General features: G+C 37.6%; 1 protein-coding gene across 3 annotated transcripts; it reads right to left on the bottom strand.

The window, feature by feature from the left end:
• Positions 1-33,615: 33,615 nt before the first annotated feature.
• VSTM2A (V-set and transmembrane domain containing 2A) lies at positions 33,616-62,317 on the bottom strand. Of its 3 annotated transcripts, none has more exons than XM_082692887.1 (5): positions 61,264-62,315; positions 59,245-59,411; positions 58,010-58,060; positions 54,604-54,940; positions 33,616-36,044 (listed from the first exon to the last, which is right to left on the bottom strand). In XM_082692887.1, the coding sequence occupies exons 1-5, from the start codon at positions 61,340-61,342 to the stop codon at positions 35,956-35,958; spliced, it is 723 nt and encodes a 240-aa protein (XP_082549013.1). In that variant the 5' UTR covers positions 61,343-62,315; the 3' UTR covers positions 33,616-35,955. The 3 variants fall into 3 exon arrangements, with proteins under 3 accessions (XP_082549013.1, XP_082549014.1, XP_082549015.1); XM_082692888.1 differs by having other exon boundaries at positions 35,952-36,166; positions 61,264-62,317; XM_082692889.1 differs by lacking the exon at positions 33,616-36,044 and adding an exon at positions 36,175-36,305 and having other exon boundaries at positions 61,264-62,316.
• Positions 62,318-72,089: the final 9,772 nt, after the last annotated feature.

Raw genomic sequence — 72,089 nt, 5'->3', positions numbered from 1 at the left:
CAAACTGGGTAATTTGAGGCAAGTTTAATAAAGAGACTTCTTACAAATGCATGTGCAGGGTAGAGGCTGGTGCTGTGCCCAGGAGAAATCCTGGCATGATGCGGCAAATGCAGGAAGCAATTAACCAGAATCAGAATCGTGGAGGATTCTGTGGAAGGACCCATCCCCTTGGGGGATGTAGATTGCCAGGCCATGCAAGCCCTGGGAGGAAACCAGTGCAATAAATGCCCAGCTCACTATCTGCCCTCCTTCTGATTTCATGTTAATGTTGTCTGAACTCAACTGGAAGCCAACGTTTCAGTTGTTAATGGTCACCCTCCTAGGACAAAGAGCAAGGAGGGAGAAGGATAAGCAGTGGGTCTGGGGGACCAAAGAGAAGATTTTCATATCGTTCATTCCTTTGGTCTCTTAACATCCACCTGTATGTCATCTAGGTAAGAAATCCATGTCCTAAACATAGGGAACACACAAAATCCCAACTGCTAATATAATATCATGCGGAGATATCCAGACAGGCATATTCCTACCTGAAGTCTGAAACATTAACTGCAGCAAGGGGTTTGTATAAAGGGGAACAGAGAATAAACAGGGAAGAGATAAACAGTTAAAAGAATTGCTATAGTCCCTTATTATGGAACTCATCACAAGCTTATGTTGTATCCATTATTGTCTTTGTCCCCTACCTATTCTATATTATTTTTATACGGTCAACGTCTCCATAGAGAGGGTTCTTTGCCCAGTAGAATGACCCCGATTTTCACACGGATGGGATTTTAGAGGTCTTACCTTTATTGGACAGCAACAGTTCCCTGTCGATAAGGAATAAGGAATCTCCTCACTTGAATTCAGAACCTCCTTGCTTGCATGGTGTAGTAGCAAACCCAGCGGGGTCACATGCATATGATCACGGAGCTACTCCCGTGTCTGTCTGTTGGTTTGGTGGTGTAGGAAATACAAATAGCCAAGGCTGCGTTTCAGCTTCTAATTCGTGGCATCATCACCATGTCCCCTATTAAAAGCATCCCTTTCTGGGCATAAGACCTCTAAATTCAGTGAGGCTAAGATTTCAGGGACTAAAGCAAGCATTCATCAAGGGATTTATTAATAACTAGGGAGTAACTAGGGCTACTTCTACCTCTGTGCCTTGGTTCCTGAACCCGACTCTAGGTAAGAAGTCACCAATTACTAGTCACTGCTAAGGATGTATTGTATCCTCTAAGACAGGACTTAGTCTGTCCGAATTCTGTCTCCTAACTGGTATAATGACTGAGTTTCAGCTTCTGGGATAAAGAGCAGATGATAAGAACAGAATCTCATTGCCGTATATCCTTCTCCATAAAATGAATTTCTTGTACAGAAGCAATATGTGCAGAATTACGTGGTGATAGATAGGGCATTCTATAAGTCCATAAATAGTGGCATTGGCAGAAGTGGGGGCAGGGAAAACTAATTTCTACCAAGAAACTGTTCCTGTTCCTGTGAAGACAAGTCACTCTTCCCTCCATGTTGAAAGGGGTCCAAGATAACAACTTGCTACCAGGGAGCAGGCTGGTCACCATGGAGAGTAAGGTTGTCCTGGGGGCTCAGTACCCACTTTTAATGAAGGGACGTCCATGGCCCATCTCCTTCTGTACCAACCAAACAGGGAAGGTGAAAGGGTATATAATCTGTGACCCAAGCATCTTTCAAGTATTCAGTGGAGGCGTTTGTCTCTTAAATTCCCTAGAGAAGTGGTGTCTGATTTTGGTTCACTCTCAGGGACATTCGTGGATAAAGGAACATTTCCCGGGGATTCCTTCTGGACTTTTCTACTAGAATAGTGGCTTTTTTTGGCCAGGAAATAAGGAAATTTTCAGTGATTAAATATATTTATCCTTACTGTATTTTCTGGGACCAGAAAAGTATCACAGGATGAATCCACAGTTCCACTAGCCCCACGGTGGGAAAAACTCAGGTCAGTCCTCCATCTGTGACCTGGCCAAACTGGCCAGTGGGCCATAAGACCAGAGCCAATGTCCAAATACCTTGGAATACCTTCATTCTTACTGCATGATTATACTGAATCAAGTCAATAAGATTCTTTGGAAAAGGTTGAGGAAGACCAATGATATCCTCCTGGAGCCACATTGTAGGCTCCTTTCTCAAAAGGTCCCAGCTTTCTCCTCTGGACCTTCAGATGTATTCATCTGCTGTCAAACTTGCCTGCATATTAGAATCACCTGGAAATCTTTAAGTAACACTGATGCCTGAATCCCACCCCCAGAGATTTCGATTTCCTTGGTCTGGGGTGTGACCTAAACTTTGTGAATTTTGAAAACTCCCACATGCTTCTGACGTGACTGTGGATTGAGAACCAGTGGTCGAGAGTAGTGGAGTTGTACTAGACTGGGTTTTTGTATTTTTACCAAGTCTCCCCAGGGGATTCTGATAGAACAAGAAAATCCGTACTAGATCACGCCAGAGAGGTTTCAGCATTTGTACTGCACAGACTGTAAACCACTGTTAAGTCCTGTTTCAGTTAGCCAACCCAGGGCAAGATTTACACCACCCCCAGGTCCTTGAGGCAACCCATTAAACTCCAATCTTGCAGTGAGTACAGACATTTTATTGAATATGGCCAGTTCAGACTCGATGTTTAATCCTTCTTGGTCTGACACACTTAGAATCTACCCTTTCACATGCTCCCCAGGGTCCTGCCAGTACACATGGGCTTAATCATATATATTATGATATATATTTGCTTGGAGAGCAGATCTGGTACTTGTTTGTCTTGTGCTGGAGTCTAATTAGGAGCTTGTAGAGTTGGATAGAGAATGTGTTATGCTGAGACAAGCATCAGCTGGGGGCCCTTGGCTTAGGTTGTTCATAAGCTTTTAAACAAGGAGATGCTGGTTCCCTCTTCTGAGGAAGTCAAGTGGCTCCCCTCATTTGTAAGAGTTTCAGAAAGATTTGAAGTTCCATGTTTCCTGCCTATCTCTTTTAGCACAAATATTCCAGTTCTGTGTCTCACGGTCCCCGGTCTTTTCAATAGGACACCTATCTTGATTTGTATGAGACTTGGTAGGGTGAATATTTCTCTACAGTCTTTTTTTTTTTTTTTTTTTTTTTAGATTTTCTTATTTGAGAGAGAAAGAGAGCACGCACGAGCACCAGGGGGAGGGGCAGAGAGACGGGTTGAGAATCCGAAGAAGACTTCAAGCCCAGCACAGAGCCTGACACGGGGCTTGATCTCACCACCCTGATATCATGACCTGAGATGAAATCCAGAATTTGAGGCTTAACAGACTAAGCCAGCCAAGCACCCCCTTCCAAGTCTTGGTCCTCAGCTCTACCTGCCCTAAAAGTCCAGGAGATGAGGATATCTTATTAACTGTTTCTAAGACTGTCCACTTTCTACTTGTATTCTCAATTCTATATTCACTGCTTTCCATTTCTCTCTAGGACAGGGTTTCTCAGCCTCATCGCTGTTAACATCTGGGGCCAGATAGTTCTTGCTGTAGGGCTGTCCTCTGCATGGTGGGATGTTTACTGTCGTCCCTGGCTTCTACCCTCTAGAAACCAATATTAACCCTTACCTCCAAGCTGTGACAAGCAAAATGGTCTCCAAACATTGCCAGAGGTTCCCCGGGGGGCATAATTGCCACTAACTGAGAACCTGTGCTCTAGAGCTATCAGGAATAAAGCTACCCAATGCCACACTTTTAAAATTTTTATTATCACTGTGGAGACTAATTACTGGGTTGAATGGATTTTCCAACTCACCCTCCACTTGCCCTTCATTGTATTCTTTTTTAATTTAAATAATCATGATTCCCCAGATGCACTTAGTTGGGACTCACGTCCCTTTCCCTGATGGCAAGGAGAGTAACCCAATCCCAGATTCCCATGTTGAAGGTCTATTTCCCAGAGCTACTTCCAGTACCAATTTCTTTATCAGTTAACATCCCAGCAGGAAACAGATGTTACACTCAATTTGAGCAATTTGACAACAGTTTAATCAAGACACTATTTACATAGATCTGGGAAGAACATAGGGAAATCAAAAAGAAGAGTATGGGACCCTGAGCTGGAAATGGGTAATAGAATCTCCATTCCCACCTTTAGGTCTGAAGATGCAAAGGAGTTCCCAGAATTTCAGAACCAACCTGGAGAGAGGGGAGCTGGGAAAGGGGGGAGAGGGAGAAACAGAGACAGAGAGAGGGAGAGCAAGAGAAAATGGTGGAGTGTCTGGGATCTCCTAGTAGCTCTCTTCAGTGAGGGAGAGAGCCTGGAATATTGAACCATCCCTCAACCCCGATCCTCACTGCTCTTCCTCCCTTTCACTGTTGGTCTCTGTTGGCAGATCCTACCTCTGGAAAAAGTAAGACAGAGCACAGGAAGCCCTGGGATGAAGCCCCTTTATGAAGGTGCTACTGATTATATCATATTGATTGATATATACTTCTAAAACCCATAACTAGGTAGAGAAAGATGAAGATGATGATGTAGAGGGGCAAAAGGAAGATATAAAGTATAGGAGATATGTTTGTAACACTGGAAAAAAAAACTATTTTGGGTAAAGAAAGAAAATTTCAGAGCATTGTCTGAAAATATTGTCAGAGTCACCACAGATTACCAGAAAGAATGAGAAGGACACACCTGAAAAATGGGGCAAAAATCCTTCAAATAAAGGATTATTTTAAATTAGCAGATCAGAAAATAAATAAATGAGAGAGAGAATGTGTGTGTGTATACACATACATGTGTGTTTCTCTTCCCTTCCTCATAGTCTCTAAATCATTAGGGAAAAATTTCCATTTTGTTTGACCAAGTAAAAACTTGAGTGCTACATGTTCACTTAGCACTGAAGTCTAATTACTCACCCTTGCTCCCATTCCCTTTATTCTCTACAACCACTGGCTTTGTTCACCTAGGATTCTTTCTCCTAGATGATTTCCAAAGCCTGGTACTTCATGTCTAGGCTTTCTCCTTCCAAACTATCCTTTTCTCTATCATCAGTTATTATTCTAACACAAAATCTGGTAACACAAATAAATCAATTAGATAATTTTCAATGTTCTCTATTCCTATAAACAAAGTTTATAACACTTAGAATAGTTTAAGAGCCTACCCTCAATTTTTTCAGTCTTTCTGGTATCTTAAAATTTTACACACATTTTTTTAGAGTTATATTAAATCTATCCCCATTTCCGGAATCCTCATCATTTAACACCTCTGTACTTGAATGGACCTAGAATGGACCTCCCTCACTCCAAGCTAACCACCTACGTGCTTCCCCTGAAAAAAATGATAGTTTACTTTCAGAAGTCAACTCAATTATCAGTCTTCACTCATGTAACCAAATGGGCAGATTTAGTGTTAAGGAATAGAATTATTCCTAAAAATACCTACACCATTGGGGTGCCTGGGTGGCTCAGTCATTTGGCTTCTCCCTTTGGCTCAGATCATGATGCCAGCTTCCTGAGATCAGGCTCCCTGCTCAGTGGGAATCCTGCTTCTCCCTCTCCCACTCCCCCTGCTGTGTTCCCTCTCTCACTCTATCTGTCAAATAAATAAATAAATAAAATCTTTAAACCATTAACTAAAAAAATAAAATTAAAACAATGTGGTGTCTCTTGCCTAATAAATGATCATGGTAGATGTACCAATGTCAGAAGGGATGTGATAGAATGACCAGTCTCTTAAATTAATGGTTATATAATAAATCAGTAAAACTTTTTTTTTTTATTTGGAAGGGAAAACAAAAGACCTAACTAACCCAGTGTTTACTCCAAATGTTTGGTTTTAGGAATTTATAAGACCCTATAAAAAAAAATCCACATGATTGTTACGCCTGCTAGTATTACTGTTGGTACTGTTGCAAATTCATTTTATTTTAGTATCAATGTTTTTTCTAATATAGAGAGCATTTTTTTACATTTTTCTTCAGTTTCTAATACTCATCCATGTCATTATGTTTAGTTATAGTTTATTCCTTTTTACTATTGCCTTATATTTTCTTATGCAAAAACACCACAATGTATCTGTTCTCCAGCTCATGAACATTTGGATTGTTCCTAGGTTTTGTGTTCTTATAAAGAATGCTGCAGTGGCACCTGAGTAGCCCAGTCAGTTAAGAGTCCGCCTTTGGCTCAGGTCATGATCTCTGGGACTGAGTCCTGAGCTGGGCTCTCTGCTCAGCAGGGAGTCTGCTTCTCTCATTTCCTCTGTGCTCGCTCTCTCTCCCTCTATCTCAAATAAATAAAGTCTTAAAAAAAAAAAAAAGAATACTGCTATGAATATCCTTGCATACGTCTCATTGTGCACATGTGGAAGAATTTGGAGCTATACCTAGAAGTGGAATTGTTGGCTTCTAGACCATGCACATGTTCAGTTTTGCAAGTAGTGCCACATCGCTTTCCAAAGTGGCGGTAACAATCTACTCTTTCAGTGAAAGCAGTGATTAAGAGTTAGCATTAACATTAGTTTTAGATGGGAAGTATAGTAAGTGCTTAACACATATTATCCTCCTCAATCTTCACCATGAAGAGTATTAGTATCCCCATTTATAGATGGGAGACAGAAACCCTGAGAGATAAATTAAACATGCAGAAGGTCACACCACCAGCAAATGGCACACCTAGGAGTAACATCACCATCTCTGACTGCAGGTAACTGTGTTTGTAACCAGACACAAAACTATAAAAGAGAACTAGGATGAAATTCATTACAACATTATTATATTTTTCAAAGAATTAGAGAAAACTCTCATTGATAGAAACACATTTTTTAAGAAAAGCTTCCCACCCCTTCCTCCCCTAGTAGAAACACATTTTTTAAACATCATATTACCACCATATTATGAAATATGTAGCTAGTAAAATGAAGTTGTAGAAGATATTTCAATAACATAGGAAATATTTAATATATAATATTAAATAAAAATAATATATAAAATGCACATACTGTATAATCCAAATATACATATATATGTGTATGTATATAACATAATGTAAATTTACTACTTTTTTCTGAGTCATAGAATTATAGATAACTTTTCTTTCTCAATTTTCCTTTTCTATCTTTTCCAAGACATCAACACAGGCCATGTGTTATTTTCAAAATAAGCATAAAACATCAAAAAATAAAGATTCATGTTTGATGCCTATAGCAGAACTTAGGGAAATTCTTATGACCTGAAAGTTGAGTTTTAGGGCACACTGGGTCAAGGGTTCTCACACTTGGGTTGCTCCAGAAGCACTTACAGGGTTTGATAAAATATGGGTTGTCAAGAACTCTGTCTCAGAGATTTTGGTCCAGTAGGTCTGGGAAGAACTCTGAGAACTTACCTTTTTAGCAAATTCTCAAGTGGACTGGGGCTACTCTGAGAACCATTGATTTAGGTAAAATGGTTATGAGGCTCTTTCTTGGCAGCAAAATGTATGGCAAATCTGATAACTCTTTCTCTGAGATTTTCCTTCCTCTCTCCCCACAAATCCCATGTCTTCTTCTTTGTTGTCTGTTTTCCACTCTTCACCAGTGAAGTGTATTTTCTACTAACGTTCTGAGAAGGTTGTGGGTAAGAGATCTCCAACCTCCTCCTCCTCCTCCCCTTCTTTTTCTTCTTCTTTTACTTCTTTTTTGAGATTTTTAAACTTTGAACCAAATGCTATATTACTTTCTAGCTTCTGGAACACTCCTGGAAAGTCAAACACCCTACTGATTGCCAGTCTTTTGTCAAGTGACCTGTTTTCCTTTCTGGGGGCTTTTAAGATTTGTTCATTATCCTTGATGCTCTGAATTTCCACAATCCTTCATGTGGATCTGTTTTCATTCATTTCCAATATGCCCAAGTTCTCTGAAAAACTCTGTTAAGATTTTTCATGCTAATTACATTGAATTTAAAGATTAATTTGGGATGCACCGACATCTTTACAATATTTAGTTTTTTCATCTATGAACACAACCAATTTCTCTTCATTTTTAAGATCTTGTCTTATGTTTTGCAATAAAATGTTTGATAATTTCCTGTTAAATAACTTTCAGTTCTTTTGGGTATTTTAGTATCCCTTTATACTTCTTTTTTTCCTACTGGGACTGAACTGTAGTAAGAGGATATCTTATAATTGATTATTGCTGATTCATAGAAATGCTATTGAATTTTGTATATTGGTTACTAGTAAGTTCTAATAATTTTTCTTTGGAGTACCTTTTATTTTCTTTGTAATTAATCAAATTATTGTTAATAATGTGCAAATCGTGATATTGTTTCTTTCTTTATAATTATAAACCTCTTACTCATTTTCATACCATGTTGTTAATGTTTAAGCAGTGTTAGCAGAAACCCTTGAATTGTTCCTGACTTTAAAGAGAATGCTTCAATTACTCTAATATTACGCAAGCTAATTGCTTGGGGTCTTTGGTAGACACACTATCAAGTTCAAATTTCACTTCGATTCCTAGTTTGCTAAGTGCATTCTTTTTGTCATAAATTAGTGTCATATTATCCAGTGCTTTTCCAGCATGTGTTAATGTGAAAGTATAATTTTCCCTCATAGTATCTCTTAATAAGGTAGATTATATTGTTTTTCTAATGCAAGGCATTTTGGCTATATTGGGATCAATTTTTCTAGGTCATGGTGTGCCTTGAATACTCTTGGTTCCTGGCATCCCTCTGCCAGACTTAAAACCGCCCTTGCATGGATTGGATCAGCCACCAGGGCTTCAAGTGCCCCTAACAAGAACAACACCTCTCCCTTCCTGAGGATTAATCCCATTCTGCCCTACACCTCTGTTTACCTCCATTACCGAAACAAGCCAAAATCTTCAGGAGTTTATCACTCAGAATCTTAACTCTTTATGGCTTTGACTAGACATATCCTGACGTGGTTCAGATTCTCACCTTGCTCAACTTCACAAATTCTTCCACAGTGTAGAGTTGGCAAAATGCTCCACATATCCCACAACTACCTCTTTTACTCCTTTGTTAATTTCTTACTGTAACTACATTTGCTGTTTTCCTGGAAGCCCTCTTAAATGGTACTTGCGTTCTTTCTACATGTCTGCAGTTGATCCTAGAGTTCAGTTCCGCGGCTGTGGCAGATTACATTTCCCAAAGACGGCCATATCGTTATATATCCCACTCCATGTGCTCTTTGTACAATAAGGACATTGACACCCTTTCACTGGGGGGTGTGTGGGGGAGGGGTCTATGTTCTCTTTTGTTGGACTTGTACCTTTGCAGCTACTTTAGTCTCTAGAATGTAGCAGAAGTGTTGCTTTAACTTTAAGGCTAAGCAGTAAAAGACCATGTAGCTTCTGCCTAGCTTTCTCTCCCTTTGGGAGCACTTGTCCTTATAACCCAACCAGTGTGCTAGGCCACCTGGAGAGCCATGTGTGGGTCCTACAGCTCACATTTTTCCATTTCACATTCTCTCATTCTCTTTTATATTATTTATTTTATTTTTTAAAATTTATTTACAGTGTTCCAGAATTCATTGTATATGCACCACACCCAGTACTCCATGCAACACATGCCTTCCATAATACCCATCACCAGGCTCGCCCAAACCCCACCTCCTCCCCTCCCAAACCCTCAGTTTGTTTCTCAGAGTCATGGTTCAGCTAGGCTCATGACTTTTATGGCTAGAAAGTGAATGAAACTTCACGTGATTCCAACCCCAGGCTTTACGTTTTCTGAATGGGGCTCCAGACTTACTGGAGTAGAGATTAATTGTTTCTGTTGTGGCTTATCTAAATTCATAGAAACTATGAGGGATAATAAATGATTATTGTTACTTTAAGTTTTGAGTTCATTTGTTATGCAACAACAAATAACTAATAGAAGCCTGTAATGTTTTTTTTATTACTGTTTCCAGACCATTATCCCAGCTTCCTCCTCATAAAACCCAAGACTTTTTGAAGCTAGCTCATGCTTTTTCAGTGTATCCTGTATTACTCTTATTTCTTGTCATCCCTCTTCCCTGGGATATTTTAGCTGCTAATTTGTCACCTCCTTTTCTAATTCATGATTCGTACTTTTTGTTATGTCAGTACATTCATAGAAAATATTTCCAATCCCCTGCAGACTCGAGATTTCCTTTTCAAATGAACCTGTCCACTATTACTGTCAACCCAACCATGTTTTTACCCCGATTGTTTCAGCATCAGTAATTGTAACTCCGTCATAAGCTCAGTTTTAAGTGTCCCACTTTCTAACTACAACCTTAATTTCTTTTAACACACTACCTCTACATTCTAATTTCAACAACGTTCATCTCAATGAGCCCTCCAAAAATTGACCCATGACCTTGTCACTGTCCTTCAAATTCCACTCTTGCCTTACTTCCTTTCTTTTCTAGCTTAGAGTTACTGGTCAAACATTGTAGTCACTTCCATAAATATCACACTAGCTCATTCCAATTCTTGATGAACTTTACACTTGCAACCAAGGAACTGAAAGTAACCAGAGAAAAACATACAATGATAATAATGCACTTACATTAAACATGCATGACCAGTATGCTTAAAAGAGATTTTGGTGCTTCCTGCCAATCAGGTCCCATTTCCTGTATTTTTTCATTCTTCCACTCACTCAGAAGTCTCCCCAAATTTCTAAAACCCTTTTCCTCTATTCATTTTCAAGTGATGACTTTCTTTCTTATTTCTGTTTCTATGAGGAAATACAAACTTTAAATGAGAATTTTCACATTCCCCACCCTAATCTACCTGCATTTGTATGTAAATGTTCTGTCTTACCTTTTATTACACTGCAAGAACTCTCTGTGCTCCTAAAACCAGCTCCTCCATTTCCATAGTTAATTTGGTTCCCTCTTTCCAATTCAAGGATGCACTTGAATCATCTTTGATATAAATATTATTAAATTTCCCTTCTACTGAACCATTTCCATCATCATACATGTATGCCTAAGAAACTCGTAAAAGAAATAGCTCCCTTGAACCCAGCAATATCCCACTTATCTGTCATTAATTTAAAAGAAATCTTTGAAAACATCTCTTGTACTTCCTTTTTCCATTTCACATTTTCTCATTCTCTTTTATATCATTTATTTTATTTTTTTAAATTTATTTACAGTGTTCCAGAATTCATTGTATATGCACCACACCCAGTACTCCATGCAACACGTGCCTTCCATAATACCCACCACCAGGCTCGCCCAAACCCCACCTCCTCCCCTCCCAAACCCTCAGTTTGTTTCTCAGAGTCCACAGTTTGTCTCCCCCTCCAATTTCCCCCAAGTCATTCTCTTTTAAACCCACACTGATAAGCTTTGATTATTCTACCAAAGAATTTGGTAGATTATTTGATTATTCTTTGATATACCACCAAAACCTCACTTGACAAGGTCATCCTCGATCCAAGTTGCTTGTTCCAATGACACTCTCATTGTTCCCCTTTCTACATAACAGCAATACGTAACATAATTTGCTGTTCTTTGCTGGTTTAAATGGCACAAACTTCCAGTTATAAAAAGAACAAAATCCAGGGATCTAATATACAACATGGTGATTATAGTTAATAATACTGTATTTTGTACTTGAAAGTGGTTTAGAGAGTAGACCTTAGATGTTCTCACTACACACACACACACACACACACACACACACACGGTAACTAAGTAAAGTGATGAATGTGTTAACTTACCTTGTTATGGTAATCACTTTGAAACATATGTGTATATCAAATCATCACATTGTATGCCTTAAAATTAACACAATTTTACATGCCAGTTATATCTCATTAAAGCTCAGGGAGAAAAAGTTTCTTCACTTGGCATTCTAGGAACGATTTAAATTTATACCCCATCTGAAAAAGTGTTTCTGTTAATGCAAAATCTCTTGAAGAAAATTCCCTAGTAGTCATGTACCTCTAGGGCATTATTAAAGAGAGGACATTTTTCATAAATAGAAATTATTTTATTCATTTAAATGGAGAAGGTAAATCTATATCAGTCATTTTTCTCTCTTTATACCTCTTTGTTTTCCATTTGCCCATTTTTAGCTCAGGAATAAAGCATTTTGTGGCCAGCAAAGTTTTCTCTTGTTTGATCAATACAATGTCTTTTTCTTGTTTTAATAATAGTTTAAAGCACTCAATACAATGTAGATGGTGGTTGCTAATTAGATTGTTGAGAAGGAACTGTCATAAGGTATAAATAGCTTTAGGTGGCCAGAGTGGTCTCCCTGAGGGCAGTCATTCGTCCCTAATATTCAGACACATGCTGCATCTTTTTCCATAAAAGATTTATGGCACCTTCAAAGAAAACAAAAGCCTAGAAAATAATAAATGTTAAAAGTGGAGGTGACAAACAGAAAACAAACTAAAATGGGAATATAAAGTGGTGCCAAGAGTTAGGAAAATTGAATGAACTGGATCAACCATAGCATGTTTTTTTTTTATTTTTAAGATTTTATTTATTTATTTGACAGACAGATCACAAGTAGTCAGAGAGGCAGGCAGGGAGATGGGGGGAAGCAGGCTCCCTGCTGAGCAGAAAGCCTGATGAGGGGCTCAATCCCAGGATCCAGAGACCATAATCTGAGCCAAAAGCAGAGACCCAACATACTGAGCCACCCAGGCACCCCTGCCATAGCATGTTTTCAACATGTCATGCTTTCAGCAGACAAATCAAAAGGAAAATGCATTAATCATACGATGCAGTTTCCTGAAGGTAAACTCAATTTTCAGAAGATGTACAACTAGTCTGCTATAAATACCAACCAGGACATTCTTTGTACATAAAATCATCCTGACAGCCATCATTTACATAAGCTCTATTAATGTCTTTATAGCTTCTTTATTTTTATACTAATGCTCATGAGGTATATATGCTTTTGTGTTACAGTGAACTAAAATAACAACAAGAATTCTCATGGACAGTGTGGTCCAAGCAACCAGCTCTCAGATTTCCTTTGACTTAGAGATGAAGGGCAAATATCTTCAGAGGAAGATGGCAATCCTTCCTCTGAAGTGTGGATTATCATAGTGAAGCTTTTGATAAATACTGGGCAGTAACAACCTCAAGGTTGTGTGCCCCCAACAGAAACCGTGGGTTACATAATCTATGTTTCCTCATGAGGACCAATCCTCATGACTTCACAGACAATAACTTGTGGACAGGGTTAATTTTCTCTTCTGAAAGTTTGAGCTTAACAAGGCATCTGCCTAAATAGAAATAGGCTTTCATCCATTTCAATGAGATTGTCTCTTAGCAGTGAAGAAAGTAATCAAGGAAAACAGAATCACACCAAAGAGGCTGGCTCATTGAGTAAGAGCATAAAATCACAGTTGTGTTAGGACACAGGACATCAGCCAAGGAGTTCAACACCTGCTCATGTCAACACAGAACAATCAACCCTTAGGCAAATTAAATATTTGCTAGAAAAGGTCAAGATTTTTACATTACTTTGGAAATGGAAGATGTTTTAGGGAGTTCTAGATGGCTCCAGATTAAAATCGGGTGCCTTTTTTGCTCATGAGTTTAAAAGTGCCTCCTTGTTTCCGTTATCTCAGGTTCCATTTCTGTTTTCAGATACGTGTTCAGCAGTTGTTGCTGATGTGTATTTGTAATACTGGAGTCTTCTAGATTGTGTTCAATTAAACAAATCACCAGTGCATAACAAACAGCCTCCAATCACATAAAATCACTCCTGCCTTGTTAAAATCTCATTTGTTATAGGAACTCTTAAAAACATAAGGTGCCTCCAAGGAAAAATTATTACTACTCATATTGCAACAGGAAATAATGCTCCCTATAAATCAATACCAGCAGGAATGTTCTTATTAAAAAGGGATCCACAGGTCAATTGCTAATTTCCAGTTGACAGCATAATTCAGTAAGGCATACTGTGCCCTTATGGTGGCCAGTGATCATTTTCAGAAAGAGCAGGGTTTATTTTACTCAGGTTCTGATAGAAGCAATTTGCAAGAGAAATAAAATAGAATCAAAGTTTCATATATCATCTTGTTCTGGATATTTCCTTTTTTAAAAAAGACAGCGTTAGTGAGGTATAATTGATATACAAAGAACACCACATATGTAATATTTTTAATTTGTTGTTTGGACGTAGGCAAACAGCCATGATACCATCATTACAATCAAGGTAATAAACATATCCAACACTTTCCATAGTTTTCTTGTGTCCCTTTGTGTTTTTGTTTGTTTGTTTTTGTATGTGCTAAGAATACTTAACATGAGATCTACCTTGTTAACAAACTTTGAAGTTAATAATACTGTGTTAGCTATGGGCATTGTGTTGGACAGGAGATCTCCAGAACTTATTCATCTTGTATAACCATAACTTTATACCCATTAAACAACAACCCCTAGTTTCCCCCAGTTCTGAACCTCTGGAAACCACCACTGTATCCTCTGCTTCTACGAATTTGATGATTTTAGATTCTCACATTAGTGGAATCATGTAGGTCCTTCCATACTTGGCTTATTTCACTTAGCATAATGTCCTCTACCGTCATCCATGTTGTTGCAAATGGCAGGAATACCTTCCATTTTAAGGCGAAATAATATTCCATTGTGTGTGTGTGTGTGTGTGTGAGAGAGAGAGAGAGAGAGAGAGAGAGAGATTTTCTTTATCCAGTCATCTATTGATGGCAATTCAAGCTATTGTGAATAATGCTACAATGAACATGGGAGCACAGATGTCTCCTTAAGATCCTGATTTCAAATTCTTTTTGGATATATATATATATGAAAAAGTGGGATTGCTGAATTATGTGGTAGTTCTATTTTCAATTTTTTGAGGAATCTCCATACTGTTTTCTCATACCTGCTTACACCATTTCACATTTCCACTAACAGTGAGTTCCAATTTTTCCACAACTTGTATATATGTATGTATGTATGTATGTATGTATCTATCTATCTATCTAATAGCCATTCTAATAGCTGTGAGGTAATATTTCACTGTAGTTTTGATTTATATTTTCCAGGTGATTAGTTTGTTATGTTGAGCATCTTTTCATGTTTGAAAAGATGGCCATTTGTATGTCTTCCTTTGAGAAATGTCTATTCAAGTCCTTTGTCCATTATTTAATTGGGTGATTTATTTACTACTGAAACATTTAAGTTTCATATACATTTTAGATATTAAACTCTTATCAGATAATGGTTTGCAAATATTTTCTCCCATTTTGTAGGATGTTATTTCATTCTGCTGATTTTTGTTGTTGTTGTTGTTGTTGTTTTATTTTGTTTTGGTTTTGGTTTTGGTTTTATGCAGAAGCTTTTTAGTTTGATGTACCACTTGCCTATCTTTGCTTTTATTGTCTGTGCTTTTGATGTCATATCCAAGAAACCATTGCCAAGACCAATGTCAAAAAGATTTTTCCATACGTTTCCTTGTAGGAGTTTTACAGTTTTAGGTCTTACATCCATTTTAAGTGAACAGTGTGTATAGATTAATGTGGGAGTCTAATTTAATTTCTTTTGCATGTGGATTTTAGTTTTCCAACACCATTTGCTGAAAACACTGTTTTTCTCCGTGATGCGTTCTTGGCATTTTTGTCCAAGATCAGTTGACCATATGTGTGCGGGTTTATTTCTGGGCTTTCTCTTCTGTTACATTGGTCTTCATGTTTGTCTGGCAGATATTTTCTTTAGCATTTGAATTGAAATTTAACAGTGAAAAAAGTTGTGAGAGGTGATTGTCTTAGGCAGGCATGTATTATCAAAGGAAGCTGGGATTCCTATAGTCAGAGGTCTAGGGGAGAACACATGGAAGGAGGAGAGGCATGTGATCCGAGTCTCTGATCTCAGGTATTTAGGACAAGGTACATGAAAAGAAAGCCACCTCTTCTGTAAACAGCATTACTAACATGCATTCAAATCTCCTGAGAGGTCTTGTTAAAATGCAGATTTTGATTCAGATGTTGGGGGGGAGAAGAGAACTTACTGAAATTCTGCATTTCTAACAGATTCCTAAGTGATGAAGATGTTGCTTATCTAAATAATATAGTTTGAGTAGCAAAGTTCTAGTCTTTTCATTTTCATCTGTGACACCCTTATCCTCCCCACAAAAGTCAGTGTTTTGTAAGAGAATATTGTTAAGAAAATATGCTGCCTATTTTTATTGTCTGTTAATTTATTTTCTAAATAAGAAAAATAGCTAACAGATTTTGAACACTTACTGAACACAAGTGCTTTCTAATTATGAACTTTACATGAACATCACATTTATTAAGTCTCAATAGGTCTATGAGGTAAGTGTTATCATTATTACCAGTTTGTGTGTGAGGAAATTGAGACACTGGGGTTTAAGAAACATCACTAAGCCAAGTGACTTTGGACTGACATCAATACATAGATGCTTGAACCTATGCTCTTAAAATTCATTCTTTGTTAAAACTACCTAAGAGAGAAAACCCAGAAATGAACCCACAACTCTATGGTCAATTAATCTTCAATAAAGCAGGAAAGAATATCTGATGGAAAAAAGTCTCTCCAACAAATGGTTTTGGGAAAACTGGATAGCAACATACAGAAGAATTAAACTGGACCACTTTCTTACACCAAACATAAAAATAAATTCAAAATGGATGAAAGACTTAAATATGAGACAGGAAACCATCAAAATCCTAGAGGAGAACACAGGCAGTAACTTCTTTGACACTGGCCATAACAACTTCTTACTAGATGTCTCCTGAGGTAAAGGAAACAAAAGCAAAAAATAAACTATTTGCGTTTCATCAAAATAAAAAGTTTATTCATAGTGAAGAAAGCAACCAACAAAACTAAAAGACAAACTATGGAATGGGAGCAGATATTTACAAATGACATATATTTAGTATCCTAAATCTATAAAGAACTTAGAAAATTCAACTCCCCCCAAATGAATAATCAATTACAAAATGGGCAGAAGACACGAATACATATTTTTCCAAAGAAGACATCCAGATGGCCAACAAGCATGTGCAAAGATGCTTAACATCACTCCTCATCAAAGAAATACAAACCAAAACTACAATGACATAGCATGTCACACCAATCAAAATGTCTGAAATGACAGGAAGTGACAGATATTGGCAAGGATGCAGAGAAAGAGGAAACCCTCCTACACCATTCGTGGGAATGCAAGCTGGACCAGGCACTCTGGAAAACAGTATGGAGGTTCCCAAAGTGTTAAAAAAAGAACTACCTTCTGATTCAGCAATTGTACCAACAGGCATTTAAGTAAAGGACACAGAAATACCAATTCAAAGGGGTACATGCAACCTGACATTTATAGCAACATTATCACCAACAGGCAAATTATGGAAACAGCCCAAGTGACCATTGACTGATAAATAGATAAAGAAGATGTGGTATATACCTGGACAATGATATATTATTCAGGCATCAAAGAATGAAATCTTTTCATTTGCAATGATGTGGACAGAGCTAGAGACTATTAAGCTAAGCAAAGTAAGTCTGTCAGAGAAAGACAAAAACCATATGATTTTACTCATAAGTGGAATTTAAGAAACAAAATAAACAAGCATGGAGCAAGAGGAAAGAGATACAAACCAACTTTGTTTTTCTTTTTCAACATTCTCTTGGCGATTCAGGGTCTTTTCTGGTTCCATAGAAATTTTAGAATTGTTTGTTCCAACTCCTTGAAAAATGCCAATGGTATTTTAGTAGGGATGGCATTGGGTGTTATATGCAACTAATGAATCATTGAATACTACATCAAAAACTAATGATGTACTATACAATGGCTAACTGAACATAATTTTAGAAAAAGAGAGAGAGACAAACCAAGAAACAACTCTTAACTGTAGAGAACAAACTGAGGGTTAGCAGCGGGGAGGTGGGTGTGGGGGATGGGTGAAATAGGTGAGAGGAATTAAGGAAGGCATTTGTTGTGATGAGCACACGGTGTTGCCTGTAAGTATTGAATCACTAAACTGTACACCTGAAACTAATTTTACACTGTATGTTAGCTGGAATTTAAATAAATATTTTAAATAAATACCTAAGAGGTGAGAAGTTCAAATTCACATTAATTGTATATTCATGAGTAAATCTTGCATCATTTACTTCTAGGGTTCACTGGTCTCATTTCTTCTGAATATTATTACCTTTTCACCCTATCTGGTTTAAAAGCATTGTCTACTATTATTTCCTTGATATTTAAGGAATATATAAATACATATTGATTTTAGATAATTTTAAAAATACAAGTAAAAGAATAAAGAAACACTAAGTATAAAGAACAGGAAGGTGAATCCCTTAAATTGAGTCAACTTGGTGACAGCTCAGTGCTGAATCAACACAGTCCCTCAACATACAAAAAATCCATTTTGATTTGACTACACAACTGTACAGATAGTGTCTTTCATATTGTATATGTTAATTCTTCCACCCACGTGGGTGTGGGTGTATGGTAACAATTTTATTTTTTTAACAAAGTGACTTCACTTTTACATTTTAGAAGTAGTAGGTTATTTCTTTTTATAATTAAAAATTACTAAGTTGAAAAGAAGGTCTATTAATATCCTTGATTATTATACTTCACAATATTTTGCTTTATGTCATGTCAGCATTAATTATGCCATATATGTATATTCATATATATGTTATGGCTGTTAATATAGCATAGTCATTATAAGAATTTGAAACCAGAATAATTTGCTTTAAATCCTGATTCTGCCATATCATCTTTCTATGACATTAATTTATAAGTTATTTAACCTTTTTGAAGCTAAGTTTCCTCATTCAAGAAAGGGGAAAGAAACAGTGCCTGCCCCATATGTCTATGAGAATGAAAGAAGTTGGTAATATGTAAATATCTTAGAAATGTGCCTACCACATTGTGAATACCTAATAATAGTAGCCATTAACATCATCACATTTTTCATAAAATTTCATGTTTTTATATTTTTCAATAATTTTCCATGATGTTGCAAACTCTTAAGTCTTTTACATTAAAATTATAGTTCAATTATAAAGCAATTGAACTGATACACAGATTATTTTTCACATGTTTGAGGTCACTTGCTCAAGAGCATTTTTAGAATTGGTTCCCAATATTTGGGCTTTATGTTACAACTTTTATTTTTAAAATACTGGTAATGTATTTAATTGATTTTTATAATCAACATGAACCCTCTTTTTTTTTTTTTTTAGAATTTATTTATTTATTTGAGAGAGAGAGAGAGAGATTGAGCATGAGAGGGGAGAGGTCAGAGGGAGAAGCAGACTCCCCGCTGAGCAGGGAGCCTGATGTGGGACTCGATCCTGGGACTCCAGAATCATGACCTGAGCCAAAGGCAGTTGCTTAACCAACTGAGCCACCCAAGTTCCCCATAAGATGAACCCCCTTTAATAAATTCCACTATTGTTGGTTCATTTGTTGTTTTTTTTTTAATTTATTTATACTTGAGTTTTCTATTTGCAAAATTTGAACTAATAAAGCTCTGTCAAGGGCTGCTGTTTGCTCTCAGGGTACTTGGATTAGTCTCAGCCCTTCTGACTCTGACCCTGGTTCTTTATGAATTCTCATCTCCATTCTGCAGCTGCTGGACAAGCAAAGCCCCTACCTAAACGTCCAGGCATTGATGTAGTGTGGTTCTGCTGGTTTGAAATGAGATCATCCTTTACTGATACCTGGCTTATTGATTGACACTGAAAAGAAAGTGACAAAGTTTGAAAACCCACAGTTTCCAGGTTGCTGGGACATCAGGACTCTGCCCATCTTCTTGGTCAAGTCCTCCCGTGTGGAGAGTGGAGTTCTCCACCTACCCAACAAGCAGCTGGCTCTTAGCAGAGGACCCACTGCTCTTTTCCTTACAACCCTTGTTCTATCTGTGAGCTGTGGCAGGGAGCTTGGAGGGCTGGAGGGTGCTTTGTGAGTGTGGCAGACTCTGAGGGCCAATACGTTGTTTTTACAGTTAAAGGAAATGGTTGCAAATCCTGGCAATATAGTGTCAATCTTGGTCTTTAGAAATAGAACTTGTTTTCATCACTGTTCATAGATGTTGTTTTGGAACTTTCTAACAAGACTTCAGTTTAATCTAGGCACAACTGGTTTTCTGACTCAAATTGTAAGCTATTGGAGTCTTAGGAGAAATGTTTCTAAGAATTCCTAAACACTCTTAATCTTTTGCAAATTTGATACTTCTTTTGATAACTTAAAGACCATTTTCTTTTTTATTTTATTTTTTGTACCTTAAAGGTCATTTTAATTGGGAATTGGGAAATCACAGATCTGACATCCAATATCTGTTGAATCCAAACCTAGATTCAGTCTCTGGTAAGGAACTATATAGAAAGAGATTAAATCTGGTGGTTTTAATCCCAGTGCTCTTCAGCTGTCTTCCATGTCAAGATAATAAAGTGACACTTTTAATTTTTTATTAGCACTTCAGAAACTCCCTCACGTGCATTATCTCTTTTGTTCCTTGCAGCTGCCACGTAAGATGTGCAGGGCAGGACACATAATTCCCACTGACAGATGAGGAAATTGGAGATCAGGGAGGTTAAGTGTCTCATCACCAGCATGTTACTTCTCTGGGGGAAGGCATCATTTTTATAGAAGAGAGCACAGTATGGGGGAAAAGACACCAGCTTAGGAAACAGGTGTCTCAGCGTCCTGTCTTTCCCCATCTTCTGTACTGTCTTGGCCATGTCGTTTAAATTCCCTGAAGCCTGTGTCTTGAAATGAGGCACCTAAAACGAAACACACCCAGTAACAATAACGCCTTACATGCAAACCCAGAGGAATAATTTGAAGTTTAAGATAATGCATATGATGAGCAGAGAGCTGGGAAGACAGGCCAGGGTTGTAGCAGGCCAACACACAGGGAAAAGTGACAAGATAAGGGAGAAAGAAGCTGAAGATTGAGTGGATAGGCAACTTGTAGTATTATTATTTGTATTTATTTCAGTAGTGAGGACGTTCAGTAGTGCAGACGTTGTTGTCCTGGACTTTACAGTATAACTCTAGAGCACCTGCTGCTTCTTCAAAATAACAGGATTGACAGGTGTTATTTGGAGAGAAGATATGCTTCAGAAATAGCCCGAGGTGTGTAGCCCCAGGCTGGAGAGATGTGTTTGTGGATTGTAATGTGTGAGGGTGTGATGAATAAGGCTTTGGCTGGACCACAGGCATCAAGGAAGAATCATTGTGGGATAAAGAGTGAGGCAGGAGGGTGAATGCAGACCTCAGAGAGTTCTGACTGCCACTTTATGTAATTTATGCTCTACTGGCAAATCAGAGACATTGACAAGTTTTAAGGAAAGTCATGCTGTCCATTAGTTGGATGCATTTACTGGTGTCTAACTGGACTTAAGAAATTAAATGACTTTTTGAAACTCTAAATTGTTTATAATAGATGGTTCATATATAATAATTGTGTAAACATTCCTTATTTTATTAGATATTTACAATAAACATGTAGGCATTATAAAATGTATAGATATATTAATGCCTTATAGCTATAGTTCATGAAGGTATTCAATCTTTACATCCTCTACTGTGTATTATGGAGAAAACAGCAATGGACCTGGAATGAGTAGTAGTGCATCAGTATGTATTTCAAATTCTAATTTTGCTGGTAATTTAGTTCTGGGATCAGCCATGTTATCTCTTCCACTTTCCTACTATCAGTACAATTAGTAATTAGTTTGCAGAGATTTCTGATTGAATTTCTTCCTATAATGCTTTAAGATAGGTCGTCCAGGGCTATCTTTATTGTTGTCCAATGCGAAGAGCAACTTGCAAACTTATTTCCCAATGCCCAAACACACATTCTTTTCAAATTTATGAGTTCCTTTTTTCCATCCCTTACTCCCTGAAAGAGTAAGAAAAAGAAGGATGATCAAATTAATATATAACAGAAAGATGTGTCACTTTCGGCTGAGAACATATTTAATGTCTTCACAGTTAGCTGTAATTTTAGAAGCTTATGTAAATCACTTTCATTCACTACTCTCAAATCACAGATGATAAAATGCAAGGAAGCATTACAACAAACATTTAAATGATGCGCCAATGCTGACCATTCCAACCATGCTAGAAATAGGTATACATCTGTGCTGAGGAATATGAGAAGATACATTGTGACTGCCAATTTAAAAATGAAACAAGGCTGTCATGAAAAAACAAAAACAAAAACAAAAACAAGGCATTCCTGCCTTAGTATACAAACTATTTTAAACACCTTTGCCTCATCCATAACAGTACTTTTACAAAATAGATGCTTTAAGAAAAATCTTCATAAGGTAGAGGTGGAAATGAGCTCAATTTCAAGGCAAGGAATGATGCATCTAACACTTTCTATCTATTCTCAAAAATCTGAAATAGAGGTCAAACCCAGAGGAGTTTGACTGTCTTTTTGATTCCCCAAAGTTTGGGGCTGTAAAAAGGCTGGTTAGAAGTTAGAATAAATACTCAGAGCTCCATCAGGTTTAGACAATGAACTCAGACATTTGCTTAAAGAACCTAATCAATGCATCTTCATCCTTTTGTTTTTGGTTATCTTTCCTCCTTATTTACTTGCAAGCATTGCATTTTTATTCCAGGCAAGGGTCTAAACTACATTAGGAATACAGAGATACAATTCATGGGGGCTTATGAAATGTACCACTGGCATCTACCCAAAGATCTATGATAAGGAATGCCTAGAAGGCTCAGTCAGTTAAGCGTCTGCCTTCAGCTCAGGTCAGGATCCTGATATCCCAAGAAGGAGTCCCTCATCAGGCTCCCTGCTCAGCCTTGGAGCCTGCCTTTCCCTTTGCCCCGCCCCCTGCTCATGCCCTCTCTCTCTCTTGCACACTCTCTCAAATAAATAAAAAAAATCTTTAAAAAAGTCATCAGAGATCTATGATTCACATTTTCAAACCTTTGAGATGCAGACAGAATGAAATGTTACAGCAAAAGAATTTCTAACTATGCATGGTGTAGGCATGCATATAATGTTATGCTCTGAGGGCTCACTGTTTACGCAGTTTTCTCTGCGCAGTTATCATCGTTTTACAACTTTTAGTAGTTTAAAATTTTAATGTATATTTTGCATCTTGGTCTGTGAAGATTTGTTTTTTGACTTGAGTTTTAATTGGAGATACTGACCTCATGACTTAATTAGTAACAGTGGCGTGTGATTTTAAAGACCTACAAATAATGGAAGAGTGATTGTTACAAAACCCTTGACCTTAACCGAGCCAAGTCAGTTTGTAGTTAAGTATCTTGATTTTTTTGAAAGACAATAAACTATGTTGACAGATTTTAAAACACTTCAGTCATTCTTATTTTTTAGATTAATAGATTTTACTTTTAGAAAAATTCTAGGTTTTCAGGAAATTGTGCGCACAGTACAGAGAGCTAACATGTAGTTTCTCTTGCCCCCACTCAGTTTTCCCTATTATTTAAATTTTTCATTAGTGTAATATTTGTAACAATTGGTGAATTCATATTGATACATTATTATTAACTAAAGTCCATAGATTACATTAGCAACCATTCTTCGTGTTGTACAATTTTATAGGTTTTGACAAATGGACAATGTCATTTTACCACCATTACAGTATTATACACAATAGTTTCCCTGCACTGAAATTCCCCTGCACTCCACCCTTCCATCTTTTCATCCTCCCCATATTTAATTTCTCCATTGTTCTGCTAGAATGTCCTATAGTCGGAATCGTATAGCATGTAGCTTTTTCCTTCCCTTAGCAATACATACATTTAAAGGTCCTCTATGCCTTTCATGGTTTGATTGCTAATTTCTTTTCATCATTGAATTATATTCCATTGCACAGATGTACCACAGTTATTTACCCTGTGCTTTTTGAAGAACATCTCAGGCACCTCCAGTTTTTGTTGATTATGCATAAAACTGCTGTGAACATTCATGTGCAGGTTTTGGTGTGGACAGTTTTCAACTCATTTGGCTAATACTTAGTTTAATGGCTGAATCATAGGGTCACAGTATATGTAGCTATGTTAGAAGCTGTCAAACTGTCTTCCAAAATGGCCGTAAGTTTTGAATTCCCACCAGCAGTGAATGAGAGAATGTGCTGCTCCATATCTTAGTAGTATTCAGCGGTGTCTGTGTTTTGAATTTTAGGTGTTCTAATGGGTGTGTAGCAGTATTTCATTATCTCAGAATTCCCCAAAGACTTTTGATTTTGCACATCTTCTCATATACTTAGTTGCCATTAGGATATATATATATCTTTCTCTATATCTATACTTATAGATATAGAGAAAGATATATAACACCTCACTATACATATATAGTGAGGTGTTCACTCAGATCCTTTGCACATATTTAAATTTTTTCTATTAAATTTCAATAATTATTTTCATATTTTGCATATAAGATCTTTGTCAGATATGCATTTTACAAATATTTTCTTCTGTTCTGTGGCTATTTATATTTTTTTGTAACTACCTTTCACAAAACAGAATTTTTAATTTTAGCAAACTTTATCAATTTTTTCTTTCAGTATATAGCTCGTGTTGTATCTAAAACTCATCACCAAATCTATGGTCTTCTAGATTTTCTTTTATTTTTTTCTTCTAGGAGTTTTATAGTTTTGAGTTTTACATTTAGGCTTTATATTTAGATGCATTTTGAGTTAATTTGGAGGGAAGATATAAGATCAGCACCTATATCCCTTGTTTTTTAGGTGGATACACAGTTGTTCCAGTACCATTTATTGAGAAAAATCTCTCTTCTTCGTTGATAGCTTTCACTCCCCTGTGAAAAATCACTGACTTCAATTGTGTGGGTCTATTCCTGGGCTCTCAGTTCAGCTCCGTTGATCTATTTATCTATTTTGCCAATACCACAGTGTTTTGATTATTGTAGCTTTGTAATAAGTGTTGAAGTTAGGCAGTGTCAGTCCTACAACTTTGTTCTTCTTCAGTATTGTGTTGACTTGAGTCATCCTTCTTACCACTGTGTTGTGCTTCCCTATTTGTCAATTAACGACTGTATCAGAAAATGAGCCTCATGTTGAGGACACAGAGTTGGAGATCTGGGCTAGTCTATAGTGCCCTTGTCATCGAAAGTAACAATAGAAGGAAATATTTACTTTTCACTTGCTATGTGCCAGGACCTGGACAGCTAGCTTTAGAGCTCTGTGTAAGAACAGGTGGAAGGGGACTGTCTAAATTGTTCATTGTCAGGTGCTTAATAGTCTGGCAGTGTGGATGTGTATAGGTTCTTGCACACTTCGGGATCTGTCATGAGCTCAGACTTTAAGCTAAAAGCAGTTATTCTGAACAAATGGATTCAAAATTTCTATTATATATTCCAACAACAAAAATGACAGAGAGTAGCAATATTTAAACTAAGGATGAACAGATAATTTGGGTGAGAAAAATAATTATCTTCACAGCAAATTTAACAGTAAGACTTTAAAAAAAAAAGTCTTAAAAATTTCTGGGGAAAAAGCAGTTGACCAACCCAGAAATAAAATTCAGTCTGGCTTTAGACACTTCTCTATAATACTAAATGCCATGGATCACTCAGGAAATATATGTCTACAGGTTTTGAGTTAACAGCAACAGTATCTAGTATCTATATTCCTTCCATGTTTCTATTTCTAAATATATTATCATAGTAGTTGTATAAAAAATGTTCTATTATAATCAGTTTCCTCTATATTCTTTTGTCCAAGTCTAATAACTGATTATGTCTGTAGCCAACTTTCTAACTGAAGAGTTAATGTCTTTTTTTCGTATTTGTGATGTTCTTAATATTAAGGATACTGACTGTTTCTTTTTTGCCTGTCCAAGATATTACCTTTCAAAAATTGTCTTTCTTACAGAAATTTTACAAACTTTTTCATTTGTCTTTTTTTTCCATTTATTTGTCAAATCCACCTAGAATACTCATGAATTCATGGTGAATAGTGACTATGCAATCCCCTCTTCATTAAATCATAATTACTGATTCAATAATCCACTTTTCCAGTTGTTTGTTCATATCACCTTTATTATGTATTATTTTTATATACACTTGAATATTTCATTGTATTCCATTTATCTTCCTGTCAATATTTGAGCTCAAACCACATTATTTCAATTATTATACTTTCATTATGTGGGAGGGTTACTCTGCATTCTTTACTCTTAAAAAATTTTTCCCTGGGTATTTTCCCTCAGTTCTTTTTTAAGAACAAATTTTAAGTAATTTGGCAAAATTCCAAAAAAAAAAAAAAAAAAAAAACCCCAAAATCCTAGCTAGAATGCTTGGAAATGTGTGGCTTTGGGAAGGAGTGTCCTCTTTATAAATACTTTTTCTGGAATACGATATGTTTTCCAGTTTTCTTTTGTGTCCTCAGAATTTTTTGTTTGTTTTCTTCATTTAGGTCTGATATCTGTCTTCATATTCTTGTTTAATCTCTGTGTGTATTGTCAGTGTGAATGCATTTATTTTTTCATTATGCTTTCCTAACTGACATGAGGAAAATGTATTTATGTATTAGTATTTATCTTTTGTCACATTATAGTCAATTACTAGCCTTAATATATGCCGTTCACCCTTTTGTGCTTTTCAGTAGATGATTATTTAACCTCAAATTACGATGGTTATTTCTTTTCAGTTTTTGTTTGTTATTTTTGCATTTTACACTGGCCTCAGCTAGATTATCAAATCACTGTTATCAAACAACAAATATCCAACAACAATAACAGGCGTCCTAGTTATGTTTCTTAGCTGGATGAAAGTGTTTACAGTGTTTAAATTCTGATAGTTTGTTTATTGTTGGTTTAAGATAAATTTTATTCATTTTATTGAGAAAATTTCAAAATTCAAATTCAAGTTTACAAAGAGTTGTTTTTTTTTTTTAAGATTTTATTTATTTATTTGAAAGAGAGAGCAAGTGAGAGAGAGAGAGAGAAGAGCAGCGATCGGGGCAGAGGGAGAGACAGACTCCCCAGTGAGCAGGGAGCCCGACGTGGGGCTCGATCCCAGGACCCTGGGATCATGACCTGGCTGAAGGCAGAGGCTTAACCCACTGAGCTACCCAGGCACCCCTACAAAGAGTTTTTTAAAAGAATTTTGAACTTCATCAAGTATCATTTATCATCTATAGAGGTAATCATTACTTTCTTAGCCATATCACAATATTATATTATCCTATGTCATCTTACTTAATACATTTGCCTGGGCTCCGGGACTGGGGCTTCCTCACACAAAGGCTGCTTGGTGCTGCCACACTGATGAATATCCGTCTTGCTTGAAAACCAGTGCTGAGCCCCTGACAAGGCATCACTCCCAGGAAGACCTGGTAGGTAGTAGGTTGATTATACTGGATTCTCTCCATCCCGAAAGGGATGACCATTTGTTATGTCAGGAACATACAAGAATTCTGTATATGAATTTCCTTCCCTTAGGTAATACTTTTGCCTGCGCTATCATCCCAGTATCATGTCTCTGACCAACGAATCATTCCACAGCAGAAGTGTGCCAAAGGATGCATATCCATAGAATCCAATGGTGTTACCACATACCCCATAACCCAGAAGCTTTTATATGATAAAACAATGGGCCACTGAGACTCAGTTATACCCTAGCTGGTATCAACACGCAGAAAGATAATACATGATTTGAATCAGTATCCGAGATGTGGTGCTGGTTTTTCCAAAGTCAGCATACAAGGGTCCAGAAAACAAGAATGGAAAGGGGGAGTGGTTCCTCATACTATTATACATAATTACCCACTCACATAAGTTTTTATTTATGTCCCTTTCAGATCTTGGTCTTTTAGAGATTTTCATTCTCAAGGGAGGTGTGCCTCCGTCAGCACTGCTGTGGTTCCACTGATGTGGATGTTGCCATTCTGGGATTTTCATGCCACTGAACGTATTATAGATTATCACACATGTATTTTATATTCTGTTGTGTGTTTTTTAAAAAGATTTTGTTTAATTTTTGTGAGAGAGGGAGGGAGAGAAGGAGCAAGTGGGAGGTGCAGAAGAAAACTCCCCGCTGAGCAGGGAGCCCAATGAGGGGCTCCATACTAGAACCTTGAGATCATGACTTGAGCCAAAGGCAGAATGCTTCACCAACTAAGCCACCCAGGCAAACTTTTTTTTTTTTTTTTAAACTCTTAGTGTCCTGTCTTTTGTTTTGTCTTAATATCTTTACTTTCTTCCACTGTTTTCTGAGTCCATCATTCAGAATTTTTCACCTATTTTGTCATTTGTTTAACTTTCCCTGACATCTGCTTTTTAAGGTTTTTCTTTTATATCACTCATTATTTCTATGTTTGTCTTTATTATTTCTGCTTATCCTGTGGTTTATTTATTTTTTAAAGATTTTATCATTTATTTGACAGTGTGGGAGGGACAGCAGTAGAGAGAAAAGCAGGCTCCTTGCTGAGCAAGGAGCCCTATGTTGGGCTCCATACAGGACCCTGAGGTCATGACCTGAGCCAAAGGCAGACACTTAACCACTTAAATGACTGAGCCACCCAGGAGCCCTCCTGTGGTTCATTTAAATGATAATGTTTACCTTCTTGGGCTGAGAATACAATTTGTACAGTTTTCTCTTATTTTATAATAAAACATTTAAGAACATCCACTTTACTCAAATTCAGATTTATGCTTACAAAACATTGATCTTACTGTTATTGCTTTATTTTATTTTAGTAAGATTGAGTATTTTCATATATATTAGCTATTTATATTTCTTTTCTTAAAAAATGTTGCTTAGGGGCACCTGGGTGGCTCAGTGGGTTAAGCCGCTGCCTTCAGCTCAGGTCATGATCTCAGGGTCCTGGGATCGAGTCCCGCATCGGGCTCTCTGCTCAGCGGGGAGCCTGCTTCCCTCTCTCACTCTCTGCCTGCCTCTCTGCCTACTTGTGATCTCTCTCTGTCAAATAAATAAATAAAATCTTTAAAAAAAAATGTTGCCTATTTGTTTCCTATTTTGAAAAACTTAGATGCTTTCCTCTCACCTACTGATTTAAGTTTTTAAAAATATGGAAGGATATTGATTCAGGTTTGTCATATGTGTTGAAGTCTTTTTCCCTTAGTTCTTCTTTTGATTTGAATTTTTGCCTAAAGTTTAAGTTTTATATTATCATTTAATTTACTTTTTCCCAATCTATTTTGCTTTATTTTTTCCCCAAATAGTTAATCAATTATTCCACAACTGCTGATAGTATCATTCTTTTACCAGTGATTTGGAATGCTGTCTTTATTACTTCTAATACACATATCAAATATGTACCAGCATGTGTATGTACTATTTTGATTGTCAAAGATCTGCTGTTGAATATTTTATGTCAAGTTTTGTATGGCCTCTAGATATCTCTTGAAAAGGGAATTTCTGGTTGCAAAATCATCCATAAGTTGAATTTAAACTTTTTCCTTTATGGAGAACTAATTCTTCATGACACTATAATGTGGGTTGATTAAGGATTGATGTTTATGGCGGGGATATGGAACTGAGAGTGTGACATTTTTGTACCTTTCAGGAGGTTCTCTGACAAGTTCTTATGGCTACATAATGGTGGACTGTTGTGGAATGCTGGACTTTATAGGTAACACTAACTTCTGACAGGTGGCATAATTGCCTAATATCCCATCTTTATTTAATCTTTACCAGGGGACAATGGTAAATGGTTTCTTAAAAGTCAATGGAGAAATTGTCACAGTAGGCATGGCTTTCCTACAAAAATCAAACAATGTTCATAGTGATTCTCCTAGCAATATTTTTATCAGATCCTATATATATTTAACAGAATACTTGGAACACAACTGAACCTGTAGAGCTATAAGTGTGAATGGGCAGAGCTATTTTCATCATGACTTGGACCAGGTGAAAAACCTTCTTTTCCTCTATGGGCACTCAAATCTGGCAAACTTTCAGGTGACTCAATAAATAAGAGCAGCACAATGGACTGTAGTGTGTGTGTGTGTTTCCAAAATCCAAACAGGACCATGAAACATTGGACTTTTTTAGTATTAGGAAGGATAAGGTGTGACATATTTCTCCATTTTAGAAGAAATTTTCTGGCATGCTTCAGACACTGATTCAATTTTACTTCTTCTTGAATTTTGTATAAACAGAATCTTACATAAATATCCCTTGTCTTTAATTGATCAATGATAGCTTTAAAATTCATCCATAATGTTATAAATAGCCCTAGTTGGATTATTTTCTTTGCTACCCAGTATATTATTTCATGAACATAGTATATCTTTATATATTTTCCTATTAATGACTACTGGTGTTCTTCCCAATTCTGGATCATTGAAATACTTCTAAGAACATACTTATATAATACATAAATGTGGGATAATGGGCTTCATTGTCTTTCTCCTCATTTCTGAATATAAAGGAAAAATATTCAGTGTGTCATAATTGAGTATGGTATTTGCTACAACAGTTTAAAAAAAAATAGACATTAGGGGAGGAAAGACTTTTCAAGTTTTCGAGAGTTCTTAATCATGAATGGATGTTGAGTTTCATCGAATGCCATTCTTTCATCTACTGAGATCTATGCATACTTTCTTCCTCTGTTAATGTTGTAGCAGGCTCTGTTATGATCCACATCCGTTGTGTCTCAGCACTTCCAAATGCTCAAGAAAATTTCCCGTTGCAGACAGCTGCAGTTGTTTTCCTAAAGATTGTCTTTGAAGCTGCAAAAAGTCTGTTCTTTTTGCACAAGGCAAGCTTGAAATGCCTGGAAACAAATCCTCTTACCTTCCTCCCCACAGGGCTGCCATTTTCAGTCAATGACTGGCATGAATTGATATTTAAATACTTCAGCTTCTCCTTGGGATGGAGAGAAGTCAGGTGTGTGTTTTATACCAGGTGCTTAGTTTCCTCATGGGACTGAACTCCAGTTACCTGCAATGGTAGTTGACTTGACAACACATTCATCTTCTGTCTCCTTTCCTTCTCTTTGATTCATGGTTCTCGAACCTCACAAATAAATCAGTTATACTCAGATCCTGTCTCAGTGTCTGCTTCTGGAAACTATATGACCATTGAGAATCTCATCTTCGTTTTTTTCCAACTTTGATTCTGAAAATAAACCATGTTTATTCTATGTGGTGTATTCTATGTTGATGGATTTGTTTGGCAATTTTGTGTCTGATTTTTGCATTTATATTCATGATTTAGATTAATCTGTAACTGCCCTTTCTCCCACTGTTACTAGGAAGCTTTCTAGTAAGGCAATGCTAATCCCGTAGAGGGAGGTGGAGAACATGCTATATTTTTCTATTCACTAGAACATTTTGTGAAAAACTAGAATTATGTTTCCCTGAATGTTTAAAGGTATACTTGAAGCCACTGTAGTGGGCTCAGTGCCCACTGAGCAGAGGGCCTGATGCATGGCTCCATCCCAGGATCATGAGAACATGACCTGAGCAGAAGGCAGAGGCTTAACCCACTGAGCCACCCAGGCGCCCCCATGCCTATTTATTTTTAAAATTATATTTGATTGGAACATATAGTTGGTAAGCATAGCCTCAAGAGTAGACATGTACAATTTTTCTATGAACCTTGCCTATATCAGAATGATTTTGTTTATTTCCCTAACACTGAAAATATAACTTAACTAAGTATAAAATTATTTTGTCACAGTATTTTTCCCACTGTACTCTTTAATCCATTGTCTTCTGGGACTTATATTGTGGAGGATTCTATGATCCTATTCTTTTCATCACTTTTTTTCCCTCTGTACATGTAGAGATCTTCCCCTCCCTTTATCTTTTTAATGACAACGTTCTACCAAGTGTCTAGGAGTCTCTTTTATTTCAACCTGTCTGCCCTTCCAATTCATATACATGTTTTTATTTCAAATTACATTTGTAATTATAACTATTTCAGTTCTATACTAAAAGCAGTCCCGATTACCTCTCAATTTTTTCTTTTCCTCCTCAAAACTATCAACTGTAAATTAGCATTAAAATGCTGTTAAATTCCTTCATACCTAATAGATCCCTGAGCTCCAACACAAAAGCATTACTGACTATTTGAGAGATTCAATTTTGTTTCCGAAAGACTCTTGCTTACAAGCAAAACTATACACAATAAGAAGTCAGGTCTGGAGATAGCCTGTGTCTGGATCTCAGAAAAATAGCTCACCTTGGAGTTTTTACAAACTGGTTCCTCTGCCCTTGCTTCATTTCTCTGGCTCTCCGTTACCTGATCTCATCTCCTGCCATACTCCCCTCACTATACCCTTGTCTCGTTCTAATGCATGAGCCAGCTTAGATGGACTTCCCTTTGGAGTTTTGTGCAAGTTGTTGTTTCTTCTCCCTGGAAGCTTTTCCCAGATCCTCGCCGCTACAAGCTTCTTGTTCTTCAAGATTAAATGTTGCCTCCTCTGAGCAGCCTTCCCTGGTCACTTCCAGTCATGGTCCTTTCTATTGTCCTAACAGGTTTTTTCCTTAGAATTTATCAATATCTTATATTCCCTTGGTTTTGGATGTTTCCTGTCTGTCTTTCCCCCAGTTCAGGAAAGGACTTTATCTAGGCCATCACTGGGGCAAAGAAATTTAAAGCACTTTCTGAATGACAGACTGCTTCCCTTATTAATGAGCAGTTCTCCAATTAAAATTATTTCGGGATACCTGGCTGGCTCAGTCAGAAGACCCTGTGACTCAAGGTCATTAGTTCTACAAGGGGTGTAGAGATTACTTAAATAAATAAATAAATAAACTTTAAAATTAAAATTATTTGGTCTTCATATTTGAAATTATGTGCATTGTATTTTGTAGCTTGTAGTTTTAACTCTAAGACACCATTACAGTTTATGTATTATCTCAAATTCCATTTACTTCTTAAATTATATTTACTATTTCCCTAAACATGTCTTGTTTCTAAGAACTTTAAGGTAAATTAGTTAAAATAATAATCAGATCCTTTTAGGTGCTCAAAAACATCTAAGCATTCTTCTTTTCAGTCAACAAATCATAATCAAATCAGTTTCAGCATTAATGAATGGAAGGGACCATCTCCATGGAACAAATACACATGTACCACCTCATACCTGTCAGAATGGCTAAAACCAACAACACAAGAAACACCAGGTGTTGGCCAGCATGTGGAGAAAAAGGAGCCCTCTTGCACTGCTGGTGGGAGTGCAAATTGGTACAACTACTCTGGAGAAGCGCATGGAGGTTCCTCAAAAAGTTTAAAACAGAAATACCCACTGACTCAATTGCACTAGCAGGTATTTATCCAAAGAATACAAAAACACTAATTCAAAGGGATCCATACATCCCTATGTTTATAGCAGCATTATCTACAATAGCCAAATTATGGAAACAGCCCAATGTTCATCAATCGATGAATGGATAAAGAAGATGCATATAATTTTTGTGGGTTCATAGACTTCACTAAACTTGTTTACAACTCAGATTAAGAGCTCCTGCTTTGGATGATTTTTGTTATTTTATTTTATCCTCAAGGGTTTTCATTTGCATTGTTTCATTTGTAAGCAAATATGTAAGTCTTTAAGAAAGAACTAAAGGATTTGTTTGAATTCAGGTAAGTAATTTCAACTTTTTATGACTTCCTCTTCCGAAAAACATTTCATAACCTTAGAAATCAAGGTTGAGAAAATCATATAATTTATTTTTCAATCTTTGCTTCTAGTCATGGTTACCTATGAGTAGTAGTCCCAGAGGTACACGATACAAGATGAAAAACGCTAGACAGGTTCTTTAATTTTTTTAAAGCTTTGATCCAATATTTAAGTTTACACATTAACTTTTCAAGTTTGGAGATAGAAAGAGTGTGCCATGTTATTTCTCACAGTGGTAGGTGAGCCAGACTCTCGGAATCCCACTGACAAAGGACACTTCATTATTTTGGACACTGACACAATGAATCTAGCGAGAATTCTTCCCAAGCCAGCATATATCCTTTATTACGAGCGAGCATGGTAAACATCATTGATACAGATACACGTCTGTCTTGCTTTAGAGTTGACCAATCTCATGACCTGAACTTTGGGTAAAAGTAAATTCCATGGTGGATTTTCCCAGCCTGACTGAATTTGAATCAGTAAGCTAATTTATGCTTGAATATATGTGATCTTTAGAGGCCAGATAGACTTAATAAATATTTATCTAACATTAATTTATGCATTTTAAGTATTAAATTTTGAAAGAAAATAAATTTCTAGGTTAATAAAATAGCGTAATTAAATCCTTTATTTATTTTTCTCATTAGACTGAAATAATAAACCAAATGGACAAAAAGAAGTCAATAAAGGTTTTAGCCTGAAACATTATTTCTCAAAGATAATGTTAAGATATTATGAAAATATGCACACTGCTTGTAATTGAACAGCAGAAAATCAATGCATTTACCTTTGAAAAGCAGAGGTATTCATTGCCTTCAAGCTTCAGTTTAGGACCTTTGCCTATAAGCTGCTGGTCCTACAAAGATCATCTTCTGGTTTTGTTATGAAAGAAAATGGAAGAGTCTCTCTGTAAGGAAAACTTAAGTCATTTCTGTCTCAATCTGTATCTATTCTAGTGTATCTGGAACACATTAATTTCTGCCTATCATTCTTTGCCAGAGTAGAAAACAGTTTTCAAATAAAATAATCTGAATTATCATTAAACCAAAAATAAGAATGCAGTATTTGAAATTATAATCCACTTAACCAGTGAAAACTTGAACACATTGTCTTCTTTAGTTGGGGATTTGCAGTCATCTTTTGCATATTATATTTAGCCAACAACCAAATTTTAATATTTAATTAGGAGACATTAAAATATAATTAGCAGCAAATAACAAGTGTGACAAGGCTACAAAAATCCATAAAGGTCAAAGAAAGCAGCATTTTAAGCCACAGCAAGAAGTGTTCTTCCATGACTTTGGGTAATCATGGTGACCACTTCACCTTCTCCACATTCACCTCCAAGGCAAATTTTCTAGAAGCAACCTTGCTTTTTGAAAATAATAACGATGATAATAATAGAGGGATAGCTGTCAAAACCAGAGAGTGTACATTCTTCAGAGTCAAGAGACTCTCAAACCTCAATAAACACCGTATATAAAGGAACATAGCAAATTTCAACACAGCATACACACAACAAAATTAATTCATTTATCAGAGACCAATACAATTTTGAATATGCATTTTCCAGAAGGAAGCAGAGGGCAACAGAGACCATCTGCAGCTGTCAAACCTGTGGAAGTGAAACAAGGCATTACAAAATTCACACAATATATGAATTATAAATGAAAAACAAATGCTTTATCTAAAAAAAGTTGGTTGGTGGCCCAACATATAGATCTCTATATGTATATATTTATATATTTAATGATAAAAATCAGCTTGCATGAGGGTCATAGTCTATCTACTTTGAAGTTATATCACACGTACTATAAGCAATTTACAGAACTTGTCAAGTTTGCATATACAGGAATTGCAAAATGAATTAAAATACATCGAAATATAGAACACTCAAAATGTATTTATAGAAACCTCCCAGGATTGACAGGGATTGGCCATAATCAGCACTTGCCACCATTGAAAAAGAACTGTAATCAAGAAAAAGGAAAAAAAAAATCCAAGAAAAAAGAGAAAATTTAAAAAAAAAAAAAAACCTCTTTTATTACGTCTTATTTAAAATAACGTTCTCCTTGTTGACTCGCAGTGTTGACGATTTTGTTGTTGCCCCAAACTGGGGATTTTGTTTGATGATAGTTTGTGTTCTGTAGCTTTTTGATTTCTGTTTGTTTCCTGCAGATAATGTGTCTTTTAGTAGGAAATCCATAGTAAATATTTGCTATACCGATGACGTTCAGGCCAACCCCTGAGCAGTCATTGAGATGATGCTTTAAGTAGCCGAAGGAAAAGGAAAAAAAAATAGATCTTGCTATTAGAAAAAGTCCTATCACGTCACACTAATTTTCTTGAAATAAAAGATCAGTGATTTGCCCAAGAAAATGTTATGAACAAAGCGTGTGATAGCCTCTTCATTTATGCTTCCGGAAGCAGGCGCTCCTTGGGTAGGTAATTAGAGAACAGTGGGTGCAGAGTGGTGCTTGGAGTTTAGGGTCAACTTTGCTGTCCGCTCCGTAGATTTTACAGGCGATTTGCTCTTTGCTTTAAGAAGAGAAAGTGATATTGGAAAAAAGTCAGCACTTTAGATTAAAGCAAAGCACCCTTCACAAAGCCACAAACAAGAAGCAGGACAGAAAGTCCATGGCTTGTAGCTATCCTCGCACCTGCGGAAGAAGTTATAAGATATTCGCTCATCTTGAAGATTTCCAATGCTCCTTATTAGGTTGTTTTAAACACATACATATATATATTTAATTAGCTGCCAGCTTGGCTCTGGTGCTCACATGAATGTCTTGGCATGCACTGCAAATAACAACACATACAAAGAATTTCAGTCCCAGAAGTTGGTCTTGTTTTGTTTTGTCTGTTTTCAAACAATGCCATCCCAGGGTTGGGAACACTGAGAGGAAGAAATCCAAATGCTCTTCCTTTAAGTAATTCTTTAAGGATCATTCACTATAGTCATTTGGCTATTCCTCTATTGGTACAGAGAAAACGCATCCCCTGTTTGACTACTGCATAAGCATAAAACCAAGGAGTATAACCAAAACTGAGAGCAGCAGGCTTCTCAAGGGCAGGGGGAATGTGTTCTGGGATGGGTGCATTAGGGCATTTTGTTTTAGAGAAAGATATTTCTCAATTGTTTACTCTTATTTATTTATTTTAAAAAAATTTTATTTATTTATTTGACAGACAGAGATCACGAGCAGACAGGGAGGGGGGGAAGCAGGCTCCCCACTGAGCAGAGAGCCCGATGTGGGGCTCAATCACAGGACCCAGAGATCATGACCTGAGCCGAAGTCAGAGGTTCAACCCACTGAGCCACCCAGGCATCCCTCAAGTGTTTATCTTAAAATCTAAGGAAAACTGAGTGCTATCAAGAGTTGGAAATTTTTGAGAGAGCTTGAGGACACTGTAAGGGAGAGAACTAAATTGTATTCTTGCATTTTCTTCATCATACATTTTATTCAGTAAGCTTCTAGCTATTACTTATATATTAAATACCTTTATTTGTAAGAAAACAAATATGTGATGAAGCTCAAAGAATTTCTTTTTTGGGAGGGGTCTTTTTTTTTTCTTTCTTCTTTTCCTCTTCTTCTTCTTTTTTTTTTTTTTTTTTTAAATTGGAGATAGATTGAAACAAGTTGAAGGGGTTAAAGGTATGGAAATTCAATCTTCTGAATATTTCCCCTAAGTCATATTCAGGTCCACATTGCCAAATGATAAAAATAGAGGCAAAAACACAAGCTCTCAAAACATCACTGCAGAATAAACATTTGGGGGTTCTAAGATGGCCATTTAATGACTAGCATTAACTTTGTTGTTGTTATTGGTTGTTGGGTGTTTTTTGTTTTTGTTTTCGGTTAGGTTACTCTGATTGTCAGAGTTTGGTAGTGAACAAACTGATTGTCTTTGTTTGGTAGGGAACCATATATTTAACACAATATCTCCTCACAGATACCTAATGGCTGAAGACCCTGCAGTTAATGACCAGTCTCTACAGGGCACCTTCATTCACGTCGGGTAAGAATGTTCAACAATACAAAGGTGATAGTAGTGGTTATGTGCAGCTCTCAGCACAAAGTTCATGCAAGGGAAATATACACAATCTATGTAGAACCACTACCATCAGAACTTTCCAAAATTAAATATATAATCTCATTATCTTTTGAAGAGAAATTCTTTGACAGAATTCATTTAATCAAAAACAAAGGAAAGGAAAAGAGAAAGGAAGGAAGGAAGAAAAGAAAAGGAAAGAAAAAAGAAAAAAAGAAAGAAAAGGGAGGCAGGGAGGAAGGAAAAGAGAAGAAAATGATTGCATGGCTCTTAGAACAGCCAACCGCACTTGACACAAAATATGTCTGATATTGAGTAAAGGTTTAAAAAATGCTGAGAGCAATAAAAGCAAGCAAAATGATTCACTCTTCAAAAAAGATACTTTGTGAAATAATGGTTTCCTTTTCAGTGTGGGCATTGGGGATTAGCTCGCACTTGCCCCCGTCATAGACCACCTGCCCCTTCCTCATATAATCAACCCTTCATAGGAATTGCCTGAACCCCTCATTCCCAAAAGATATGAAGGGAACAGTTACTTCATTTGGACCCAACATTTCCAACCATACTATGTCCAGCATGTGCAAGTTAAAACAAAGTTGACATAAGCAGTATAATCGGAAAGAAACCCAATTCTATACGGTGAAGAGTATTTTAAGGCTCCTAAAATTTTGAGCTGCCATCAGATACACAATACGCCATTGTGATATAGCACTTTTTTTTTTTTTCTGGTAATCATTCATCCACTCTAGGTCCATGCATTTCCTAGCATATTCTATTAAATGAGATGTATTTCTGTCAGGACCATTATAAAGCTTCCCCCCCCCCAATACATTAGATTCTAAGGCAATTTTATCATCAAATCACTGATTGTTTTTCTCTACTTTCTGTTTTAGGTCTTGAATGAAGAAACAGGGACTCCTGTATCTTTGCAAACAAGACTCTGAAATGCTGTCATTTGCCCTGTGTTCTTTTAACAAATATTCATCATAGGCCTTTCCATTCAGATATACACCATTCTGAATATTACATTATTATCAAACATGTTATTATACTCTATAGAAAGTTGTTTTTTTTTTCTTTTTTTAGTCAAACTTTGGTCACTCATCATACTTCATTCTTATCTTTACTGATAGAAACATGTTACTTTTGTGAAATAATGAGAACCAGGACTGAAGCTGGGAGCTCTGAGTTCCAATTTCTTCTGCTGCCTCTCATTTCTAAGATCTCAAATAAGAAACACTTTGTTCTACATTTCCTAAATTGAGCATAAACTGTTTGTGTAATTTTTTTCATATTAGTATGGCAGACATTGTGTTAGCTTGCCTATTTTGCTTTATTTGGTTTCTTTTGTCTTCTGCCCAGGCCAGGCAGGGTGACCTGTTGTTCCCTAATAGGACCACGAATTTAAGCAACTCTTCCCCTCAAATAACCTGCATCCGTTTTGTGTGTTCACCCCAGCCAGTCTCCAATGGCCTTAACACAGCCTACATTGACTTGTAATTCATTACATCCATAGCTTATCTCACTGATTACACTGTATGCTCCCTTAAAGGCAAAGGACAAAACTCGAGCAATTTTTTAATGGCTCTCAATGTCTTTGACAATGCCTTGAGAGTTTTACAACTTTTGCCCCTTACAGAAAATCTCCTATGAAGAAGATGGATACTATTATCTAAATTATGTGAAGAAAATGTACAGATAGCGTGCCCAGACGAAGAGCAGCCTAACAGAACCTAGACATTTCTCTCGGACTCAGAACGCCATTTCAGGATGTCCTTTGACTTCTGTTTAATAATGATGACTTTCATTTGTTTTTATGCTTAAAGATTTCCACAGTGCTCTCCCAGGTGTAATTCCCCAAGCCTTTGTAACACAGGAAAGGTATTTTCTCCATTTTGCAAATGGAGAAGTCTAATAATCTTCTTAGAAGTCTAAGGACTGCAGAAACTTAGCTTCCAGCTTTCCGCTCTTCTTATACCTGATGCAACAGCCAGTGTCACAGCCCCTTCACGGAGATGTGGAAACGCAAGCGTTTCTCAAGAGGCTGACTGTGATAAAATAGAGTTTGGCTAAGGAGAAATATGAAAGAAGAAAAAGGAAAAGGAAAAAGCCTCAAACATTTTTATCTTTGCTATCACTATTATTTCAAAGAAGAACAAAAAATTCCATCTGTTGCTTTAAACAAACCAACAAGCAAACGAACAAACAAAAAGCAATCAGAGAACAGGAGTGAGACCGTGGCATCCTGCGCAGCCCAGGGGAGATGGGCCGTAGTTATCCCACATCGCTAGAGCCACTGTCTCGGACAGCTCAGTCCTGCATCTCCCTGCCTCATTTCACTCAACACCACTTCCCAGACTGCGAAGTCCGCCTTGCCCCTCTCATCTGTCTGCAGGTTAGAAGAACTTAGTTCCCTTTTACGACCTTCCTTTTGAAACGGTTCCATCTGCACTGCCATTGCTTCCCAGCGCCCACGGTCACGAGGCTGGAAGACACTGGGCTTGTTTAACAACGTAGCAACCCTCTCGTTCACATCAATTTCCAAAATGACTAAGACACACCGGGCATCTCCTGTGTGGCAGGAAGATGTACTCGGTAATTTGCATACATTGTCTTAGTTCATCCGCTCCACAGTTCCGTTCAGTAGATGCATAGATCAGGAAAATGTAACTCAGTGACATGGAGTAACTCACCCTAGTTACCTGGGAACAGGTAGTAAAGTGAAGAAATGCAAGTCAGATCAACTTAGAATAAGGACAGGCTTTGTAAAATAAAATTCCCTGAGGCAAACGACCATGCTCCATTGTCTCCGCATCTGTTAAATCAAGACATGAAGCTATTATTTGAACGTACACTAATGTTTTCAGAGAAAACGCACTGGCTATAACATGCTTCAGAGAAAAAAGAAAAAAAAAAAGATCTAAAATTTCTTTTCCCCAACTCTGAGTTGATAAATATGCGATACAAAATCATCAGACTTTTTTTTCCTAAACATTTATAAGACATAAAGTTTGTTCTGCTCTAGACGGTGTACCAAATGTTGTATGACATCATAATATTTTGAAATTTTCATACCATAGACTTTTCATATCATAGTCGAACATAAGTTCATCCAAATTCATTTAAATATTTGAGTAGAAGGTCGCTCCACCATCCTTCCTATATGTCCTCTTCTAAGAACTTTTTTTCCAAGCTTTCTATTCAATTTGATAGCCTAGGACTAAGAAAGTGGATTGTTTTATAGCACGACCTCAACGTAGTGATGGAGTGAGAAAGACCACTGGAGCTCTGGTCTACCCGGAAAAAGCATCAAAAGAGGATATGGGTATCGAATTCAAAGAACTAAGTGGAGCATTTAGACGACTATCTGGACAATTTATCCTACCTACACTATACCAGCTCTTCCAGTATCTGCTTTCTCGTGGCTGTGAATATTTTCTGATAGGTAAATCTCCTGTGTGAGTACAACTTTTCACTGGCTTAGATACGAGAAACAATTAACGCAGGGTCTATAAATTTGGGTATAATTCGCTTCTTTTTTCCTGTTTGAGGAACTAGTGGAGTCAAAAGGAACAAGAAAAGAGAAAGAAAACAATTTCTCTCCTGCTGGGTCTCCACAGTCTCACTCCAGTGTCTCTATTTTATAAAAGTATTAGTGAGGCTTATCATCTGAACAAACCCAAAACTGGAAACGCTCTGATAATAAAAGAAGCAACAGTCAAATAATTTTGTCTGTAACGAGGCCACGTATATAAAGAATGGCATGTCCATTACATCTCTAGGAACAGACAGACCTTTTGACATACTTCTCTTTTATTAAGGATGTCAGCTTTAAGAAATGAGAATGGCTATGTGGGAAAACTTGAGCTAGCTTTTAATGTAATTTTTATTCAGGTGTGCACATACTAAATCACTACTGAAGGGGAAAGGTCAAATAATAGGATGATTTTATCTTATAATTTTTTGAAAAGAATATCTTTTTATTAGAATTCCTAGGGATCCAGTGCCAATTTCTTCCAGAAATCCATTTTTTAAAAGAAGGTTGCTTCATTTTGACCTAATACATAAATTGCCTATTTTATTGTGCCCTGGCATGCTGGCAGCAGCTATATAAATTTCCTTTTCTCTTTGCTTTCCATCAGCAAATTTACACCTCTGTTCAAGTCATGAGGCCTCTTATTGTAAGGGGGAAGAAAAAAAAGTGCAGTTGTCCATGTGCACAAAGTCTAATTGCCAAGGTGCATGGCTGATACACCATTCACCACAGAATTTTCCAGACTCGAGCTGTGGCAGGATATCAGGGTTTCTACCTTCTACAGTGACCTGAGAAGGAACAGGAAAATTGATGGCCCCTCCCACCTAAGGCCATTGTGTGTCTCAAAAAACATGCTCATTGTGACAGTCATCCAAGTAAGACCGATCTTGGTGCACACAGCTTGAGCAAATATTTCGTGAACACTTATTATTTCTTTACCTCTGATTGTGGTCTCATGAAGTTACTAGACTCGTTTTCCAAATTAAGGAGCCGAAGCTGTTAAACCTGCGATATGTTCAAGTTTACCCAGCTAGTAGGAGGTGCTGCTGAAATTCAAAACCAGTCCGGTTTCAGTTTACAAGCTAACAACATGCTTCACAATTTCCTCTGGAGATTCTTCATGCCTGCAAACCCTAGACTCTCAATTCTGCCTGTTGGAAATCTTCGATAATATGAGCTGCTTTGACAAAATGGAATGGAGACCAATATAAATTAGTGGAAAACAGAATGTTTCCAGAGAGTGAAGTTTCTAATACCGCAAACATTTAATAACTTCTTTAATGCATGGGTAAGAATGATTTATTATTAGCACCACATGCAGCAGCACATAAATAAATGCTGCTCGGGTCTTTGCAACTATTTACTCGTGGATTTTAACGATGCCTTCTGCATGTGTGTTTACATTATTAATTGGCATTGTCTTTATTCATAATGCAAAGGTAGATATTAATCCACATCTTGTTGGAACGGTCACAAATTCCCTGTTAGGGACTACACATGCCCTGACGGTATTGTCCAGCAATGCCAAATTTCTCAAAGGGCTTAAATAAGCACATTCAGTGTGGGGAGTGGAGGGAATAAGGAGGACAACTGGGTCAATGTGGGATGCCTGTGTCCCCATAGCAGGCTGGACCAGTGAGCCCTGAGTGGGGACACTCACCAGTGAGAACGTTCATGGGAACTGCACCAGGGCGAGAATTACTGGTTGCTGAGCGGAGAGGGAAGCGAGCTGTATTTTCCTATTTGAGCCGTCACTCACTAGTTGGAGAAGCAGAGGATCTCTTTCCATCTACAGTCTTGCTGCACTGTGTCATAGATGTCCCTCTTCAACATTAACAGAGAAGAATCCCTCATCAAAGAAAGAAACGCATCTCCCATTTTTAGAGACATGGCAAACTGAGACACTCAGCATAAAGACACAGAAGTAAAGGAAAGAGAAGGAAAAAAGTTGCAAATCAGCGATTTCAATTTTCACTGGTCTTCATACGTAAGTTGAAAAGGAAAGACAGCAACAGAATTCATATAGTAATGTGCCTACATTTAAAAAAAAATAATTTTAATTGTTCAGCAGTGTTTGTTTTTGAGGAAAAAATGAGTTGAGGACCTAATTCCAACAGGATATAGAAAAACACCAACTGTATAGCTTCAGAAAACACAGTTATTTTAACATAAAAAAAATGTTTTAAGGCTTTACCCATACATTTTCCAAATTTGCGCCAATACTTGTACCTTTTCCCTTAATTTTGCTATCTCAAAATTATCTAAATTAGAATGTTTTATAAATGAACTTCATAACAGAAATGACCTTAGCCAGCAGAATTAAGTAATTAACAGTGCTGACACAATACATATATATATATTTTTTTTAATCCATATCTTTTCATCCAGACATGCAGATACAATAAAAGTACATAGTTGCCCCAGACTGCTCATCAAACTTCCTAAACATAATGTGATATTAAATATAATTTTAAATAAATGAATATTATTATTGTTGTCATGGTATGCAATGAAGGGTGACCCAAGTGTATTCTCCATTAATACTTAGCTGTCTGGGGTTGTTTTGTTAGAGACTGACTGAATTACATTAGAATTCATGTATCTTCTGAGCAGTGGTATTTTCCTAAGTGGTTTGTACCATACATAAACCAAAACATCATCACCAATCCTTAAGCATCTATTTAACCCTAATTATATGCTGAACACAACATTAGACACCACAAGAACACCAAAAATATCAAGACATAGCTCGTATCTTCAAAATACTTATATTTTCAGGTTGTTTGAAATCAAGTTTTTACATTCTCAAGGTTTTTTTTTCCTATTTAGTAGTTGTGTTTCTATGCCTTGCTCCCTAAATGTTGTATTTTCAAATTAACCATTTACAATGCTAAGAGAAATGAGAAAATTAATAAATTTATTTAATCAGAAAAATTAAAACTCAAACGTGTTCCAGATGGCTGAAGGAGATGCTGCTAAGAATGTGTCTGTAAAATAAAACATATAAATAACACAAGAAAGAAATCAGTCCCATACTAGGCTCCGCTCATTTCACAATGTTTCAGACCCTTCTACTTTAACATGAAGCGTGATGGCATTACTTCATCTTTATTAAAATGCTCGTGTCTGTGAAGGTGGCAAAAGTGCTTCACATAATTTCTTACTTTTTATCTTTCCAATGGTCCCACAGTTATCAGCTTTGTGGAATGAGGAATCCTAACTCTTAGTTTTATAACTTGCTTTAATTCCAGCACTAAGAGTTTAACCTATATTGGTTTTTTTTTTTTTTAATGCATATAGGATTCTAAGTTCATGCAAAAATGCTCTCTCAGACTTTTTAAAAGACATATTAAATAAAACATAACTATCTTTTATAAATCTTCCAGGGTACTAATTTTCCTTGACAGTACCAATGACTGCACCATTGCTCACAGCTTTGCACTCCCTCTGAATCCGGGGCTGAATGAGTCATACTAGTAAAAGGAAAAATGATTGCATGATATTTAATTTATGGACTTTACATGTGCTCGATTAGTTTAATCAAAATAAGGTTGTCAAGATCACACTTATTATATTTAGAAAAACAAAAAGAATAATTTGATGGTCAGATTCTCCATCCAGCTTCCAGTAAATAACACAGTGTTCTTAATTTCAATGCCATTAGCAATTTCTGAGTACACCACTTTCATAGCAGTACATTTACTGTATATATATGCACACACACGTACATGTATATGAAAATGTGCACATGTGTACATACATGTGCACGTGCATATATTTTTAATTTGTCACGATCTCCACAATCACACCCATTATTTTACTTTGTCTTTTTAAATTTGTTGAACATATTTTATTTTTCATTAGTTTGTTTTCTCTCTCATGAGCTGTCATTGGTCTTTTTTTTTTTTTTTTAAGATTTACTTATTTTTAGAGAAAGAGAGTATGTGGTGGGGGAGGGCAGAGTGAAATAGAGAGAGAGAAACCCAAGCAGACTTCCCACTGACCGTGGAGCCTGACACCAAGGCGGGGCTTGGTCTGACAACCCCGAGATCATGACCTGAGTCAAAATCAAGAGTCAGATGCTTAACTGACTGAGCTACTCAGGCAGCCTTCTTATTAACCTATCTTTAAATCTGGGAAATTTTAAATAATGGTTTTTTTCCATATAACAAAAGCAATGAATTATCATTGTATAAATGTTAATTATAGACCCCAAATAATCAAATAATGAAAAATGAAAAATCATAACATCTTGACGTTTGATGTACATTTTCATATCTTTATCAGTTTTCAACACAAGTGTCTCAGGTTGATTTAACCTGAGATATTGTATACTATATTTTTTACTTTAATGTTTTGTATCCTCTATTTTTCACGTATTCTGTATTGAATCTTACCTAATTTCATTAAAACTTGATTTTAGAACCTGCATAATATTCGCTGCATGATTTTAATATTTTAACATACTGGGGCACCTGGGTGGCTCTGTCCTTAAGCATCTACCTTTGGTTCTGGGTTCTGGGATTGAGCCCCACATGGGGCTCCCTGCTGAGTGGGGAGCCTACTTCTCTCTCTTCCACTCCCCCTGGTTGTGTTCCTGCTCTTGCTGTTTCTCTGTCAGAAAAAACAAACAAACAAACAAAAAAGCAAAAAAAAAAACTTAAAAATTTTTTTTTAACATATTCATTAGGTAGGTCCCTTACGTTTGTCTATTTGCTGTTTCGGGAAGGCCTCTGTGGAAGAGCATCTCCACTCATGCGCTGGGGCTTGTTTCACTACTGATCTTTCTGGAATTTCCTCCCAGGAACATTACCTCAGGTATGTGTGGGTCACACACAGTCTAAAGCCCTGTGACCGATCTTTCCAGATAAATGTTCCTCCAGAAGGAAAGTACTAATTCACCGTGCAAGTAAGCATATAGCAAAATGCCCGAGTCTCTAACCTTGATGATACACGTTGATTCTATAACCCTTCGCCAAGATTATATGTGTCAAGTTTTAACAAAAAGACTAGGGTTTTGACTGTGACTGTATCAAATCTATAAATATTTTTGAAAAACCTGACACATTTAAAATTGGAATTGTCCATCCTAAAACATCCACATTCATTCATTTATTCAAACCTAAACCCTCTGAACAAAGTGTTCTAATGGTCTTCATATTTATTTAGACTGCTTGCGATTATTTTTTAAAAAACTAGATATTTTATACTTTTTGTTCTTGTTACTATTGAAAGTTATATATTAAGCCCCAAATATTTTCTACTTCAGTTTTGCTATCAAATAGAGAATTGATTTAAGTTTATTATGGCATCTCTAAGTCATTGGAATGGATTACATAATCATAGCATATGTAAAACTAAGATTATTTTCTTCTTTTCCCACGTATTAGACACACATATTTCCTTGTCTGCTGTATCACTTTTCACTTAAATATGATTTAGGTAAACAAATGTTTTAAATTACTTATAGTAAAATGTTCTTTTCACTTGTATATTTTGTAACTCTAAATCTTCAAAGCCTCAGGGCCCCTGATTTTATGCTAATCTTTCTCTGATTTTTCTTTTCTGCCTAGCTCTTTAATTAATTTGAGTTCATTTGTATATATATCATAAATTAGAATATTTCTTCTTGTCATTTATTAATTAAATCCTTCCTTAATTCTTATTTTTTAGCTTATCAGATATCATATTATTTTACATAATTTCCAGGTTCATTTTCTTTCACCTCTATCCATATTTGTATTCCTTTATTACCCTTTTAAATCATAGCTATTTAATAATATACTTTAAAATCCTGTAGGTAAAGAGGAAGGAACCAACCATTGCTGAGCTAACTCTTTGCCAGGTTACCTCTGTTAGATATTTAAAATATATCATGTCTCTTAATGCTGGAAATGGCCCTTATGTGTTAAGATGTTTTATAAATTAGGCTCTTAAGGTTCAGAGATATTTTGTACACAGCTCACTCAGCAAACAAGCTGGGGCTTATTGGGTTTTAAATCCATTTTGTTTTTTTCTTTTTAAGGCTTTTAACTGTTTTCACTTGCTTATGTTTTCAGATGTATCTATGGTCATTTTATGACTGTAAAAGTTCTGAGGGTCTTTTTGGAAAGCTTGAATTTAATTAAGTTTAGCCAGCGAGCATAATTGTGATTTCCAAATATGGGCTGTTTATTCAGGCCAAACAGTTCAAATTCTTAGCAGTCCTTTGGAATTTTATTACACTTTACAGTAAGGATCTAGTTACAACCTTGGGCAAGACAGCTGGTGGCTAATATATTCAGTACGGTTATATGGGGGAGAATTTATCATCAATTAATGGCACTGTGACAGAAGTAAAAAAGAAAGTTCTGAAATTATACATGATAAAACATAAGCCAGGAATGAAGAAGACTCAGTCTACCTTCTTCAACCCCTCACCTACACACACCCAGTGAGGAAAATACTCACCACCGCGGAGCTAGGTGGTATAGACCACTTACTCTCAGCACCTCATTGCTCCTAATAATAATCAGAATAATAAAAAAGCATATGCAACAATATTAATATAGCAGCCAGTTATCATTTATTGAGGGCTTGATCAATGTCGAGCTCTCTGTACATGGTTTCATTTAATTCTCAAACTTGATGAGGTTTATACCATAGTTCCCACTTAACACATGAGGAAAGGGAGACATGGCCCGCCGCGAGCGATGGAGATAACTTGGGAGGGGCCTTCCTCCTCAGTTGCTGTGTCTAGGGCCCTCCAAGGCTGAAATGAATGCACCTGTGGTAGGCTACAGGGGCAGCGGTGTTCCTTAGGAGAAGGGACTCTCCTCTCTTCTAGGATATGTGTTATTTTGACCAACAGAAGCTAGTCTTCCAGCAACTTCTCAAACCTTTGGTTGTCTATGCAGATAGCTGCTCCCCTAGCAGCTTTCTGAAATCTCAAGAAATCATCAGAGACAAGAGCTTACAACTCTGGCAATGCTTTATGTCTCTTCAATTACAAAGCTCCTGACAACCACAAATGCACCCTAATGTGGCCAGGGGTGCACCGAAAAGCCCTTTCAACATATAGCTGGGCCTAGGTTTTATGGATTCAGCTAGTTACTCAATTTCAGCGAGTTAAATATGGTTTGTGAGCGAATTTAGCCAGTGTGGACTTTTAATCTACTTAATTCTGGTTCAAACACAGTCTAGCAGATCCTGTGGACTGTATTATCTAAAGCACTGCCTCAAATCTATTTTTCATCTTATTCATAGATGCTTGATTTACATAGCAGCCATTTAACTGATAGAATTACAGTGATCAAATTAATTTAACCTGTGTAAGCAGCCAAGTTGGATCATTTAAACCAAAATCAACATTGAGGTCTAAATTATATTATTGGCTCTCTACCTAAATGTAACTCACCCTTTCCTCATATTTTAAATGAGGAAAACAGCCTCCTGCAAGACCCTCGGCCCTTCATCAGACTCCCCACCCCGCGCCTGCCAGCTTTGAATTCTGTTTCAAGACCATGCTGGCTAAATCTGGTCACTTTTGGAAAGCAGCCATGTTGATCAACCGCAGAGGAACTTGGGGAGTGCCTCCTTTCTAGCGGCTGTGGCAATAGCTGCCTCTCAATGTTCAGGTTCACCTCATGGTGAAAACACAATAATCATATTTTGGAGTTCAGTGAACCAGCATCCCTGCTGAGTGACTAGAGACTCTACACATAGAAACATAACTACCCCTTAGCCATAGCCGATTTTCTTACAAGGGCCGGCTGTTGATCACAGGAGGGAAGAGAACAAATTCACAAAAGTCCACCTCAATACCAGAAAATAAATAATGGCAAAAGACCAGTTTCTATAAAAGTGTTTTGTAGCATCACACGCATGCTTGCGTGTCTCATAATAAATGACACAAATTTTTTCCTTCTCCATAAGAACTTTTTAGAGCTAATGATTTTCATAAATTGCTGCACATAATAATGCCATTTCCGGTTCTAGATTCAGGGGCTTTCATTTAAGAGGTGCTAGGTGGAGTCTTAGAATATGAATTTTTAACAAGCTCCCTGGTGAGTCTGGCTTAAGTTGTCTGCAGGACACTTTGAGAAACCGTGTTCAGAGTCTCCGTGAGTTTTGGAATAGTGGTAGTATTTATGCAAATATAATTAGAAGGATAAAAAGATAAAAACAAAGATTTATTGTCCCTGTCGTTTTCCCTTTCTCCTGCAAACATGAACTCCACTTGGGGAAACTTGGTGGCCCTGGGTGGCTCAATGGGTTAATCATTTGCCTTTGGCTCAGGTCATGATCCCAGAGTCTTGGGATTAAGCCCCCCCCATAGGTCTCTCTGCCCAGCAGGAGCCTGCTACTCCCTCTCCCTGCACTACCTTCTGCTTGTATACTCTCTGTCACATAAATAAATAAAATCTTAAAAAACAAAACAAAACAAAACAAAAAACATGAACCTTAGTTGTTCTAGGAACCTGGAGGAATACAAATGCAAATTGTAGTGTTTGTAGCCTTGAAGTCATCCTTGGGTGACCAACTACCCCAAGAGCCCGAGAGAGGGGGACTTACGGGGGGATTTAGGGTGAAATCCAGCCCGGGAAGGAGGAAAGCCCTCAGGAAAACTTCCTACACTACAAGGCACACCAATGGCTTCAAAGGAAAGGTAAACAAGTTGCTGCCAAGCCCTAGAAGAAGAAACAACCAATTCTAAAAGGATTCCAGGAAGGTCTATAAAATCATTTGCATTTGAGGGGAGCTCAACTAAGAGGGAAAGACCCAGGCAGAGAAAACACATTTGCTAAGTCGCAGAGGTAAAACAGTATCCTGAAAACTTGAGGAAATACTAATTAAGATTATGGGTGTGAGGATTGGGAACTCCGGAGAAATGAGGCTGGAAATTAGACCAGGAAAGTTTGTGTGGTTTGGGAAGAGTAATTATTTCATGCTTGCTCTGTTGGGGTCTGTTTGGTGCATTAGAACTTAAACGAGCAGTATCAGGAGCTGTTGCAAGAGATGAGGAAAGCGGGACAGAAGGTCTAATTCATTGTGGTCACCACAGGAAGAGGAAACAAGAATGTTTTCAAGGTTTTCACGAGATCTGTGTTTGCATGTGATGATTAAGAGAATTGGGGAGCACCAGAGGAAGAACGTTTCTTTTTGGTGAGGAAGCTAAGAAACACTCAGTTTTGTGTATTTGTGTTCAGGGGACTAACCTAGACCCCCTTAAAACCTTGTACCCTCAAACTATATATATATAATATGTATATACATATATTTTTAAAATCTCAGGAGTCAGTATCAGCTGGGCTCAGCTGAGCAGTGCTGGTTGACAGAGCAGCAGAGCTGAAGTTCAAGGCTGGGCAGCTCGGGCTTTTCTCTGTAAGGGGTCTTAGGGTGCCTGCACCTGGTGCCTGGCTTCCAAGAGGTCACAGCAGATGCTGCCCGCTTTGGAAAGGCTAAGTGCGGACTTGGCATTGCGTTACTTGCACAACATTACTTCATACCCCACCGTCAAAGTGGCCAGTGAGCGGCCCAGGGTGGGGGAACAGGGGGACACCCAATGGGTGCAGCCATCCCTGCCCTGCCCCAGCGCCTGTATAGAGGGACTGTGCGGAGCTGTCCTGGGGGACCGTAGGGAACCCTGGCCTGGCTCTCCGGAGAGAAATCAGAATTGGAAACGTGAGTGGAGGGACTTCGTGGGGGAAGTTAGCAGTGGAAATCTTCAAAAATGGATGATTGGAGCAGGGAGTTAAGATTGCAACAGGACTCCACTTAAGAGAGGCTTGGGCGGGGAGGCAGTCCACAGAGAGGTCGAGCTCTAACAGCCCATCAGGAGGACGCAGGAGGACGGACGCTCCCAGCAACCGCGCGGAGGAGACGCGAGGGAAGGAGGTGCTGGGAGTGGGAGTGGGAGTGGGCGGTGGCGCCCCCTGCCGGACAGGAGGTGCGGCTGGGGGAAGCACGTGGGCGCGGGACGCAGTCTGGTTTGCAGGTTTTCCAGGGCTTGGGGAGGAGTCAGGGACAGGGAAACAGGAACACGGGGAAGACGGGAGAGGTGGCTTATCGAGGGCACCTCCGACTTCTGAAAGGGGGATGAAACAGGAAGACACAAGGAGAGGATGCTCTAGTATGGGGAGGGGAGAGGCTCAAGTACATGTGCGTGTTCCCTGTGAAGGAGGAATGGAACCGCTCCTGCTAGGATCAGGGCGTCCTCCTCCTCCGAACATCTACAGGACCTTTCTTCTCCTGTTAGTAACGCGTGCACGAAACTGGAGACCGTTCAAAAGCACTGGAGATGAGAAATCAAGGGGTGCAAAAGCCAAGTTTTGTTTATCATTTTTCCTCATTGTTTTGGTTTTAACTGTGGAGTATCAAATGAATTTAAAAAGAGATGTCACAAAAGTTAATAGTTTAAAGCAGGAGGGTACAGTCACATGCTCACTAACTTTTGCAAAAATACTGGAAAATATATGGGACTAGCTATATTAAATGATAGTTAAATCTTTTCTTTATCTCGTGGTATATAGATGGAAATATTCTTTTCCCATCTTTCTCTTTTTTTGGGGGGGGGGTGTAAATTTCTGCTTTAGGAAAACCGATTAATTATATGACCATTTGGACGTTATATATATATGTATATATACCGAATTACTTTCAGCTAATACTTTTCCTACATAGAGACAGAAATTCTTGGCCAGAAAAATACTGTGAATTAGGAATTGAGCAATTCAGCCTAAAGAATTTAATGGACTAAGTCTAAGATTATCACGAAGATAAAAGGACAGATAAACCAGCCTTTTGTAACACATGTACCAGGAATGAAGCATTCCTCCTTGCAACAAGTGAAAACAGACAGAAGGCTACTACCAGGGGTGCCTGGATGGCTCAGTGGGTTAAGCCTCTGCCTTGGGCTCAGGTCATGATCCTGGGGTCCTGGGATTGAGCCCCGCATGGGGCTTTCTGCTCAGTGGGGAGCCTGCTTCCCCTCTCTGCCTGCCTGTGCCTACTTTTGATCTCTGTCTGTTAAACAAATAAATATCTTAAAAAAAAAAAAGACTAAAACCACTCTTGGCCTGTAAAAGCAAGATTTTAATTTTTATGTCTTCATCGTGTCTTCCCTTTACTAGAATATGAGGGAAAAAAAAGATGCACGACCAATAGAATTTACAAATATTTTGTTTGCTCACAATAAAAATATACACTCTTGGAAGAGCGGAAGTATGTCTCCCATTTTTGCATCATTGTGCCTGGCATAGAAGCTCTCAGAAGGATGGAGAGTGACTAAATGAAGCACGAGTATTGAAATCAGCTTTATTTGGGTATAACCTGAAATATCATAAAGCAAAATTATAAACCAGGATGCAGGTATTACACTGAATCTACCCTATACATATCCACCCCAGAGACTGTATTTTATACAATAATTGTGCAAGCACAGAAACTTACACATGGATAGGATGGGTGGCTGAGGAAGCTCAGCTTCTGAACTAAAAGTCAAAAAGCATTACTAAATGTATTGAAAATATCTTTCAGTATTCATTGGTAGAAAAAAATAGAGGTTAAAGATTTTGATTTATTCCATATTGATCTTTGCTGTAAGCAGATAGCTTTGGATGCATATACATTTTCATGAAGTCAGCACCCCTTCTTCCATCTTGCTTTAGAGAAACCAACAGGGAAGGCTTATGGCATATTGGAAGAAAAGCAGTGATTTCTATTTGAAGATTGCTAGAGGGTATCAAGAGCTGTACCATTTAGCTCCTATCACAACACCAAGAAAAATATGTTAAAATAGCTATTTTTAGCATACATTATTTCATCCAAAAGTAAATAATGTAGAAATAGGACATTTCATTCTATGCTTAGAAACCTCTACTGGAATGGGTAATCCACTTGATTTTATTCAATGAAACAGATTTTTGATATCTGGTTTGGATATTCTTGGTATGCTAATAATTTAACTTTCATGATTAGGAGTTCTCACCAAGAAGATCCTAAACTGTCTGCTGAAGCTAATCTGTAATTTTGCATATAGCATCTGGCTTCTTTTTCTTTGTTGTTTTTGCATGAGGAAGAGGGGGACAATGTCTCCAAAAACACTGAATCTTTATCAAACATGACTACAAAAATTCTAATCATTAGGTGCATATATAAATATAGTTCTGTGTGCTGTATATGTCTAGGTGGACATACATGCATATAGTATCTATGTACATATACATTCTAGCTATGGTTTTGTTTTTTAGCTTGAAAAACAAAAATGATGATAAAGAGGAAAATGAAACAAAGCCACACAAATTGAGCCTTAGGGAGGCTAAGAGACTAAGCTACTTATTTATCAGATTGGCAGAAACTGCCATGACCAAGGGATGCTGGGATGCCTGCTCACCTAAATTTAAAGGCAATGCAAACTTCCAGGGACCCTTAGTCAATCTGTCTTCAAATCATATCCATATGCACGTGATGCATGAGTAGGAAGCCTAGGTTGGCACATATTATTTTAAAAGTGCTGTTCATAAACAAATATTTTATATATATTATATATGTATTTGAGATCATCCTAATGAAATGAGCAGGTTTTTGTATTTAATGGCTAAAGTGACATTGAACATTAGCAATGTAATTTTCTGTTACCAACAGTAGTATCAATAATTCTTCGATGATAAATTGTAAGGGTGAAAACTGAAAGAAAGATAAATTAAATATTTTTATGCTCCCTTCATCCTGTAATATTACGTCAAGTGTTTGAACAAAATACAGAACAGTCACAGGGTCGGGCAGGGTACTGCTCATTCCAAGAAGACTTTATCCCACATCAAGGTTAGACCTTCAGTGAGTTTCCATTGGCTGAGTGATTGCATAAATTAATGCCATTCAGAACAGCTTTAACTTGCACAGCTGACTTTGGAAATGTGTGACTAAGCTTCTAAATTGGCATCGAAGGCACATTTACGGGAGCTGCCTTATCTCCGCACCACTTACTGCCTTTCATCCCCCTCACTTCCTCCCATTATCATCATCACTTTCATCACAGGCAGCTGAAGTTTCCCCTTCAAAATCAAAAGCCCTTGGAGAACAATCCTGCCTTAAAGCCATGGGCTGCTGAAAATGTGTTGTCTTTTTCATTTACATTTTGATTAAGTGAAAGTCTCTTAATTTGGGCCATTATCAATACATAAATCTGTAGAGAAAATGAAGCAGCATTTATAATGCAACCAACATTCCATGATTTACTGACCTTATAATGAGTAAATACAGAAGGGAAAAAAAAAAAAAAAAAAAGAAAGTCCAGCTCTCAGGTCCCCTGGACATGAAGCACTGTCAGCGACTAACAGGGCAACTCACATCCTCTGTGAAGGCAAGCCTTAAGCTTCCTGTGTCTCATCCCCTCGTTATTTCAACTGAACTAGGTCTCCAATTTTTAAAACCATCGCACATAATACATTTGTCTACTCTACTTGACCAATCTTCCTGTGGGAAGGCTTGTGAGTGGTAAAATGAAAGGCTCAAAATGGGTTTCCATACCTGATTGTGGACTTTGTTTGGGGATTTTGGCTACCGCTTGCGGGCTGGAGGTGGAGTGCATTCGCTGGTTGGCCGAGCTGTGGATGCTGCTGGGAATGGCCGCGGAGACGTTCTTGCGAGGCTTCATGTCTTGCAGCCACATGGGCGAGGCTTCGAAGGCCTGCATCCTCCTGGCGTGGCTGTTGGCATTGACTTTCAGGTAGGCCTGGGCTTTGTGTTCCTGTAGCTCTCCGTAATTGGCATCTGTCACCCTGCATTCATATAAACCTTCATCCTTTTTCCTCACTTTGGAAATCTGAAGCTTGTGAGAGATGTCATTGCCTTGGACTTTCACTGTCTGAAAAATTGCAGGTGGGGAAAAAAAATAAAGCGCTACATCAAACGATTTTGTTCCCATACTCGCTCCCGAGCTTGCTAATGTTGGAAAATTAAAGGGTCTTAACAGCCTCAAAGCCACAGTCAGAGAGCTATTTATTTTCTCAACAGTCAAATCCGAAAGTCATATTTATCCCATTGCACTAACAACCGGCTTCACAAAATCACGGAATAATTAGTTCAATCCAGTCAGCGCCAGATTCTATTGGCCACGTGGTCCCCGTTTCCCAGGTTCCAGAGGCGGTCCTGCCATTTTCCAACCACGAGATTGACCTCTGCCTGGAGAGCTCCGTCACATGAAGCACAGACAGAATATGGTAAATGATTTCGTTTATAAAGCCTCTTTCCTTCACTGCAGGCAACAACGAACTCTGAGAGATAACACAATTATTTGGTTGGTCACAACAGAGTTCAAGAATGTGTTTTGATCCCCACACGGGATGCCTTACTAAAGGTACTGACAAAGTAACTTTGAATATTAAATATTCTACTCAAATGTTTGGTGCAGTCTTACCAACAATCATGGGGTGGCATGGCTTAAGGTACAGATTAAGATAACCTGGAGTCCTATGGTCAGAGTACGTACCCTCTGCCATGGCAGGGTCTTTATGCCACTGGACCTGGAGGTGCCATCAATCAGACACTGGTCTGATTTTCGAAATTATAGTTGGCTCTCTTATTTCTTTTAATAATTTTGATGCTAGATTAATAGCAAAATTATATATAAATATTAAAATATTATATATGTTTGTATTATGTGTAATATACATATACACATATATATCCATAAGCATCTTTACCAGAACAGTTAAATTTGACATACATCATATATTATCCATGATTGACAGGATGATGGATTTCAAAAGACTCTTAGGATTCAAGGATGTGCATGATTTTGAAAGACAGAGAAATGAAGTGAAGAAGACATACACTTTCAAATGGCCGTAAGTAATTAAGAAAACTTGGGAATTGGTTATCTGTTTTTTACATACAGAGTTGTATATACAAATATTTATCAATATTTGAACCATAACCATAGCCTATATTTATTTGTATGTGAAATTACATATTAATATACCCATACTCTGAAAATAATGGGGATTAATAGTTTCAAATATAGTCTCAGTTGAGTTTTCTAATAAGGTCTGAGATAGTTGGAGTAGTTGTATGATCATGATTTTACAGTAGAGTAAACTGAGGCTTGGGGATTTGGGTCCTGGATTCTCAGCCTTAACTGTACATTAGAATCATCTAGGGAGCTGTTAGAAAATGGTTTCATTTAGGAGTGTCTGGGTGGCTCAGTCACGTAAGCTCTGACTCTTGATTTCAGCTCAGGTCATGATCTTGTGTGTCATGAAATCGAGTTCTACACTGGGCTCTGCAATGGGCCATTAGGGCCTGCTTAATATTCTCTCCCCCTCTGCCCCCCTCCCTCCCTCTCTCTCCCCCTCTCTAAACTACTACTACTAATAACAGAAAATGACTTCATTTGGATTAATGTGGAAACATTAAGTTTGCCTCTTAAGGAGGCAAAGCTCATATCAATATTTGATCAAAGCATTCCTGAGAATTCTAAGTCAACAACTGTTGGTTTAAGACACATGACCCCAAGGTCACCCTATTAAACTTCTTTCTGTCTCCGTCTGTAACTAGAACTTTTGCTGATTCACTAGACTTTATGATCTTTTATAAAGAGAATACTGTTAGTAGCTATGTACATGATCACGTTATCTTAACCGTATGGCTTCCTAGTTCAGGATGTGTGAGGCTCTTCCTTATTGGTCTTTGGAGGATACAGTCATGGCTGAAGGGTGAAGCATGAGTAGTAAGTAGAAAACCTTGTCCCTATATATCTATAAAAACGAAATATTTAAGATCAGTATTGTCAATAATTGATTTTACCAGTAAAGCCTTTCTAGCACTGTATGAAAACAATAATTTCTGTAATATCATAATAATTGAATTGAAATAGTCTAAAAAGTCAGTGAGTTTATAAATATAAATTGTAGTTTTTGTTTTATGTCTTACTTTTGTTTGCTATTTATACATTTATATCAGAATTTGGTTCTGTTAATACAATATATATTATACTTTTAGTTGTTATGTAACTCCAATCATATACCACTTTTTCACTGTTGTAACAGCTCCAGAATAAATTTTCTTTTTTAATGAAGGTCATTAGATTTTTAGATTCCTAAAATGAATATATAATAGGAATATATATTTATACATATATTTATAGCATATGTACTAGGCAAATGCACATTCTGAATTAATATAACTATTTCATTCCTAATGAAAACTTGCTTACTATTTATGAATTATGAATTGTTAACCAGTTCTATCAGTATAAAGGGATTCTAGGAAGTTTCACTGGTGGTATAGTAAAAAAATACAATTTTCTTTTTATTTCTAATTTCACATAGAATTATTAAAAGTCAAAATACATCTCTATATTTTCAATAGGCCAACCTCCTCCAATTATGTTTTATATTTATATTGCCTTTTGGTTTTATATTTATATGATTTTTGAGCATTGTCAATAGGAATGAATCACATATGAATCACATTGAAAATTCAGTTGTTTTCAATACAATTTCAACATAATTTTTTCCTGCCTAGAAAGATTTTCATAAGTTAGTGTTTTACTTCTTAAAGGATAATTATTCTTATGGCTTTGAATGAATATTAATATTGCAGTCCTATACTCCTACAGTTATGTAAGTGCTAAGAAGAGTAAGAAAAAAATGTCACACTCTTGGCTGGCAAATAATTCTCTAGTAATTGTTTAAATATTTACAATATTGAAATAATTTTATTGTATCGACTCTGAATCTGCTTCAATTTTTGTGTGCCCAGTGAAGTAAGAAAGAGAAAACTGGACCTTGTCCTGCGTTTGTGAAATTGCCTTTTCCCGGGACAGTAAGTTAAAAAGCTCTTAAAAACCTCAAATTCCCCAATTTTCAGCTTGGGCCTGCCTGGCAGCTGACAAAGGCGCGCGTCCCTTGTCGCCAGTCGCTGTGATACTCACACTGATCTTGGTCCCGTCGTTGTCCGGGTCTCGGTCCGGCACCAGCTCCACCTGCGGGAGAAGGAGGCGATGCTCAGACTCGGGACCCCGACGGTCCCCATCCTGATCCGGAACGCAGCCGCACCGAGCCAGCTCGGTGAGGCTCGGTGAGGCTCGGAGAGGCTCGGCGGGACCCAGTCCGGGGCAGTAGGGTGTCTCAGTCGGGGTGATTTAGGAAGGAGACCGACCAGGACGCGCGCAGCCCCGGCCCGCGGGTCCACAGGTCCCCGGCTGAGGCCCGCGCAGCGCGGGGCGGCAGGGCCGCGCGGGGGCGCTGCCGAGTCGCGCGCGCTGGATCCGGATATGCCGGACACGCCGGGCCCGGGAGAGCCGGACGGACTCCCGGAGGGGCGCGGACGCGAGTGGAAGTTTGCGCGGACAGGAGTCTGCGTCTTTGCCCGGCCGGCCTCCCCTCCCTGGGGTCTCTTCTCTCCAGATTTCCTTGTTTCGCTTGGACAAGTCCGCAGGGCCTTTTGCCGAACTGTCCGATCTCGGCTCCGACCCGCTCCCTCCTCCTCTCCCCGCTGCTGCCCTTTCCCAGCCCCTACTCCTTTTCTCCACACCTCCCCTTCCCCTTTCTCCCCTCCCCTCCGCCCCCCTTTCTAGTGTGTTCAAGAGTAGCCCCCGGTACCCTCCTTAGCTCACTCCCCATTGCCTCTACCTTCGCACCTCCCCCGCCTCTCTCCGCCGCCCCTCCTCTCCCTTTCTTACCCCCTTTCCCTCCCTCCAACGCCCACCTCCCCTTACCCCTCCTTTTCCCTCTTCTCTCTCCCCCTACCCCGAATCTCTTTTCTTCCAACCTCAGTGGTGAGAACTGACGTGTGTGTGTGTGTGTGTGTGTGTGTGTGTGATGGAGACACAGAAAAATCCCTCCCGACCTCGTCCTGGAAGGAGGACAGAGGGTGTCTTGGGATGTAACAACACAGTAGTCCCCTACTGACAGCTGGACAACAGCTTGTACTAAAAGGAGGAGGTTATTCCCAGTTTTAATCGGGAAACACTCCACACCCTGACTTCCTCCATGGTTTTAACGTAATGCCACCAGGACACATTCCGGCTCACTCCCTGGCATCAGTCACGGCTAAGAGAGCCAGGCGGGTCCCCAGTGACGTCCACTACCCCTGGGTGCACCTAGAAGACTAAGGGAGTGAGTGGGACAGACGCACGGTGCGTTGCGGACGACGCGACTCCGCTACCTGCGCACCAGCCACCTCGGCCCCGGGCTCCAGGTCCTCGGGCCCCCGCAGGAACCACCACTGGATCTCCAGATACACCGAGGCAGAGCCACTTTGGAAAGCGCAAGACATCTCCACATTCTGCCCCTCGGTCGCCGTCACGTTCCGCGGAAACTCGGTAAATTTTGCTGCAAAACAGAAATGCATTCTTTTGGAATACCACACCACTCTTGTCAGCGTCTCCTTCCTTGAGAGCTCGCTATTTTTCTTGGACTTAAAAAAAAAAAAAAAGGCGACAAAACCCCTCTGTGACTTCTCGGACGTTGCCTGGTTCCCCAACCCTCTTTCCTTTGCCTCATTCCTGTTCATTTTTGGTATCATGCATAATAACTTTATTGTTGATGAAGTCCAGAATAATGGAAAGGTTAACAAGCTTGCCAAATAACTCATCTCTGTTAGCCAAGATGCCCATGGTTAGATCCATATACCTTTTGTCAGATTGCAGCATTACCCAAAACTTACAGAGGGATTCAATGAGCTACATCTTTGGTAAACCCGCCAAGCTGATATATAGGGAGAGCTTCTTGCTCTAAGTTTCTAGACAATCTATGACTAACTCATTGTTTCAAGTCATAGAGAATGGATCAGGATTACCTGTCAAAATGCACATGCATGATCTATCAAAACAATCATTAGCCATTGTGATTTTAAGGCCACAGCAGTGAAACAATTTGCACACTTTCTAAGCTGTGAACATTTCTTTCTTTCTAGATTAACCTTCATAAGTGTTCTCGTCAAGCTGAATGGTAAATTGGCATACATCATGGCATACGAGGATCACACACCTGGTTTTAGTTCAGAGTAAAGACTGTATTGTAGTCCCCAGAGATTTTTTTTTTTTCTTCAGTCTTTTCACTATCAGTCTTGACACTGCCTGTCTGCAAATTCAGAGTTAAGGTGAAACTCACAAAAATGAAATGTTCCCTTACTCTCAACGGCATTTCTTTAACTGGAATGCTCTGGGTGGTTGTTCTTCTCTTGTCCAAGGGATTCTTTGTGAAGAGCTGATGTTTCCCTAAAAGTAATCTTGGAAAGATTTGTGGCTGATGGAAGTGCACAGTTACAACGCACACTCGTGGACAGGAGGACTGAGGGTCTGCAGGACTGATTCAGGGTGGATGCACTTTAACCCCACTTTTTAAAGAGAGGCATCATCAGTGTGTCTTTTCAAAATTTTAGGAAATATCAAAATGATCTCAACTGGCGTGGAACTGTTTTTGTACTTAAAGGAAGTAGCAGATGTTAAAGAAGGCATTCTGATGTGAAAAGGACTTTTCTGTTTAAGCTGGAAGGAGGACTATGGCATTTCGGCTTGCAGAAGTGATGCAGTCTTTTGGCAGTAGAGATGTGATCTGTTCATGGTGCTGAAACGACCACTGCAGCCTGCGAAGTCCCGAACAACTGGATTCAGCAGGCTGCCGCCGCCGCTGCTGCTGCTTGGAATGCAAGTCGTGCCTTTTTATGGGTCCTCAGAGGAGTCTGTCCTTTGATAAACACACATGCAAACGAAGTCGCAAGGACCCAGAAAAAGAAAACTAAACCAATTCTGCCTACACTGAGGAGGACTGGCGATGGAGAGCCCCCCGTCCCCAGCTCTGTTTGTTTGCCATGATTATGTATGCATGAGTGGTTACCCAGTGTATGCACACATACAGAAGGCACATACACACACACACACACACACACACACACACACACACACACACCCCTGTGTTTGCGCTTACCCAGGAACCCACTTCATTGTCAGGAACCAAGTAGATTTGCTCTCAAATCTAGCTTGCCTACTATTTAATAAACTTTAAGGAAAAACGCCAAACAGAACACTATTCCACTGTTACTTGCTAGGACTCTCACTACATCTGCTTGGCCGTTCTTTGAATATACAGAACGCGCGCACACACACACACACACACATACACACACACACACACACACACACACTGCAAGCAGATGTATATTTGCCAAGGAGCACAGACTTACCTTGAGAAGACAGCCCTTGTTGTACATATAAAACGGAAAAGAAAACAAATCCAACATATGCCAAAAAGATCCCCATCATTCCAAAAAGGGGAGGGGGGTCACATCAGTGAAGCCGACAGCCAAAAAGCCCCAAAAGAAAGGAATGCAAACGTCTCAGAGGCTCCGTCTCAGAGCCCTGCGCGCGACACTGCAAACATCCTGCTGCTCGCTCCGCGAGGACTGGCTCTGGCGAGAGGGGAGTGCAATTCGCGAAGGTTAAAACCAGCTGGCTCGGATTCGGAGAGGCTTCGAGTCCACACTCGGGCTTGCAACGCGGGGAAGTGGCTCCGCGGCTTCGCTGCCTGCTTTCAGCTACCTGGCAGCTCGTCCAACGTCAGCCCGCTGCTCCGGCTTGCGTGATCACTGCCCTCCCTAAACGCCGAGCCAGCTCGGGAAGTGGGGAGTGGGCAAGAGGGGCGGGCTGGAGGACTTCACCGGGCTCGCCGCGCCGCAACTTTTCCCTCTAATGGCTGCGATGATGCCTTTAACTCTCTGCGCGCCGGACGGCTCCCCACCTGCCAGGAACTCGGGCCGGGCGGCCCGCCGCAGGCTCCGGGCTTGGCGACTCCGTCTACGTTTTCCTTCTGGAGAGCAGCATTTATTTTTTTCCAATTTGCCTTTTTTCCCCATCGATTGAATCTTTCTTGCCTCGGCAGACGGGATCGCTCGGTGCTTAAGAGGACAATACAGTTGTAGGGTTGCGGTGTAGGGTGGCAGGGGGCTGGGAGCTGCAGATTTGGGGAGGAAGTTGGGGCATTGTTGAAGAGGAGGGGAGGAATGGGATGGGGTGAAGGAGACTGCTTTGGGGCGATGAAAACAGTCATTTGAGGGAAATGTCGCTTAACCAGTTATTAACTGCTTTAACTAGAATGATCACATGCTATTATTCCTCACGAATTTATTGCCGAACAGCCTCCAATAGAGGAGAAACAGCTCATGCAGGCACCATACCACTCTAGCTGGCAAATGGAAAAGACAAAAAGTATAAAAAGTCACGTACTGAGAGAATTTTCCAGAAAGAAAAGCCCACCATACTATGATTACTTTTATTTTATTTTATTATTCTTTTAAAAATTCATACACCCCCCTGACTTCTCTGCTCCCATCTGTATTGTGGGATGGGGGAGGGGTTTTAAATACCAGGAAGGTCTTCATTGCACGATTTTTCTGTTTATTTGCTTTTCTTTTGCATGACAATAAATATTTAATGTTCATTAGGATATATGAATAAAGAATATTATTTTAGGAAGAAAAGTACAATAAGTTTTAAAATTTGGAACAAATCTACTTATTTGCCCTGGAGAAGGTTCGAGATAGAGATATTCTATTCTTAAAAATCTACAAACACTATGTTAAGGACTCTATTTGTCCTTATGAAGTCCAACCATAAGCTAGTGAATTTAAATCTTTTTAACAAAATTAGAATCATTTGCTATCTGAGCAGAATACCAGATATTTTATTCCTATTATTTCTATGTAACTATACCACAAATCTTCAAAATTATTTCAAAATATGACTCAGCCTTAACAATGCTGTCAGGAAACCAATGCAGTATATGTATGTTCATTTTACTGGTAAAGAATTTGTAGTTGGCTAATTCCTTCACTGACCAGAAAGGAATTAACCTTAAGAGAGCTGTTGGATTTTTAAACCATTTAGCCTTCTACTACTGAATGCAGCAGTAACGGAAATGATCAGAAAATGTTATAAAATACAATATTATTTATTTTTCTGAAGATATATTTACCTTTCACTGTGAGTAGAGACACAATATAAGATTGATAAGATCTGGAGAAAGTCCTGGGGAATATTTTACATCTGTTTATGTTTAGGCCAAGACTTCATATTCTTGTATTGAGCAAAAGATTCTGAAGTATGTCATTTCAAGGAAATAAGTCTCTTTATCTGCAAATACTCTCTCATGGAGAATGCGTTCAGAATATAGAAACAATCCAAGTTAATATACTTATGCCATACTTAACATTGTTTGGAAAATAAACAAAACTTTGCAGGTATTAAATCCCCAGAGGTTAATTCTCTCCAGATATAAATTTTATCCCTAACAAGATATACTCAGTGTTTATTTCATGATTTTAGCTTTAGCTGAAGCATTTAACATAAACATGAGATTACTATGTCATGAAAATGTCCTGATTTCAAGGTTATCTGCTGTTAGAACAGTTTCCAATATAAAGAAAAGGGCATCCATTTTAAGCAAGGGAAGTTCTGAATTACTTTAGAAAAGCACCCCAAATTCTCTTAAGGGGAACTTGATCTCTGTACTATAAAAGTACAATAAAAACAAGTTGAAAAAATGTAAAAGTGTGAGGAAATCTTTTATAAGACAGATAAACTCTCAAACTACTTTCTAAGCTTTTAAGTGACAAAAGAAAGAAGAGAAGAGGAAGAAATAAAGTAACAAGGAAGACAAAAATTGGAAAAGGATTTTTCTTATGAAAAATGCCTGATAGGTATTTTATTTTCAATTTTGCCAAGATAAACTAATAATTTTATATTAGATATCATTTATATTGTATGTATTATATGAAATGATACTGTTATATCATCTCAAGGACTGTAAATAGTGTTGGTAAACACACTTGCATTATTTCTTTTAGAACATTTGCCTTATTAAAGACAAAAATGTTTCTATAATAACAGTTTGAAATGATAAGAAAGTTTAATTACAGAGTAAATATATCTAATATATCAAGATGTCACAGTTCTGAGACAAAGTCCCACTATCTTTATAAGTCCTTATAAAACACCACATTCTCCTACAAAATTGGTGGTAACTTACCAGGACAGATTACTTGTTTGCATCCAGAAATGGGAGAGACCGTTTCTTTCCATTTCTCCTTTTCCAAAATGATCATCGCTGGTACCTTACCCTATAAAAATGACTGCAAATCTCTTCAACAAACAAACAAACAAACAAATAAGCAAAGAAAAACCTATCTGTGAACTAATGCTCCAAAAATAAAATCTTAAATCTTATTTTTTAAAATTGTTTTCTTGCCTTCTAAATTAACTTTTGTTTTTATATTAAAATTTAAATATTTGTATCACCACACTATTTTCCCTCTAAAATAATATGTAATAGGAATTCTTATTTCAATATGGTCCTTCCAAAGGTGTAAGTCAATCTGTTTGAGTTCATTTCATTGCTTTCCTTTGGCACCTTATTTAGATTGCATTGCACTCTTTTCTTGTATATAAAAACTTATTTAACTTTATCTTTCAAACACTGTTGACTTATGATGTTCACAATCTTTCCCAATCACTTTCAGAGTGTTTCACTTTGATCCACCCAAGAGCTAAGCAGGAGAGGGGTTCTTCAAGATCTCTCATTATCAATTGCATTGTCTCTTTCTCCTAAGACAGCTTTGGGGCATTTGTTCACTTTGAACTTGATGGGAAGCCATATTTCACTCACAAAGTCTCATGATAAAATTATTTTCCATATTCTACTTGCATAATCTGTCCTAAATTGGGGCTTAAGTGCTCAATGTAAACTTTTAAAATTATCTCAATAATTGGAAAACACCAAATTAAGTTATTTTATTTAGAAATAACCTCTAAAATAAAACCATCTAAGAAATTAGATGATCATCCTTGTGGATCCAGAAGCATAAGCTTAATTTTGTCACATCTCTGGCAAGAGGGTTTAATTGAACTGCTCATAATTTCCATCCATGCACCAAGAAGTTCATTCTACTGTGTTCTCAAATATGATCTTTGGAGAAGCTCAAAACTGCATAGAGGAGAGTATTTCAGGGCTTTGAGAAATATTTTCACCTGTAATCTTATGCCTAGAGTACTTTTTTTTCCTCACTTGGGGAAATAAAAAGAAATAGTCCTCTTTAGATATGGAAGCAGTATAAAAAACCCACAGAGAAATTCTTTCAACAGAAGAGAACAAGAGTCAGGAGAAAGTCATTAACTTGTATCAACTGAAGATGAGCTTTTGAAATTTGTTTTCCACTGAATTATAGAAGTTGATACCCTGGTAGTGCTGGGGTATGGGCTCCTCCACATGTCACAGTTTCAAAGATATGAGAGAGTCAAGGACAAGATAATAACAGCAGAAACAACACAAATGACATCTTTTTCTGTACATGTATATAGCGTGTCTTCCAAAAATGAATGGATTTCAGAAATGGAATCAAGCTTAGTAAGCAATCAGTCCATACTGCTCATTCTACATATGACAGGCCAGGGACTACAAGTGATGGCTGCTCACTTGTGTCCCCAAACCAAATCAAGACTTTCTTTCGTCAAGATCCTAAGATCAAAAATGCTTAAAATGAAAGATTGAGGATTAAATCTCTTAGGGCAAGCAAACAAAACTTGTTCGTGCTCTTGACTTATAGGTTATTTTGAAAAAATGACCACTAAAAAGAAAGTCAATTGCACCCAATCTCTCTCCCAGATGCCAGAACACAAGTCACCTGAAATTCTGGATGCTGGGAATAGTCTGTGTCTCCTCCACCTAATTTCTGGTTGTCTCCTCTCTTGCATCTTATAAAATAAACAGTCCAGAGAGGAAGAATAACCAGTGGTCACTGAAAGTGATCAGGTCTGTAAACAGCCAGGTGGCCTATATTGACTAACTGCCCATTTTATGGCCACTGGTCATTTTGGTCTTCACACGGCATTTCTCCCTTTATCTTTTCCCTTAACACATGACCAAAATATAAATTACCTAGATCTAGCTTCTATTCTGTGAGTCTCTATGTAACTTTGTAGTTGTAGTTCACGAAGTCAAACCTCAAATTATTCATGAGGTCATGTTATGTCACTATCAGACTGTAATATTGGGTCCTGATGAGACCTCTGGAAATGGCAAAGGGAAGTGTCATATTTTCTCTAAAAGTTGATATAACGATCTGCTTAGATGTCCTCCACAAAACTCGTGGACCCTTACCTTTCTCTTTTTTTTTCTTTTGGGAGAGATTAAAATGGGCTCATGATCAAACATAAGTTGTGTCTGCTAATTTCTTCATTAGCAAAATAGTTAACATGAACCTAGGTGCTTACCCTTAGTAAAAAATCTCAAAAATCAATAGCTAGAAGCCATCAAGTAAGAGGAGCTAAATCTGCTGTCGCTGCATTTACCATTTTTGGAACGTTTGTTCTTGCTTCAAAATTATGTTGCAATTGAAACTCGAGGTTTGTGATATTTTTTAATTTCAATATAGGCTTTCTTTCATTTAAAAATCCCATGGGCTTGATTAGACATGAATGTAGACATTCTAAATCTATTTTTGTGCAACATCTATTTTGTGCAATTTTAGGGGGAAAGAAAACTAAAATACAAGTAAAGCAGCAATTTTTGGTAGAGTCTACAGTTCTTGGCTTGCCCATAATTCTTTGCTTATATGTACAATATGCATGAAAGTAAATAATAATTTATAATAATGCTGTTGAACATCTTTCAAAAAACAAAGAAATTTATAAATGTTTAACTAGCTTTACATTTTTAAGTACACATATTTCCTAACTTAAAACATTTTTAAATATACATGTTTTCCAATTATTGAAAATTACAGACTAGGTTCAAGCTTCCCTGTAGCATTTTTTATCTCTATGCCCTTAAGCAAGTGTCCTATCCTCCCCAAATGTCACCCAGTTGCCCTGTGGATAACATTTCCTGTTGCATACTTTGTGAGGACAATGTCAGGTACATGGAAAGTGTTCAGGAAACACTAACTATTATTTTTATTTTCATTTATTTCTATTTTCCACTCATGAGCCTGAGATCTTATCCTATTTATTTATGAATAAAAAGGAAAATCTTATTACCCTTATAATGATCTTTCAGGAGAAATGTATGGGTTTCCCCACAGGCAAATGGTGGTAAATTATAATCATTTGTACCGGTGGAATAAAGAACTGATATCTGAGAAAAAAAACTGATGTTAGTTCAAAATAATAAGACTAAATTTAAAAAGAAAAAAAAATAGGACCTCGAAACTTGATTTATGAGATGTTATAAGAAGGGGGCCAAGGCAACAGTCAGAGTTCTGTAACAGATTTAGCTGTGTTCTAGCACAGTTAGTTATATTTGGAAAAGGGCTTTGGTCTGACTCTACTATGTATGGAAGTCACACTCATCACTAAGTAAACTAAGCAAGGTATGTTAATAAATGGGTATAAGTGATTTTATATGGTAATAAATTTAACTGGAGTTAGTCCGACTGTAGGAGGAAGGGCTGAATAACTTAAATAATCGATCCCTGTCATCATAAGAACTTGGTACCTTTCCCAAAGGAACATCACACAAGTCCTAGGTTGGTTAAAAATATAGAATGGTCTTGGTTCATGTCAACTGTCTCCCATAATTGTTAATAGCACATACTTTGGCTTTTGAAAGCAACCCTTTCTGGATGATAAATTAGATGACCAGCCTAGTTTAAGAGGAATATAGAGCCCTTGGTTCAGTATCAAGTTGAGAATCAGGACTGTGTAACTTGCGAGGTATAAGACGAAAGACTATTTAAGACTCCTATAAATGGCCAGGATTTCATTGTGAAGGTATTTGCCATTCGATGAAAGAAAATTTTGATCCCAAGTCAGAATGTTCTAAATACAGAGAGTAGGAGTCTGCTCACATTCTCTTTGGAGAGACCCAGAGGCCCTGTGGGAGTAGCCCCTGATGGCTGGGCTGAATCATCAATTAGTCCTGGTAATTGCTAAGAGAAAGCAAAAAGTCTTTACATTTAAAGAAACATAAGTACAGGAAACTATACTTTGGGAAAAATGCTTTACAGTTCAAAAAAGAGGGACAGAAAGATAAAGGTGGTCTTTAGACTTTCCTGGGATTTGTTTTATATTTGGAGGGCTTGATTATTAATTACAAAAAGTGTGTTCACTTATTCCATTTTAAAAGGAGAAGGATGTGTGTGTGTGTGTGTGTGTGCGCGCGCGCACGCACAAAGTGCTGTGGCAGTAAAGTTTGGGGGTGGGGTGGGACAGGCAAACGGGGAGTAAATTCCAGGATTAAAGGGGAAAATGTAGCTGGCCTTCATTCTCTTGCACTGTTTCAGCCAGGTGACTCTACTCGACCACATGTGTATCCAGCAAGCTGTACCCACTTGCTCTCCCCAGAAGATGTATGCCAGCCGTCTCCACTCTATTGTGGCCCTTATACCTGTGCTCTAGTCAACACTCTCCTCTGGTTCTCTCTACTGTGCCTTAGAGTTCTATCTTCTAATATTAGGAAACTTCCTACATCTTCACTATCTTCACCATTTTTGTCTTTTGCACCCATTCAGTGCTTAACAAAAGCCTGGTTTTGATCAACTGATACCATACCACAAGAAACTTCTTCACTTGTGTAGACCACTTTTGCTCTAACCCTTCAAATAACTGAAGATCAGAACTTCCCAACCTAATTTCTCCAGTTGAATTTAATTGTGTCCTTTTGGAGCTCATGTTATTAAACTTAGAACATCTTTTCTTTTTAGTTTATAGAGATTTCAACACTTTATCTTTTAATCCCTAAAGTATCCCCTGCCCTTAACCATTAGTTACTTCAACATTCAGTTGGAAGATGATGTTTTCAAAATATTAATTTCTCAGTCTTTAATTTCTTAACAAATAAAATATTGTTCACCCTACTTCAATCACACACCTTCTTTGTCTCATTGTGGACTCGGCCAATTCCTAGATCTGTTGTGTCTTAGAAATAGTAAATATACACCCCCCCATCACTTACAAAACCTTGTATCCATTCAGTAATTTGCTCCACAACTCCCACATTAGTTGGTCAAGTATTTCACAAAATTCATCCCAGTTTCTCTTCAGACATATCATTTCACTTCTGACTTCATTTCCTTCTCTCAGTTCAGTGTGCTATCATTTTAACTTTTAGCCTTGCTTGTTTTTGCCAAGGAGTCCTATAAGGATCATGAAAACTCCTCAATATATCTTCCTTAACACCATTCAGGAACAAGGGATCTAACTACGAGGTTGGTATATAGGCTCATCAGATCCAAGATTCTGTGTATGGACTGATTTCCATAAGCCTCCAATATGATAAACTATGGTAGCATTTTAGGTCCTGAGGCACTGGTGTTATCAGGAGACTTATTCAGAGGACCTGGAGACTTCCATATTCAGGGCCTTTTTTTTTTCTTTTTTTTTTTTAAATGGTGATTTATGACACAGAAGAATAAGGAACTGGTATTTGAAAGGAAAATTCGTATTAGTTCAAAACAAAAAGACTAAAGAAAAAAATACACTTGGGCCATGAGACCATATTCATGAAATGTATATGGGAATGGGGCCAACATAACGGTCTAGAGTTCCGTATTTGATTTAGTCATGCTGTATGTAGCATGGAGTTATAGTATAAAGTTTGGTAGAATTCGTCATTTTTTATCTAAATTGTATCTGGGGACTTGGTGAGAAGACTTTTTAAATTATTTATTTATTTATTTATTTATTTATTTATTTATTTATTTATTTTTGGTATTGACTTGTTTCTGTTCAGACAAAAGTTCTCCCCCCTTCCACTTGTATAGATTGAATAATACTTAGAAACATAGTCATCTATTCAATTTTTAAGTCCGTCATGATTAACTGGCCCATTTCTGAAGGTCAAGGCCCTCTGATTGCCATGGCATTCCTTTGGCTTATTATTTTAACTTTGTGGTTATTTGCAGACCCAAAGAACTCATTACAATGATGCCCTACAGAAGACTGACCCCAAAAAGCCAGTTTCATGGAACGTGGTGATAGTTGACTGAGGTATTTGTCAATGTCTTAGTGAATGGGGTATCTTCTGAGCCCTCTCAGAGGACAGAGAGTGAGTAGGTTAATGTGTTTCAAATAATAAACACATACTACATTCCTCTGTTTAACTTTGAATATCTTCCTTCATATTATAGAAGTTCATTATTTTTTCCTCACTGAATGTAGGCCATCTTTAAATTCAAGTTTCAATCACCTAGACAAATAAACTCACTTTCAGTTTTGGATGCTGGCTTCTCAGAGTATGAATCTCATTTAGTGAACTATGATAAATTGATAAAAATGTGATAAAATTTAATATCCACTAATGATTACTGTAAAAAGTGTTCCTGTTATGCAGGAAATAGAAGAGAACTTCCTTAACCTTATAAAATACTTTTATTAATTACTAACATTAAATATCATATTTAATAGCAACACACTAAGGAGTGCCTCTGAGTTTGGGACTTAGACAAGGATGCCCATAGTCTTCACTACCATCCAACATTGTACTGGAGATACTAGCTAATATTTTAAGGAAGAAAAAGAAATAAAAATGTAAGGATAAGAAAAGATTAAGACAAGCTGTCAATATTTTCAGTTGATATGATTATATATGAAGAAAACACAAAATATACGTTTTTAAGTTTTGAAAAAAAGTGTTGGGTATAAAGTCAATATATCAAATCAACTTTATTTCTGTATCCTAAAAACACAGGTTAGAATATCAAAATTATTTTTAAATTATAGAATTTTCAATAGAATAAAATTATCAAATATTAAGGAGTAAATTAATAAAAAGTTCACACAATCTCTATATGGATTATAACACAAACATATTGGGAGAAGTAAAAGAAAATCTAAATAGAATGAGTATTCATATCTTTGTGGATTAGAAGACAAATGAGTGTATGTATCTATCTAATTTCAATCAAGTCAAGAGGTTATCTGTGGTAATTGACAAGATAATTTGAAATTCCTTTTGGAAATTTTTGAATGGAAAAATAACAAAGATTAAAGAAAAAAGAGAAATGAATACCTGATAGGGTAGATATATCAAGACAGTGTAAAGAATTTCCAAGACATTATCACATTGGCATGATTATATATTTAAAAAAAATGAAATTAAAATAAAGAAGCTAGAAGTCTTCTGGTGTGTATAAGGACTTTTGTATGTAACAAAGCTGAGCCTTTACATACATGGTCAAAAAAAAAAAAAACCCTTTCTGTTAAGGATTCTTGGGATATTAGCTATCTACATGAAAATACAGTCTCTGATTTATGGCACATAGAAAAAAAAAATCCAGATTGACTATGACCTAATTGTGATCACTGAATATTCAAGTTTCTAGAATATAATACAGTAGAAAATCTTCTTGACTTTGGTATAAAGAAAGATTGCTTAAACAGGTTACAAAAACCAGCACCACTAAGTTGGACTTCATTAAAATTTAGAAGTTCTATTCCCCAAATGGCATCATTAGTTGAGTAAGAATGAAAAACATAGAGTGGAATAGAGAGTTGGAACACACATAACCAACAAAACACTCATAGCCAGAATATATAAAGATTTCCATAGATTAATAAAAAAGCACATTATTTTTAAAAATGGATGGAAGAACTTACACTCCTTCACAAAAGAAAATAAAGGTCAATAAAAATATGAAGAGATGTTAAATTTAACAATAATATAGAATGCAAATTAAAGGTATAATGAGATATCCCAACAAAATACCTAATTTTTTTTTAAATGAAATTCTCAATCATTGACCTACATGTGAGGCACATAGGGGAACTCATGCAATTTGGTGAGAGTGGTGCTACCAGTTTGAAACACTGTTTGACATATCTGTTAAGTTTAAGATATACTTACACTGTGAACTGCAACTCTACTCTCATGCACAAATGTAATAAGAAAATATGTATATGTACTCTAAGATACTTGTGTAAGAATATTCACAGTAGCATTACCTTTAATAACTCAAAATTGTAACCAAATGTATAGATAAATTGTGGTGTATTCATGTATCAAACAACAAAGACAATTAAC

Source organism: Mustela nivalis (genome assembly GCF_964662115.1).
Source record: "Mustela nivalis genome assembly, chromosome: 12".
NCBI classification, from domain to species: domain Eukaryota; kingdom Metazoa; phylum Chordata; class Mammalia; order Carnivora; family Mustelidae; genus Mustela; species Mustela nivalis.
Note: the sequence above shows the minus strand (reverse complement) of the source record. Positions and strands in the feature narration are given on the sequence as shown.

What these genes read in the sequence shown, in the direction of transcription:
- VSTM2A (XM_082692887.1), bottom strand. Translation starts at nt 61,342, where the DNA reads ATGATGGGGATCTTTTTGGCATATGTTGGATTTGTTTTCTTTTCCGTT. An exon ending in ACGACGGGACCAAGATCAGT is followed by an intron (nt 54,941 to 58,009) that starts GTGAGTATCACA and finishes GCAATTTTTCAG; the next exon opens with ACAGTGAAAGTCCAAGGCAA. An exon ending in CAAACAAAGTCCACAATCAG is followed by an intron (nt 36,045 to 54,603) that starts GTATGGAAACCC and finishes CTCTTCTTAAAG; the next exon opens with CAAAGAGCAAATCGCCTGTA.